This window comes from Amborella trichopoda, chromosome 4 (assembly GCF_054954075.1).
Source record: "Amborella trichopoda isolate Santa Cruz 75 chromosome 4, AtrichopodaSantaCruz75HAP2 v2.0, whole genome shotgun sequence".
Lineage (NCBI taxonomy): Eukaryota > Viridiplantae > Streptophyta > Magnoliopsida > Amborellales > Amborellaceae > Amborella > Amborella trichopoda.
In genome coordinates this window covers 53,019,405-53,091,493 of record NC_142339.1, presented here as the reverse complement: position 1 = coordinate 53,091,493, position 72,089 = coordinate 53,019,405, and the positions used below count along the sequence as shown (strand labels likewise).

Here is a 72,089-nt window from a genome sequence, read left to right as displayed (position 1 = left end):
TCTTGATGAGACGAGCATGCTCACCGAATTTGAGCACTATCCGACTTAGGACGGGTGAGATATGAGCGTTGAAAGTCATTGTTTATGATTGTCTGTTCAATGGTGTGTAGTTGTAGGGTGGCCACACGAGAATAGCGTGCGTTCCTTCTGTATCACTCTTTTGCCTATAACTTTTTTTTAGAGTATCCGTTCGAACTGAAATATGGCCTTTGGGGGTTTTCTACCGTACTAGATCCAATGGTGATGATCCCCACAGTAATTTGAGACATCAAAAATGTAGCTCTAGTTATAGGGGTCATTTCAGAGTGCTAAAGGCCGATTTTGTCAGAACTGTTTCTTAGTCTACACTACTTTAGACATGTCAGAATGCGACGAAACTTGGCGAGAGACTTTTGAGAAACCTCATGAAAATCTTGGCCAGTTCCGAAGCTACTCTAAGATTGTCACTTTATATAAATTTTTTTACAATTAAATATCCCTATCATAAAGACTATTAATTACGTGTTGTGGTTAGCAAATATCATTTCCCACAAGACTTGGAGTGTTTTTGTTTTTTTTTTTTAAATGTCTTTTTGGGGTTCGTATGAACTTCAAAGGAGAAACGATCTTCCATTGGAAAATCTCTAAAAGAGAGGAAGAGAATTTCCACGAAAGCTGAAGAAAGAGTGCGGGTATGATGAGCATCAGTCTACCTACTAATAAATTAGCAATTGTTTTGCTTACTATTAAAACGACTACTACTATTAAAACAACAACTCATAGTCATAGACCATAAATGGTTGATGAAACACATTTTTTTGGGGAAGGACCATTTCCATGAATGGCTAGGAATAAAAAAGACTCTTCTCCGCGTTTGTTCCCTGTCACTGATTTTTGATACATTTGGAAACTTGATAAAAAGCAACCATCGTTTTAGCCTTTCCAATGAGAGACTTGGGAAAGGGGTTGGGTCGTGGTGGTAACACCCTAACACCTTAGTCCTCATGTTGTAGTTTTTATTTCCACTGACACCATCTCATGAACCCCTTAAAAAAAAAAAAAAAAAAAAAAAAAAAAGAAAAAAAAGGATAACTCTCAAACTATTTGAAAAAACGGGTAGGACCAGTCTTCCCCATTGAATTACCCAGTTCCTCCATTACCGCCAATAATGGGAAATTTGAATCATTTAATTGCTAAATGCTCTTGTATTTTATAACATCATATGATAAAGAGAACAAAATTTTAAGTTTTAATTCTAAGGAAGGATTTAGAAGAACAGTAGTTGAAAGACAGACAAAGTGCTTGTATAATACTCAGAATGAAAATATTAATATATATTAAAAAAAACATGAAAAGCGGTTACCCACCAAGGCCACACTTATTCATTATATGTTTAACTGTGGAGAGGATATTCCCCCTGTTTTATTGATTTATTTATTCTTCTCATCGCCATAATGAACATCTCCATCCCTACCACTATATTAAGGAATGCTGGGCTCGACCGCGTAAAACCTTTACTCTCCCCACCTGCCTTAGGGGTGGCCATGGACCTGGACCCGACTTGGGACTTGAGGGGTAGACCCTATCGAGGTCCGGGCATGAGTTTAAATCTTGGACCCGCTAGATCAGGTCTGGATCCAACTCTTGGACCAAAACACTATTTGAGCATAGGTTCAGGTTTTGTTAGTCTAGTAATATTTTTTAGATCTCAATATATAAAATAATTTTAAATATAATTAAATAAATAAACATTTTAATTTTTGGTCGGGTACAGTTTGGTCCAAGTCCAATTCTGGTTGGGTCCAGGTCCATACCCAATACTTAGGGAAAACGAAATACCACATTAATGGAGACCAGAAAAGAAGAGTAAGGTTGGGTTTTGGAAATCGCTGCCGATTAATCTTTAAAAAGTAATGAAATGAGAGCCATTTTGGAAGCCACTTCACATTTTCTTTGTTAATGTTGAAGTGTAGAAGAGACTTGCTTTTTAAAAACTCAAAAACCGGTGTACCTATATGGCCTCTCTTTCTTTATTCCTAAGTGACTTGGAAGTGTTAATATGAAATGTTGTTAACCAAACCCTCCCTCTCTAATTACCCAAAAAAAAGAAAGAAAGAAAAAACCCTTTATATATATATACATTGTTAACCAAACGCTCTCTCTCTAATTACCCAAAAAAGGAAAAAAACCCTCTTTCTCTCTCTATATATGACATGTTAACCAAAACTCTCTCTCTCTGAGGTAATGCTAACGTAAAATAAATTCAATGAAATGTTGTTAAACTAACCTCCCCTCTCTCTGTGCTAATGCCAACTCTCTCGGATCACACGAAATATAAAACTAAACACCAAAGCTCCTCAATCCACACTCGTAAAGTAGTAGGTGCGGTACATATATTGCGTGAGCTTATTTATTTTTTATTTTTTTTGGAATATTAACTTTGAAAGTTAATAGAAATGAAATTCAAAATGCCATACTTTAACATTTGCCACTTTGATAACCTGAGCCTTGTTTTATGTAAAGCATTGCTTTAGACAATCAAAGTAAGATGCACCTTCAAAGCTGCTAGATGATATTGTTCTGATGCCAAAGACCCCTATAATGATCTGAAAATTTAAAGCTTCGAAGATGGTGTTTATAGAGTAAATCTATATACATTTGAAAATCTTGGAATATGATAATAATGTGTTATAAAACACATTAGTATTAAGACTTGAAAGTCTTTAGTTTTTCATATTTGTACATTTCGAAATCAAGATGATCAATTTAAAATTATCTAAAACTTGGAATGGCAATTTTTTCTTTTTTAGTAGATTTAGAGGCTTTTCTTACCTTTGTACCTTATAAAATAGGTGTGTGTATGTAGTAGTAGTAAGGTTATAGTCTTCCACATCATCTATTTTAGTTGGATAATGTACATTGAACACATCTTTTAATACAATATCACAAACTAACTAGTCTTTTAAAGCAATTAACGAGTCTACATCACCTAAAAATGAACAGTGTAGATTACTACAACTTTACTTTTAATACAATATCACAAACTAACTAGTCTTTTAAAGCAATTAACGAGCCTACATCACCTAAAAATGAACAGTGTAGATTACTACAACTTTACTTTTATAAATAAAATTACAATCTTATATAAACTTTTTTAATATATAATAAAAGTTAATTTACCATCTATATACTTTTCCTTTTAGGTGTCTCATCCCTCTTTCTTTGGAAGTAGGACGAAGGATGAAAGATGGGAGGTTAAAAAAAGTTTATGGGGATGTTGGGTTACTTATTTCGTTGATGGATCGTTGTACATTCGGCCCACCAAAAAACGTGGCTCCAGCCTTGCATATTTTGCCCTAGTTTGTGCTTTGACAGCCTAGCGACCTCCACAGCTTATATTTCCCAATGAGCATGTATACCATGTTCCCTCGGGATCATAATTTATTTCTACCCCCTCAATTATGATTTATTTGGGAGATTTTTTTTTTTCAATCTAAAAGTTTGGGAACCACCTAAGAATCACTAGATTATTCTCGAAATAAAAAATTTAAGATTTGAGTTTTCTAAAACTTAAATCACACCATCTAAAAATTGGATGGTCTCTATTCAATCTCGAGACACTATTTCTTTCAGATGCATAGAAGGTACAATAAAGAAGTTCTTTTATTGAGGTTAATCTATGGGTTGAAGTTGATACATCCCTAAAATTTGAAGTCCTAAAATTCATTCTAGGTGGGGTTTTACTCAAGGGAGTAACTAAACATTCTACTCCCAAGGGAGTAGAATATCTTTTGGCTCTGCCAATAGCATGAAATAAAGGTGGGAAGAATAGAAAACACCTTGACAGTCAAGCCTCTTTATAAAAATTGAGACATCTTTGCTTTCTTGGAATGGTAACATGATGCTTGTTTACCTTTTTGTAACACAAACTGTGCAATGCTGCATGCTGTAGACTGGTGGTGGGCTTAGGGATTGATTTTGGTGGCTAAGACACTCTTTTATGAATTGAATGCTTTATGTAGGAAAAGAAGTAACCACAAGTTTTTTCAAAGCGTCTCATGCTCCGGAAGGAGCAATTTGTACACATGCTTCCCCAGCCAAATGACCCGTTTAGGAGGACTCGTTTTATTTGTACTATCAAAATGCATATGCGTTGTACGTGTTTTAGAAGAAAAATGTATTATTATTATTATTATTATTACTATTATTTTTGACAAAAGAAAAAAATGTATTATTATTATTCATATAGTATAATAATAAGAAGGGAAAGTATAAAATGAAATCATTTACCTTTTATATAAGGTGGTCACAATAATCTTGACCATTGGATCCAAAGTTGGGTGATCGCAATTATTCCATTGACCAAGTTCAAACTTCAAAAAGAATTTTTTCGAATTTTGTGACACATTCAAGCTATGAAATTTCACATCAAATAGTTGTAAGGAATTGTGACCGCTTTGTATAAAAAGGTAAAGTAAAAAAATTATATAAAGCCGAGGCTCTAAACAATCAAATTAGAATCCACTTCAAAATTTCACTAAAAGAGGTTGTTTTGATGTCCATATATCTTCAAATTCATCATCTAGGCATCAAGACGCACGGACATAGAAAAAATGGATTGCAAAGTTTGGAAATAATGCATCTTGTAATGTATTTTTCGACCGTCAATTTTCAAAATTTTTAAGCCTTCATAGATCTGTTTGATCCACACTTATTTTTTAAGCTTTAAATTTTATAATTAAAGATGAAAATATATTTTAAGGCTATCACAAAGATTTTTAGTATTGAAACCACATTTCTCGACACTGTTTAAACGTGGGCTCTAATTTGATTGTTTTGAACCTCGGCTATGTATAAACCGCACCCAAAAAGTAAATGGTCCCATTGTATACAATCCCTAATAAGAATTATTAATTTTAATCGACATATACCCCAAACTCAAAAACTTTACGAGAAAAGCCTACGTCTAAAAATCCTACTCCAAAATAAATGCTAAATTATGAGATAAATCTAAATATTGTAAATCTCTCATAAAATATAATTTTTACAAGACTATGTTGTCATTTAAAAGCTTCAGTAAAACCTCTATCTCATGAAAAAAATCTTAAATTGAATGCCCTAATAATTTTGCACATTTAATTTTTAGAAAAATATACAATGAGACCATTTACCTTTGGTATAAGAGTCACAAATAATCTTGACCATTGGATGTAAAATTGGTTGGCTACATTTATTCCATTGACCAAGCTCAAACTTCAAAATAAAATTTTTTGAACTTTGCCACACACATCCAAGCTATCAGATTTCATATCGGATGGTTATAAATAATCGTGACCTCGTATAAAAAATAAATAACTTCGTTGTATACAATCCCATATATATTTAATTGCCCCTATTTTAGGGTAAATTTGGTAGAAATGGACGCTATCCCTTCCTAGGAAAGGAAGGATCGACATGTACACGATATGCATTTGCAGGCAAATTGAAGACTCGGGAACTATGATGTCTTTCACTTGTTAGCACCTTTTATTCATGATGATATTCTTCATTATTGGGAGAGGATCCTGGATTAAAGTCCATCTTTTAATCCATGGATCAATGGTGAAGATCTGTAAAATCACAAGACTGTGAAAGACCGTACACCTGATTTACCCCCTTTCGAATCTCTGCCGTCCAACTTTGGTTGGACGGTGGATTCCCCAGTTGGAACCTAAATCATTTCTCTATCCACCATGAAAAAAGACTACTTTAACCAGGGAGGTGCCGTCCCATCCTCAGGTAGGAAGAGAAGATAGTTAAATCCACTTTGGAAAAGGAAGGAAAAGAAAAAGTATGCAAGTCAAAAAAAGACAAAAGATTAAAAAAAAGTAAAAGTGCACAAGTCTTGTAGGGCTTTTTCAGTTTCCCGAAAACTAGAAAGGAACGATCTCTCAACTGAAGGATCAGCAACCTTCTGGACATAATTACATTCTTGTTTCTTTGTGAATGCTGCAAACAAGTCACATCCTCGCTAGAATGGGCAGGGCCGGGCCCGGCCAGACCAAGTCCAACACTTATCAGAGTTGGGCCAAATGGGCTACGACAGGGCAAAAAAAACAAATGAACAAAAATAAAAGAAAAAACTAGAAAAAATTTAGGGCTGGGCTAAGCCAATCGGGCCGACATTGGCCCAGCATAACCCTAGGGCCATAGTTCATGGCCAAGGCCCTACTTTTTTAGGGCTGGGCTTACGCCGCCTAGCCCATTGTCAGCCTTAATATTACCCCAAAACCGATTACAACAAAACTATTTACATTGGAGAATTATTTCATGCAGGCTGACCGGCATTTGTACATATGCGGCCCATAAAGTGTAAAACATCCATCTTTACTGTCAAAAAAAAAAAAAAAAAAAAAGTGTAAAGCATCTATCTCAAAGATTGATGCAAGGTCCTAAATATTTTCTTACTAGAATTGTTATTTCTAGTTTGTAAAATTTATTTATTTTCATATTCACGATCTACATGTTAGAGATTACATGCCTTTAAAAATTAAATCCTAAAATCCATCTAAAAAATAGATTTATTAAGAGGTCTGCATTTCGACAAATGCAGGCTTGGCCGCATAGAGCCTAGGTCCATTTACATTTGGTCACAATCACTTTTGACTTAAATATGAAATCGAGCATCTAGGGGCTTGTCAGCCTAGGGCTCTAAAAAATCGGCTTGAACTTTATGACACACTCTAAAACTTAGAGATTTAATATGACATAAATAAATCAATAAGTAATGGACTTGGTTTCTATGTGGCCAACCCCGCATATGTAGAAATGCATGCCTATTAATTAATCTATTTTTGAGATGGATTTTTGGATTTAATTTTTAAGGACATGTAATCGCTAACTTGGAGATTATGAATATGAAAACTAAGTAAAATTTTAAAACTAGTAATAATAATTCTAGTAAGAAAACATTTGGTATGTTAGTTTCCATTATTTTTAGATTGAACACCTACTTGCAATCCAGCCTGCATGAAACAATTTCCGTTAGTAATTGCATGCTATAAGAGCATTCAACAATTTCCGTAAGTAATTGCATGCTATAAGAGCATTCATTTTTGGTATAGGGAGTTCACAATCAATCAACCTTATAATTGGATGTACAATTCAACAACTTAGTTGCATAGTTTTAAGAAATTTTATTTTAGACCTTCTGCATGCTTAATGATAACCACTGGCCACATGATATTATATCTAAAATTCTTGCGATTTCCTACTGCCAAAATAAATAGTTTTATTGTATGCAGTTCCAATACATAATCTCATACTGTGCAATCCCAACAGCCCGCTAGAGACATTTCAAACTTTCATACTCCAAGCAACCCCACCTGCTGTTGTTTTTGTTTTTTCTTACAGGGAACTATTTTGTGGTCCTCGGACTTTCAGTGCAAAATGGGGCAAATGTTACCCAACCTTATTTTCTATTAAACTTGCAGCACGTATGCTCGGATTTTCGTCCCCGTCATTGCAATGGGCTTTCCCTATAATTTCAGGTACCTAAGAAATAAATGTGTCACAGACTTTACCGGTCAATGTAAAGTTATAATATAAAATAGAATTGTTCATGACATCATTTATTTTTATTAGAAGGTCACAATTGCTGAATGGTTTGGATTGTGTCACAAAGTTTGAGATTTTTTTTTTTTACTGAATTCGAGTCCAATTAATGACAACTCAGAACAGACAAAAATGACTGTAAACTCTTTGTATTAAAAATAAATAGTCTCTTTGTATATTTTTTCTATAAAAATTTCATAATCAACCGGACCCCTAGTCCTCGTGCGCAGAGATTTGGGCACTTTGAAAATAAAGATGTACCGTCTGGAGGGATTATCACAAAAAGTCTCCCTATTTTATCAAAAAGCAAAATTAACACAAATAAAAAAGATACGCCAATTACCATGACGTCAAATAGGAATTTCCATTTTGCGAAGATGTAACAAGGTGACATGGTGGGATTAAATATTGGGTGCGGTTTGCTTAAGGCTAGGCCCCAAACAATCAACGTGCACATTCAAAAAGTATTAAAAGCTATTTCAGAACTGAAAATCTTTGTGATGGACTAAAAATTTATTGTCATATTTAATTATAAAATTTAAAGCTACAGTATAAATCGAGCAGATATATAAATACTTTAAAACCTTAAAAATTTTAAAAATTGCCGTTGGGGCAAAGTCATCAGACGCACCTAGCTCCTAAAATCGGGACAGATCATGACGGTTGGTTGTTGTGTGACTTTAATATGAGCACTCTCACTATTCCTACCTCTGAAGGCACCCCACGCATAGTAGGACCCCATAGCACTGTCCATAAGGGTTGGCTCGTGGCTCATAAGTGGGTACCAAGACTAAACCGCAATTCCACCTTTGTTTTTTTAAGAACCCGACCTTGTACCTTCACCCGAGGAACTTTAGGGTGAATTTTTCAAAACTTCGTCCGGTATGTGCTAAATTCGATTAGATTCGAGCAAACCACCACTGCCGAGTCTTTGGCCTCATCTTCGTTCCGGTCCAAGGCATCGAACTACCAGTCTGGGAAGCACCATGCCCCTTAGACCCATGATGCCTTAGTGAGTGAGCCAGACCTCCATCTATATGGGACCATAGAAAGACATCCCGATCTCATTGGAACTCCCAATGGATACAATTTAGGGATTGCCGATCACCAAATTAACATGGTCCAAAATTCATAAAATGCTTGCAGAACAAGGCCAGGTGCGATCCTACATAAATGAGGAACGAACCAAGCTGGTCGAGCCAAGGTAGGAACTTTCGATAACCTTGAGCCAACCAACCTAAACTGAGTTAACCTCCAGGGCCAGCTTCTAATCGCTTGAATCAGATATCACATACTCGGAGTAGAGCATCTAGTCAGAATCCAATTCTAGTCATCAGCCTTCATGCCAAGGAAGCCGATATCCACTGAACCAAAACCTACAATCAAGGTCTAGGCCATTGAATAGAATCCAAAGTCCCGCAGTACTCATGTGGGTCCTTCTCAAACATTTGATGAACACCCTATCCTGCAAGTTTTCCCCCAAAGCGTAATGAATTAGGGCTATATCCCACGTGGGATTAAACACCTTCAACCCAACCACCTCAGTAAAACCCCACAATAGATCATGCCAAGTCGGTTCCCCAAGTCCGACCTTGGGGGCGACCCAGCCAGTCTATCAACCACAAACATAGTCATACTAGCCAATGCTAGGCAAGCCTGCGAAGTTACACCTATATAGATAGCTCGATTAGCCGAAATGGAGGATACCATGAATGTCTCTCAAGGCACCTTGGTAAGGATGGGGTATCATGATTCCTCATCCCCAAAAGCGTATGTGCAACTAACCCAACCCTCGGAAATCTTGAAGATTTGCCGACAAGATTCATCATGCCTGAATTTAGAAACAAGTTTTCCAGGACAGGCAATCCCGACTTACATGTCCAAGAACGGTATAGACATAACCAGCCCCTCTTGGCATAAAAAAATCATTTGAGGGCTCACCCACGTGTCAACCCCAGTGAAATGTTTTAGCAGTTCGTCATCTCACCTAGTGGCAAAATTAACCAAGATATAATCAACGAGCCAAAAGCTCAACTCACCTAGTGGTGAAATTAACCAAGTAATAATCAACAAGCCATTAGCTCAATCTAAGCCTGAGTTCCTTCAAAATGGCCTTAGGATATAGGCAAAGCTCATTCATTCACATGAATGATGCAAAGAAGCACGCCTAGGGAAGTCACCCATTCAGAAGAACGATTATTATTACTTAAACATAAGCTTGTTGAATCATCTGTCTTTAATTTCTCCCAACCTCATCAGAGATGAATCAAAATACTGCAAGTGACATCAGAATTACGAACGCACAGAAGAAGACATGGAGTACAAGACCTCATTGATATGGGTGTCATAAGAGTAGAAGAATTGATTAATCTTACTTCCACCCCTAACTAGGAGGTGGGCATTTTCGTCAATCCAAATCCAGACAAGATTAACATGCTCATAAAGAGAAAGAGACACCCCTATGGCAAAGGCCGAAGCTGCAAATCCACAGGATGACAATTAAGGTGTGCCCAATGATCCTGAGGTCAACCTAATTAAGATTAATATACCGAGGGCCCACTGTAGGCGAGAAGATCGCCCAATATTGACTTGGGGTATACAAAGGAAACCGCCTGAAAATTTGTTAAGTGAAGACGAACCCGAGCATTAACCTCACCCAAGTCCCTGCAGCTAGAAATCCTTACAAGCTCAATAATGAGGATCGCCTCAGACCCTATCCCATGGGGAGCTGCCATGGTGATGGAAGAGACCAACCCCCTCTGAACCTTCCCAAGTTGGAACCTACCATTTAAGCTCATAGCTCTAAAAAACTTGATGAGTCCAAAGGGCAAGGAATACTAAAACTAAAGGCAATTTCAGTTCCATTTTCAAGCCAGCTTAAAAACCTATAATCAAAAGCTATATGAGGGAGAGGTGCAACCCAAACACATCTCCATGCAAAAAGTATAAAAAAATTCCAAAGGCCAAAAAAAACTCAATGAAAAGGTTCTAGATGGCTGAATAAGATGAAGGTTGAGGTTTCAATCAGGCTTAATGCACGGTCAAAATGTATTAAAAAACTCCTAAGGCCAAAAAAACTCCAGTGAAAGGGGTCCTAGATGGCTGAGTAACATGAAGGTTGAGGTTTCAACCAGCCTTAACCCGCAGTTGCCCTCTGACCATTTGATTATAGGAGTTCAAGTTTCCATCTGTGGCAGGTGTGTGCATCTTTGATGCTCACTCGTTCTTCAAAGAACAAAATGAGTACCAAAGGAGGCAATTGCAGACAACCCCCCTAGAATTGGTTATATTTTCAAGCCCCTGAACCCTGGACCCCACTAGCCTGGTGAACATATGACACACTGGACCATACTCTAGAAAAAAATATTCCCAAAATAGCAAAAACTATTCCATTTTAGGAGATTGGTACCAAAATAGGAAAGTCTCAAGTGAAAATGAAGAAAGTATTTAAACTTACTGAACTGGAGTAAAACATAGGGGGGAGCATATTCATAAAAAAGAAACCTCAGAGATTCTGTGAAAGCTGGGCCGAAAAGGTCTCAATGAGGCAGCTGCATCATTGGGGGCAATGTGCATTAGTCCAGATTAAATCGCGATGTTCGTTACACCATCTGAAGTATTTTTCTCTATATATCGCTTTGAGTCGCCTTAAGGGAGCATTTTAGAACCAAAACTTGAATTCTCTTTGAACTCGTCTCAAAACCTTAGAAACCTAGGAGATCTGAATCCTAGTTCTTTTCAAATTCTAACAATCTTAGGAGGAGAAATGCTTCCGAATTCAAGAAAACCTTTGGTAAAATTCTAGGTGGAAAATTCCCTTCCAATTCAAGTGAAAATTGAAGATAAGAGGAGAATGCCCCAACTTCAGGTGCCTAGCCCGTGGAACCGACCTCTCAAGTAATTCCTTTTGTGTTTATTTTTTTCATATTTTTCTTATCAATATTTTTTCTTTTTTCTAAAGTTCTTTCAGGAACTCTTGTTCCTATTTCCCCTCTCATTTTCTAAAAGGTTGCTTTTGGTTTTATTGTGGATTGGGATTTGGCCTAGCTCAGCCTACAGATTGTAAGGACAGGTCTTTCAGGATCAAAGTGGACTTCAATTAATCGATTTCATCTTAGGTTTGTCGTGTAACCAAGAAGTGAGGTCACTTCATATAAGCTTGGACTCATCTATAAACTCAAGACTCTAAACGAACGGGTAGTAAAAGACACCAGATTCTATATATCATTTGTGCGTTGCGCAATTGATATATTGAATAAGATCCTTAGTTTAAAGCTATATGCTGCCATAGAGCTTGATGTAATTTATACTGCTTACACTAAATAAAGGTTCAAATTGAAACACACCCTTCATGGTATGCGAATCACATATGGTGGCTCATACTGTTTTCATAATATTTTGAAATATTTTCATGTCATTTGACGTATGGAGCCAAACATTATCCTTAGCTGAGTTAATAGGTTTCTCAATGAATACCATAACCTTCACGAAATTTCCAAATCTTATAAACTCATCCAAGAGGGGAGACAAAAATGTGATAGTTGTGTCAGCTTCAAAATATAAGCATATCACTTCTTCAAGCCAATGCATACTATGAACTCTTCAAAGAACTATCAACTTTAGCCAAGGCATAGAATTCTTCAAAGGACTATCAACTTTGAGTTTACGTTTTTATGTATGAAGCTCTGTGTAGCTCAGCCTTCCACATAAATACCAATTCCTACAACACTTCTCAGCTCCTGACAATCCAATAACATGCTGTCAGATTAATTCGAATATCTTAAGCCTTGGTCAATGCAGTATCTTTGCTTGATATAAGAATCCAATTAGCTCCATGGCTCTCTCAAGCATCAAAGGAGCCTGCTTCCATCCTTCCAACCCTACATGCTTTCTTTAAGAACCTTAATCATTTTGATGCAGATAAACCCCAACCACAACATCTAAAACAACAATATCTTAAATTGTTGCTATTGCTATTCCTTTTGAATTGGCAGAAAGGATAACGGAAACTACCAAGTTTCAAATATACTGATAGCAAACGAGAATCACACACATCTTCTTTGAGCTCCGGATCATTTACAGCCATGGTATGTGGCTTACAAACAATAACAATTAAGCTTGCACAAGTAACTGACTGCTTAGCGACCCATTCCAGTCCCTCTCATTTCTTGATCTGCAATAGCAATACCAGTCTCGAGAAAAACAAATATCCAAAACATGAAACTGAGATATTGAATCGAAAAGCTCCAACTTGTCTTAAGACCAGTACTGACTGGTTTTTTCATTTCCTTGTCAAGACCAAACAGGAAATAAGCCAATGCTTTATTGGCTCGTCAAGGGCAACCTTCCAAACACTTAGAACAGTGACCAGTTCAAATCACTAACATGTCATAGATCTCAATAAATTCATCAACTCTAATGGAAGTTCCAGAATATCTACTAGTCTTTGGATTAATGGTTCAAGGCTCAAAAGGCTCCAAAATTCTTTAATATGCCATGCAAAACCACCTCAATAATAATGATACAGTCCAGAGAACCCGACCTCATGCAATGCTTAGTTTCCTATCTCGAAAAGATGCTACTCGAGTCCCAATAAAAGTTGCTATCCTTATGCTCACCATTCTAATAGTTGCTTTTTCAGCATTTTTTTAGGATACACTAATAAGATCTAATAAAAACCCAAAGGACATAATGCAACTAAAGGGATAAAGCCCCTAAGAATTGCAGAAGAATGTAATGGAATAAAGAAAAAAAAAGGTGGAAAATTGAGTCATAAAGAAGGGCAGGAGAGCAACATAGATAGCAAGGGAGTCTCCCTTGCCAATAGCTACCTGACACGCATCCGCATGGAGATAAATGCCTCTCCATCTCTTTTGAGTATCTCCTATCTCCTACATTCTTACACAATGCTGCACCACATTCGATAAATTTCCTTGAGTTTTGCATGTAAGATCACCCAAATTCTACATGTCAGAGAATAGGGTCTACAATTTTACTCTGCTTCATAGCATAAGATACGAGGAACACATCCTCATCTTTGAATCCTATATTTATGAAGAGCTATGTTGCACAGAAAGAAAAACATGTGTCAGCATTGGCCTTCCAGATTAAAGAAGAGGGAGGTCAAAAAAGAAATGGGTGAGGTAGTTCGGATCTTGTGAGAGCTTTAGCACTTCCTAGTGACATTTTAACCAAATGGGTTAAGCAAAGGTGTTCTAAGTGTCTAAAGTATCAGATACAAATGTTGGGCCCCCCTTGTGTGTTGTCACGTGCCAAAAACCATAGACTCATGTATCCAAGTGACAGATAGATAGGATTTATGCAGAACGGTCAACCACCAAAAGAGAAAGTAGACTACAGCGATGCCTAAAACAAGTGGTCTACGGTAACTCAACCCCCCAGCCATAGTTTAAGGAGCTGACTGAAAAGGGACCTCCTATCCCACTCTACCAGGATCAACACCAAGGATGAGCAGCTCTCTTCTTTGAGACTCCACAAACAACCTACTCCCTCTATCTATGTTCCTCATGCTCCAAACAACGTGAAGAAAGCAAATATTGGTAGTTTCCATGTACCACAAATCAAAGAAGCAATAAATCATACTCCCATCCTGGATCCTAAGTTTCAATAAGAACCTCTGTTGCTTTACTATTGAACTGTTAGCTGCATACCATAAGAACCAATAATATCCTGTGATGATGGACTTTGAATGCTCCATAATGATCCCGTTTCCAGGCCACGCCATGGTCGATCACTCCATTTTGACCAAAAATTGTTCCTAGAGGGTATTAGAACCATAGTTATAAACTCATGGTAGCCATAACTGTTGAACATGATTGTTGTAATGACATGATGTAATCCTAGGGGTTTACAAGGATGTGGAGGTGCCTTGAAGAGTTAGCCATCTTATAACAGAAATGTTCAATTTATGTGCTGTTTCATCCTGGTTTCATGAGGTGGCTGATGTACTGGCTAAGGATGGGAGCCTGTTGTTCATCTTTGTAAATGTTAGTTGCAAGAAGGTCCTTTCACATCTATTTCATATGATGTAAATAGTGCTCTTTCATTAATAAAAAACCACTACCTTCCCTCAAAAAGAAAAAAAGCACTGTAGATAGCCGTGCGGGAGCTTGCATCCAGGATTTTCAAAACTGGATCATAACCCTGAACCTTCAGGCACGGAATCTCGATTCAGCGAACTGGAATGTCGATTCACCAATCAATCTATATCGGTGTGCAGATGCAACTATGAATAAAAACATTTGAGAACTGGTGGAAATTGGGCAGTCTGGGATTCCCTATAACCTGATCGCCACCCACATATTACAGGTCAAACTGGGCAATTCCAATTTGGCCCAACGATTTTTAATAACTGGTTGAGTTCGTACTAGAAAAAACACCACCCGCATACACAAGTGCATTCCAGCATTGACAGTATAAACAAATAGATAGAAATGCCATGTTCCCACCAATTGCGAAAACCCCAATTGCGTCCATTCTAGAACAAACACCACCCACATACATACATAAATGCCTGTCGACATTGCCAGTATAAATAAAATAGATTGAAATGTGATGCACTATCCATTAAAATCCCTGAGTACCATGCAATTTAAAGCATCATAGCCATTAAAACAACAAAAACCAAGCATTTTTCATAGGTATTTCTCCATTCAGTGAGTATAAGCCTATAAAGTTACTGGTTCCTTTCAATTTCATTTAAAAGGTTCCCCCTTTGCTTTGTTCTCTTAAACACCTTATCAAAATGTTGCCTCTTAATGATCAAGCTTTTGAAATACTCATGAAAAACATACCAGCAGCTCAAATGAAGTAAAGGGTTGGGCAACTGCATGACCAGTACTAAGAACTATGGAACTGTGGAATCATCTCTCCAGTATCAAGGGAACAGGTTACATTTAATGCATTGCTCATAAACAAACATACATTTACTTCATGACGATGTTTTCACACCAGATTTCCATTCATCGAGACACTGCGCATAGTGATGGTTCCACACATGAGATTCAACAGCTCAGTGATAGGTTCTAACCCACTCAATTACAACTGCATATGACATTGGAAATAGAAAATAAATTTCATATACGTAAGAAGTGCAATGGATCTTCCTATAGGACGAATTGTTATACATAACAGGCTTACACAAAGTTCAGCAAGAGGAAGCAGTACAGCATGTGAATAGAAGATTCAACAAAAAATAGAACGGCTTCAGTTGTTTTGATCATCAAGAGTTATATAGAAGAGAATTTCAAATCATTTTAAGACGGGAGCAAGGGAAGCCCTACATTCTACCAAAAAATATAGAATCAGCCCCTAAAATTTATTAAGCAAATCCGGCAGAATCCAGCATCAATCACATTTGGGAAAATCAAACCAAAGGAATGCACCACACAACATAGCAATGGATAAACAATAAGCAAAACCATATGTTCCAAAAAAAAACAGAACTACATATTGTTCCTTTTTCAACCATTAACACTGACAATTGACGAAATTTAAGAGAGGAAAGAAGGAGGGGGCATTTTCAGGCCCTGAATCTGAGCAAAGATCTTATATGTCACAAATTTGATAACCCCATCCCTCTTTAAAAAAGTAAACGAGATAGCGACATGTAAATTCAAGACCAAAGAGGGAAACACAGAATCCTCAATCCCAGCAGAAAAAGAGAGATTGAAACCCTAAAAACACAACAAACCCTGAGGGAAAAACCAACAAAGAACCAGAGAAGACACAGTCACAAAGTAAAAGTGGTTATCTCACCAGAATCAATCCTGATTCTTGAGCTTCTCCACCCTCTGGCTAAGCTGCTCGAGCTTCACCACGAGTTGGGTAACAGAGAACAAGAGCCAATAAAAGATCAAAGCAGCAGCGATCAACAGGGCGTTTCTCTGGCTCTTCATGATCGATTTCTGGTGTCTAAGGTGCTCAGTTGGTGTGCAAGCCGCCCCCTCACAAGAGGGCCTGGTCTCGTACTTCCAGTATATATCCATTAACAAGAACAAGCAGAACGGAACCACTGATAACAGGGGTTTCAGGGCATTTCTAGTAACCGCGATCAAGCCCTTCCTGAGACGATCAAGACCAGGAAGAGTGAGGAGCAGGAGCATGATGGCTTCGGCACCTGCTGCGTACCCTAGAACCACCCATTCCAAAGCCATTTCACTTTCTTTCTCTAGAAAACGATCACCGTCTCTCTCTAGAAAACGTTCCTTTCTAGACCAAGTTATTGAGAGAAGTTGCAGATCTGAGAGCCGATTGCACACACACTTTACAATGAGAGAGAGCTGGATGGATGCGCGAGAAGGGACAGCTTTGATTTGTAGGCGAAAGACGGGATCAAAGGAAGGGAGGGGAGGGGAGAGAGATAGGGTGTGGGCAAAATATAAAAGTTTTAGAGAGAGAAAGAGACGTGTCGAATGGAAGTTGAAAGGGCGATGCGATACGGTTGCTTTCGGACTTATGCGCCTGGTCGTTACTTGGCAGGGAAGGAAAGGGACTCGATGCGTCCTGTGTGTGATTTATTCGCTTGCGATATTAAACAGCATACACCACATTGGTTTATGGCTTTGCAGGTCGACGGGACGGAACGGAACGGCACGGCACGGCACGGCACGGCATGAGAATATCTACCATCCGTTCCTAGTAATCGCATTAACTCAGCTATGGGACTGCAGAGTCTTGTGAATCGATTAAGACTTCTATATTTTTTTTTTTTGAGAGATAGGTCTAGACTGCTCTTTTTATCTTTGGGTAAGGTCCGTATAGAGCAGATGTGTTAAACAATCGAATTAGAGCCCACCTTCGCATAGTTTCAAAAAATATGGTTTTAATATTGGAAATTTTTGTAGTAGTAAAGTATATTTGAATAATGATCATATGAGACCCTCCCACACCTATGTGTGTAGAACCCCAGAGGATCACCATTAAATTTGACATAGATCTATAAAAAAGTCAGTCTCACTCCCATGTGATAACTTTTTTAGAGATCTGTGCTAATTTTTTGTGATCATTTGGAGTCCTACACACATGGGTGTGGGAGGGTCTCGTAGGATCATTGCTCAATATATTTTAATCTTTAATTATAAAATTTAAAACTTTAGAAATAATCTATATTTAGCAGATCTATGAAAACTTGAAAATTGACGGTCAAAAATTACATTACAAAATGCATTATTTTCAAAACTTGAAATCTAATTTTTTCTTATGTCCATGCATCTTGATATCGAGATGATCAATTTGATGATATTTAGGCATCAACACAACCTCTTCTAGTGAAATTTTCGAGGTAGGCTCTAATTTGATTGTTTAAAGCCTAGGCTCTATATAAACTTTTCCTTTTTATCTTTTGAACAAAGATGCCACAATCGTTCTCATCCTTAAAAATAGGTGGTTTTGAGAGTATCTTAGACACCATCATTGATGGAAAAACCATGTGATCCAACTGTTAGCCGCCTGGTTAGATCGGAACTGGCTGGGTCCGATTTTGGTGATTGACTATTATTTAAAAAAAATCAAAAAAATTTCACAAAAATAAGAGGTTTGTAATGAATTTTTTAATATTCTCCATATTGTGTAAAGATTAAAAATTATTTTGGTCATTACTACTCACTATAATTCAAAAAGCAATTCGTTAAAAATCTATTTTTTCATTAATTTTCAACTTCATTTGAATGTATTTTGTTTTAATCATTCTTAATATGTTTTCATATTTTAGTAGATTTTTTTTTGTTTCTCTTTTATTTTTCAACACTTTTCCCAGTTAGAACGGTTGAATCGACTGTTTAACCGCTTCTAGACCGATGTCCGGTTAACCGTTTTGATTCGATTTTGCAAATACCGGACACAATGTTTCAAAACAAAAATTCTCGGACTCCGTGACTCACCCCAAGCCATTTTATTCGGGAAAATAGTTTCATGCGGGCTGGACCATATTTCTACAATATGTGGTCCAGAGGTACAAATCATCCATCTTAAAGATGGATGCAAGTGTAACTAATGGTCCAAATGTTTTCTTAATATAATTATTATTTATAATTTTCATTTTTTTTTCTTATTCATGATCTCCATGTTAAAAATTATATATTATCTTTAAAAATTACGATCAAATTATATTTAAAAAATATATTGATTGCCAAGCCCGTATTTCTCCAATATGTAGGCCGCATAGAAACTGTGTCCTTTTATTTGATATCTAATGAGTGATAATAGTTGTGGTATCCTTATACAAATGGTAAATGGTCTCTCTGTAGACAATCTCTTTTCTTAAAAAACTTTTGGCCCTACAAAACCCAGTCGAGGCCCTTTAGAACACTTGGTTGAGTAACTTGGCCCGGCCCAAGGGCTAAGTCCCTTGGCAAAGACTGGTTCCTAAATACCAATTGTTTAGATAAATGGACCAGTGACTCGAATCGACCATCTAGAAAACCATCATTGATTGGCAGATTGGTAATTTGGATTGGTGGATCGAAAGGATCTAGTCTTAAAGCAATTTTAAATTTTTTTAAAATCATTATAAATTTTTTTTTTTTTTTTTAAGTTTTCAAGAAATATGGGAATACTGCATTATAAATTTCATTATCTTAAAAAAGAACATGAATATTAAGATGTTATTTTCCCATTTGAGTGTCTATTGATACATTCACTTTGTATCTTGGATATGAATATATGGTCTGCAATGGAGTATACAATATAAAAATACAACCTAATACCAATAGAGTAGTTATAATATATTAAATTTGGGTGCAGTTAGCATACAGATGCATTCGTAGCTATAGAGGTAGGGTGCGACTTCAAATTTTATCATGGTATATAATTTTGATGTAAAATATTCTTAGGATTACGTCAAAATCTATTTTTATATCTAATTATGAGATTTTAAATTTTAAAAATGGTTAAAATCAAGTAGATCTATAAACATATGAAAATCTTGAAAATGGACGGTGTAGATAATATGTTGTAAAATGCACTATTTTTTAGACTTAAAATCTTTTTATTTTTCATGGTCATACATCTTGATATCGAGATGATCAATCAAAGGGTTTTTCAACATTAAAACTACCTTTTTCGATCAATTTTTGAGGTACATCCGTAGTTCTACATTATAAAGTAGCATCCTTATATAAACTTTTTCCATTAGATTTATACAGTTTTTGAAAAGCATATTATAATTTTCAAAATATAAATTATAGAAAGGGTGCGGTTTGTATAGAGCTGAGGCTCTAAACACTCAAAGTAAAGCACACCTTCGAATGGTGTTGAAAAATATCGTTTCAATACTGAAAATCTTTATCATAGCCTTAAAATATATTTTCATATCTAATTATAGAATTTAAAGCTTAAAAAATAGTGTGGAACAAACATATCTATGAAAACTTGAAAATCTTGAAAGTTGAATGTCAAAAAATGTGTTAAAAGATGCACTATTTTCAAAACTTGAAATCCATTTTTTCTCATGTGTATGCATCTTGATGTCAAGTTGATCAATTTGAAGATATTTGGGCATCAAAACAACCTCTTCTAGTGAAATTTTTTATATAGGCTCTAATTTGGTTGTTTAGAGCCTGAGGTCTATGTAAACCTTTTCCTTATAGTAAAGATACATTTGCTTCGTTTGCGCTTGTTTTTACTCTCTCTCTCTCCTTGTAAGAAGCAGTTCCGTGGACCTATTTCTTATTCACTTCTCTTTTTGTTTTGCACCCTCTCCCTGTGACTGTGACTGGTAAGTGAAAGCAGTGATGGTTTTCATTTCCAGCGGAGATTACTTTGTTTTGCTCTCTCTCGATTGTGGGGGTAGTGAGAGAGAATATTGAATTAACCGTTGAACTTAATTTGATCGAGCAAGAAAAAGAGTTGAAAGGACACGGTAGCTATGAGTACATGTAGAAATGAATCACTTCTTAAACATCTATTTTTTGACCTATTTTTCAAGGACATGCAGTCTCTAAAGTGGAGATCGGAATAAATAAATAAATTTTTAAAATTAAAAATAATTATTCTATTAAAAAAAAAATCGGACCCTTGGTTTTAATTATTTATTATTTATAGATGGACGACCTATTTGTTTTATACCTCGAAGACCGCAAATGTAGAAATGAAACAATTTTCCATATGTATTTTATAGAAAAAAGTTGCAACCTTAAAAATGTAAAATTAAAGATGCACCCCAAAATCCATCGGAAAATGTTGTTTTAATGTTGAAAAACTCTCTAATTGATCATCTTGACTTCGAGATGTATGAATATGCAAAAAAAAATAAAGATTTAGAGTCCCAAAAATAGTGCATCTTGCAATACATTATCTAGACCGTCCATTTTCTTGATTTTCATATGTTTATAGTTCTATTTCATTTTAAATATTTTTGAAGTTTAAAATTTTATAATTAGGTATAAAAATAGATTTTCAAATAATCCTAACAATTTTTTTACACCAAAATTATATGTTATGATAAAATTTGAAGTGCACCTTAATTGGATTTTTAAAGGTTGCAACCTTACAGAAACAATACCCATACTTATATTAAAGATGACTGTTACCCATATTTATATTAAAGATGACTGTTACTGTGGTCTATACCCCATGAAGGCAAACCTCGTTATCTGGATAGTACATTTATTGCTACAGAGACCCCACATACTCCAAAATTCATTAACTCACTTGGGGTTAACTGTGATGCATTAATGGATCTTAAGATTATCCTGAAGGGTATTTTCGTTAAAAAATACAACCAGCGGCGAAAGGGGTGTGACCGAGGTTTTAAAAATTTGAGACTTGTTCCTACTAATCCAAAAAAAATAAAAAAATCAGGCAGCACAAATTCCCCTAGCGAGGTGTTTTAGCATTAAACTATAGACAGCTGTTTCTCTAGTGTCTTTTCCATTTACAGGAACCAAGTAAATAAGCAGGGTGAGACTTTTTTGCCTGAAAAAACTGAGTCATTATTGTGATAGTTAGCCAACTAATCCCTTGCTGGGTAATGAAAGAGTGTGGTTATTTCCTCGAAGTTCATAACCCTGTTCAAACCACTCGGCAGTCCCCTTTATCCTCCAAAGGCTCTAGGTAGTACTTGTACACTAATAAAGAAGACTCTAGTATTTGTGGTTCAGAACTTGACATCAAGGAGACAAGCACATATGAATTGGGTGAAGCTCAGCAGAGCTGGACAAGCTCATGAGATCCTCACAAAACAAGGATCGAATACAAACTCGTCAACATAAAAAGCGATACAGCAAGAAGGAATCATCAGTTAAAACGTGAATTAACCCCAACCAATGTAAGCCTCACCCTAAAAGAGCTCGTTCATACCCTGCTAATCAAAATGGGTCATTTGACCTTATGGTGTTGGGGTGAGACTTAAATTAGTTAGGATGGATCAGCTTCGGGCCTGTGTCCAAAGCCCGAAGACTCGGGTCCAGGTATGGGTGGCAATGGACCCAGGACCCGACGATGATACCCGACCCTGGTCTAAGTAAGGGTCCAAAAATTGGACCTGACGGATTGGGTCGATTCCAAATATTGGACCCAAGCATTACTCGGGTCTAGGTCCATGTAAACTTGACCCAAATAGTATTATTATTTAAATAATATATATATATATATATATATATAATATTTAACACATTTATTTTTTTATTTTGGGTCAGGTCCAATCGGGTTTGGGTCTATGAGGCATAATTTTTTTTTGGGTCCAGGTCCGGGTCCGACCCGGACCAGACCCAACCCCTACCCAAGCCTGATTGGACCCTCGACTTCCTATGTTATGTATTATAGAGACTCGATCAAGCTGGACCGCACCTCTTGGAACCCTGGCGAGTCCAAGCCTAAGTTCATGTGCTTATCAAACCACCAGTTATGAATCACTGACACTGCTTTGAAAATTATAGAAAACCATGCTTGTAAAGGCTTCATCAAACGACCGGTTATGAGTACCCATTGTAACTAATGGCCTGAATGTGTCATGTAAAAGCAATTCAAGGAAAACAGTTGGTGAAGACCAAGAAAAATATTTAGTACTTAGTAACAGTTAGGCGAAGAATAAACACTGAAAATCAGAAAATTAGAATCTTAAGACAAAGCCTAGAATTTCCAAAGAGCATTCAGCTAAAATTTGTTCTAGCTTTACAAAACTTAATTGCAACATAAGAAGAAGAACCCATTTTGTTATTACTCTTTGAATTTAAAATCCAAAAAAAACTGTTTAAGGGGAATTTTTTTTTATCAATTTCAGCAGTTTTGGAATGCTATCAGTCACTTTCAGTTTCAAATAAGATTGAGGAAATACAACTGAATTTGTTTGCTTCTCTATATTAGAAATTAGGGATGAAAGAGATGGCATAATCTACCACAAAGGGAAGGAAAAAGAAAAAGAAAAGAAGGAAACAGAAGGCATTGAGAATTCAGCTGCCACCTCCATTTTATTAAAGATTACAGACCATAATATAACATTCTTTCGAAAACTCAACAACCCAAACCAGCAATCACACACACTCTGCTAAAACCAACAGCTAAGACATGCTTCTCTTTATTCCTGAGAACCAGTTCCAAGCATTGTTTTACAGAGGTGAAACGACAACAGTACTTCCTCACTATAGACTTAAGCAAGTAGTTCTTACATAAGCTTCCATAGTACTCCAAATCTCAAAGTTTACTGGATATGTTAATGGTCCTAACCTTGGATTTACGGTTGGCTTCTTTGGGCACAACAATGGTGAGAACCCCATTTTCAACATGAGCCTTTATCTGATCCACTTTCACATTATCCGGCAATGCGAATTGCCTCGAGAATTGGGGTTTCCCTCTCTCCATGCAATGCCATATGCTGTCCTTTGGAGGAGCTTCCTCTTTGTTTCCCTCTCCACTAACATGAAGGATGTTACCGTCTTCGACCTGAACCTTCACGTCTTCTTTCCGAAGCCCTAATCACACAAAAAATGGCATCAAATGAGAGAGAGAGACAAAGACGAGATGCAGAACAATTGGGGGGAAGAGAGAGAGATGTACCTGGAATATTGAGCTTGACGATATGGGCGGTGGGGGTCTCGAGCCAATCAGCAGAGGCGATATCTCCATGGCCTTGTGGGATGAGCCTGAACATGTGAGGATTGGTGTTCCAAAAGAAGCCTTTCAGGGGATGATCGCTGAAAAATGGATCCACCATTGATATGGATTGATGAATATCCCTGCTTCCTTTCTCTTTTTTCTACTTGCTCTATGAATAAGGGTTAGCGAGCGAGCGAGCGAGACGAACGATTGGTAAGGGCGTATGAGGAAGGGCCTATAGAGAGAGAGAGAGAGAGAGAGAGAGGAAGGTTAGTTAACGTTGCTCTCCACCGTCGAGTTCCAGAGGATTCTATTTTGTCTCGGCCGTGCGGTTCACTTCCGGAGGCTTCCATATACACTCTCTCCCTTCTCTCTCTTCAAATTGGACTTCGGATTAGAGGGAGAATTATGCTGAGAAATAAGATTTGTGAGGGAGTGTATACTGTCTATTTACTCCTTCAGGCCAAACTTTTAGGACCGATACTTGGGGATATGACCTTCTGGACAGTGCTATATTCAATAAAAAAGATTTTTAAAATATATTTTTTATTTTGTACTAAGACGACACAATTATTTTTACTCATTAGATCTCAAATTAGATGGTTTGAGATGAATCACGAAGTTTCATTTTTTTAAAAAAAAAAATTTTGTGTCTATTGAACAGCACTTTTGCAACCACTTAATTTAAAATCTAAAAAACAAGAATGATTGCGACCTCTTTAATAATGGCTTGAAAAAATTTAAAGGCTTGAAAAAATTAGTCATAAAAATATCTAACTTTTAAAAAGTAAAATAAAAAATTTAACATACAATTTTTTTTCTTCTAAATATAATCACCTAGGGATTTTTTTTTTTTTTTTTTTTTTTTTTTTTTTTTGGGGGTTTCCAAAATTTCAAATGGTTGACCTTCTACCCAAAGAAATAAGTGTACAGCATACTCCTGTGGGAGCATAGCATAAGAGATTTAGGGAGAACCGTGAGCCTCTTTTCTTTCTCATGCCATGGGTGTTCTCTCACTTTGGTCATAATTGCCTTCAACTATCAAATGTCAAGTCCATTAGATTGGGAAGGGTCACAATACATGGGTATTCTCTTGGGCATAATTGCCTTCAACTATCAAATGTCAAGTCCATTAGATTGGGAATGTCACAATTCAAGATATTTTTAATAAAATTATGAGTTTCATAGATGGTACACCGCTAGCCACTAGATTTGAAATTTAGTGACCACATATGATTTTGACCTCCTTATTGCATATTGCCTTGATCAATTCTCTGTGTTGGTTTGTGTTGAGATGGAGTGAAGCCTATTTCGCTGCTAATGAATGCTTTATGTAGAGTTTTAAAAAAGGCAACTCCGATCGGAATCACTCAATCCAAACAAGGAAGAGGTGATGACAAACGTTCTCATCCAAACTAATTATATACACATTCAAAAAAGAAGAAGAAGAAAGTATACTTGCAAATCACCACTCAAAAATTACAGTCCTGCTTATTATACGTACGAATCACCACTCAAAAATTACAGTCCTGCTTATTATACGTACGAATCACCACTCAAAATTAAAGATTAGAACCATAAAACACAAAAAAGAAAGGAAATTCATTGAACCACTTTGAAGATGTGCACTATTTAACATTTAATTATTATTTTTTCTTAATTATACAAAACTCTCAAAGGAGAGTGCCCGGTTAAAAATTGTTCAGGGGGCAGTTCCCAATTTTGTGTTTCCAGGGACATAAAAGTAAATTTTGAGAATAACTCATTTGACATAATACCAATCTTCCACCAACTAACCATCATATTGAAATCGTTGAATATCGATGTCTCACTAAATCACCTTGAAATCTTTGAATACTAATGGCTTATGAGTCTTAGGCTTTCATCAGATATAGGTGTTTTTTTTTTTTTTTTTGGCTAATTCAGTGGGAAAGACATGCCCTACCCGTTTTTTCATGTAGATTAAGAGTTAGATTTTTGAAAATATTAGCAGGGTGATGTTAGTGGTGGGAATGACCACTTTCACAAGATATAGGTGTTTCTAAACACTAGTATCTCGCTCCAAATACCTTGATAGATACAAATATATTGGAAGTGTGTTAATAAATACGCTACATCATGAGGCATTCGTGTTTTTGAAGGCCAATGTTTCACTAATTTGTAACAAGTATTTACATTTTAGGAAAATTATACAAAGATTCCATTTGCTTTTAATACAAAATAATCGCAATTAATCTTGACTATTGGATGTAAAATTGGGTGGCTGCATATATTCTATTCACCAAGTTCAAAGTTCAAATTTTTTTTTCTCAAACTTTATAACCGGCCCAAACCGTTAGATTTCAAGTCAAATAGTTATAAATAATTGTGACTTCTTTACACCAAAAGTAAATGGTCTCATTGTGTAAAATCCCTATCGAACCATATTTACTTCTATAATAATATCGCTCATTGGTAGTTTCGTAGAGTGAGATAGTCGCATCAAATAATACGAATATCTCACATTTTTTGAACAACTACTTCGATAATGATGGAAGCAAAATTGATCATTGCCTCTCCATCAATTCTTGACCCCCTATAGGTGCTCAATGGCGTTTCTTGATGAGATTTTCTAGAAAGGGTGTGGTTGCAATAAGGCTGCAACCTTAAACAATCCAATTAACGGGCACCTCTATCATAAATATAATTATATTATAAATTTTTTTTAGGATGACTTGAGAATCTATGTTTATCTCTAATTATAAAACTTTAAACTCTAAAAATGGTACAAATCATAAAGATCTATAAACACATAAAAATCTTGAGAATGAACGGTCCCAATAATGTGTTGCAAGATACACTATTTCTCGTACTCTTAAAGTCTTTTTTTCCTTTCATATTTATACGTCTTGATGTAAAGATGATCAATCAGAAGGTTTTCCAATATCAAACCAACATTTATGATGAAATTTTGAGGTGCACCTTTAGTTCCACATTTAAGGTTGCAACCTTATATAAACTTATTCCTTCTAAAAATTGGACAAAGGTAATGGTAAAATATTAAATAGGACAAACCCTAAGAATGAGGAGTTTAAAGAAGCGTTTAAAAACCTGCTTGGTCAACCCAACCGGCCATTGGGCCTCTGAGTCGGTTCGGCCAGTTCTCTGAGGAAATTTTGTACGGAAATCCCACAAAAAAAACTGAACCAGTGGAACAGAGTCAAGACCAAAGGTTTTTAGACCACGACCAGCACCCTACTGATTATGATCCAGCTCGCTGGTTTTTAAAACACTCGTTTGAGTAAGCTCTCTCTCTCTCTCAGAGACTCTTGCTTAATAATGACATCTGGTATGCACCACAGAACCTTTTCTATGAACCTGGAACTTCTCGAGTCTCTCTCAAGAACCGGGTCGACCTACCAAAAAAGACTCATGCCTACCTTCTTTGCAAAGCCAAAACACCATGTCCAAGAGGCCAAACAGTATATTTCCAAACTTCCATGTAATCTATAAAGTCATAAAGGTTAACTTGTTTTTGGTAGCGCAATTTAGTGAAAAAAAAAAATGTTAATCTAATGACAAACATCAGCTCTCATCCATTTTCCTCCAGAAGTTCTTCTGTAATTGATTATGCAATTCCATTGTTTCCTTTAACATGACGTACCTGTAGTTTGTCTCCAAACTTTTTATATGCAACATTATATTGTAGTTATAAATCATGCGAGTTTCTTGAAAATATTAACGTTGGCATAGAATACTGCTTTCTTTCACTCACTCTGAACTAGAGATAATCAAAATGAATAAATCAAGGTATGGTACAATACCAGCCAGATGGGTATGGTACAATACCCACTCAGATGTATTCATTACTGCCAATGAGCGACAAACATGAATAAGCAAAAAACTCACTAAATAGGCCAACAAAGATGTTCACAAACATACATTACTTGCTATCTAAATCAATCAAATTGAAACATCTGTTTCAGTTTGCTGGAAACAATTCTCATTATCAATGAACAAGAGATAATAATTAGAATAAATACCGAAGGGAATATACCAAAAGGACCAGATTTAGCGAGAGGGTTCCTGGTATGGGGCAACAATTCTAAGCTCATTGATCCAAACTTGGTTTCAGATCGTTTGGGCCTGCATATAGAGATTATCATGACAAAAACTACTCCAAAGCAATACAAGAAATGGGCTTTTGAAAAACACAATAACTTGAACACTAATTTTCCACACTCTTTGTGGTCTTTATTTCTGATGTATAAGGGAAAGCTGAAGTCGTGCAATTCTTGTAGAATGGAAAAAGAATAAGAAAAGAAAACCAAAGTACCCCTCATCCACAGGAATTAGCCACGCCAATGGCTAATTTCCATTAAAAAAAAAGACATGCTCTCTATGCCATTATCTAGAATTACCTAGCCTGCAGTTAACTCTCCACTCATGCAATACATAGATTGAGCAATCAATAATTAATAAGAGAATAGCATATCATGAAAACCAAAATTAAGGAATCATGCGGTAAAAAGTATAGTATGTATTGCCTACCTGAAAAGTTTCTTAATAGACTTCCAGAAGGAATTTCCTGCGTTAATCTCTTGCATGGGAACATGGTCTCGTGGGCTTCCTTTCTTTCTACTGGCTTGTTTCCCTTGAAGGCTTTCTGAATAAGTGCACAGTGCCACAACCATAAGTTATATTTTGAGGAAGGGAAGCAAACACAAAAGACTCTTTCACAGAAGCAAATTGCAGTACCATCTGATGTTTTGGAACTAAATTTACTGGATGTCCTGAAAGAAGCCAACTGTTCAATGAGCTTGCGCTCTTCATCACTGAAGAGAAACGAGAAAAGCAGAGTTAGGTATATTATGGCATATAACAGGTTGTGGGATTCCTCTTTACATGGGGTTCCTTTTACAGAGTTGTTCACTCACATATTCCATGGAATGGAAATTGCTTCAAGTGCTGGAAAATCGAAACTGATCTAAGCCACAGTGGAATAGTTATTAGCAAAATGGTGAGCAACAGAGAGCTTTAACTTGAACCTGATATTTTTTGGGATGACAACATTCACTACAAAATGATGATCGCCTCGATTAGAGGGTTTCTTGAGATGTGGAACACCCATATAGGGCATCTTTATTGACTCCCCAGGCTGGATTCCTGGAGGAATTGTAAGCTCCTTCAAACCCTCTACAGTCTCTACCTGAGATGAAGCGCAAATTTTGATATTAGAGGAACTCACAAACAATACTCGTCAAAAAAAAGAAAACGAAGTCATGAACAATATTTTAGAAATGTAGTGTCCACAATCATCCATAGTTTCATGAGCTGAAGTAGAGGTGGTGTTAAAGAATGAACTTCAGCAAAATGATATCTTTAAACATCTCATTCCAAAATAGTTGCCTTTTATCCATTTAAAATATCAGTACTCTATACAAGAAGCACTTTAACTAAACACCAAAATCTTCACACAAATAAAGAGAGATAAAATAATAAAATACAAAAAATGATCCTGCAGGAAGTAGAAAATATAGCGGATACCATCTAAATCTGGAAGAATAAAAAAAAACACTATATGGGAACTCAGATAATAAAACTTCTTTCAACTCGAAAGACAGATGAATACTGCTCAGAGAATCTTTACAGATAAATTGTAAACAAAGAAAAAGAAAAATAAAAAAAATTATGCAATACTGCAGTTTAAATTCAAGACTCCAAATTAGGAAGCAAAATATCCTTCTGTTTGTATCTTAGTTGAACTGTTCATCTGAACTTCTTGTTTGGCCAAAGGAACTAGCATATTAAAATTTGGCTTTATAGAAATAGAGAAGCAACTGTACAGGATTTGCTTTGCTGCCATACCTAAAATCACTGAAGAGAAAGGTTATGGGGCTTGAGCTGCCAGTTTCTAATGGCAAGGGCACCTGCCAAGAATGGTTGTTTAGAAAAACCTTCGTCTTTCTTCCCTATTCCTTTTCTTCTCTTTCTGGTAGACAACTTTGGTTTGTACAAGGGACAAAAGATGATCCTTTTACCTCCCTATACGCCCTTTTAGCTCCATATAAAAACTGGGCATTAATACAATGGACCAAAGGCCATAGGAAAAGAAAGAACTTCACAAAAACAGGATATTGCATATTCAGAAAATTGAAAATCAGGATAAAGGCTTTGCTGGCATTCAATATTTTGGGATTGGATATTATCCTAATATGCATTTTCTTGTGTCGGCATGACTGTTTACCTACATATCAGAAATTTCATAGATTTGAAATTTTTGATGGGTAACAAACTTCGAATTTGTTAATCTTTCTTATTTGGGGCATGTTTGATTCGTTCCTAGCTTGTAATCTCTCGCTCTCGCTAACCTAGAAGTGAATGCCATTCATTTAAGAAAACAGAAATCCAATGTTAGAGATGGAGAGGATTCTACCCTCAGAAGATTGGAATTCAATCCCATAACAAAGGCCCATAGTTTTAAGAGGTTTAACATCAGAGTTCAAATCTAAAGGACCCAATGTTCGGAATGCTGGGGTTCAGTCAGAAAACCAAGATCCAGATCTCACAAACCTGTGGCATTTGATGTTTTTCACTTAAATGCGGGTTGGAATGTTAGAAGTGGAGAAAATAGGGTCGGAACCTTATTGGGGGCCCTTCGAAATCCCCCTTGTCCCCTCAAACTTGTTTTCCAGCTGTGGAAAAACACTAGTCAGATTCACCGAGTCCCGAGAGACTAGGGGAGGACTTGGGATTCGACCCGAGTCCGACCAAAAACTCGCCAAGTAGTTATAGTGACTAGACAGTTTTTTTCATTACAGAGTCACCATCCTCTGGAACTGGCACCTTGCCAGTTCCTGTTGACTCAGATTAATCTGAATTCGACTCGCGTAGTTTTAAACATTGATTTTCTTCAGAAAGTCGAACTTTAGGGAAAAATAATCTCTGAAGTCCCAAACCCTCAACAGTAAACCCTAGTAAATGCGCACGTGGACAAAAAGTGGCATTTGACAGACTGGAAGAAATGTGGATATCCTTCAAATATTATTCGGCTTTTAGAGAGAGGTATGGGAATATTAGGTGCAACCAGAAAGAGAAAATCGTATATGCCCAGAGAAAGAACTAGGTATATTGAGAGAGAATTATGGGATATGCTGACAGATGGGGAAAGAAATGGGAGTATGTGTTGATTGGGAAGGTCGAATATGAGGGAAGTCGAGAAATCAAATATAACAAGTAGTACACAAATTTAACCTGTCCATTGCAGAGAGACCTCATACAAGATAAAGTACATGACTTTTTTTGTACAGAAAAGTACATCAAGATAGAATCCATTACAAAAAAAAATCATTGAATTTTGTTACAATTTGCCTCCTGAAAAGCTTGTTCTTGCAAGAGATTTTAAATGTACCGAAAGTATGCAATAATAAATTAATCAAAATCTGTGTTTTATTATCAAGTCCTTGCTCAAAAAATCTTAATTAGATCCTGTTTGTTGCACATATCTAAAATCTCGTACCATAACCATTTCATAACTATGGGTCAGGTCAAAGCAAGTTAAGAGTCCATTTTATCTGAGTTCCCATAATTACTTTAGGTGTAATTTCATATCATTATGACCAGCAAACACTAGTGATCAAGGTAGGAAAATCGGTAAGCAAGTAACAGCAAATGGGCAGCTACAATAACTTGCAAACCCCAGTACATTGATGCTCAAGCACACTTCTACTGCCAGAAGTACACAAGAGTACAGAGAATGGTTCCATCCAACTCACAAGTTTATAGATGCAATGCAAATTACCTCGACTATGGTCCCAAGAAGAGCCTCTGTATAGCCAATTGTTATATTCGAGTACAGGTTAAGACCTTCCCTTTGAATTCCAGGCTTTTCATTGATATGGAGATATACATAAAGGTCGCCGATTCTTCCCCTGTACACAACAATAAATCTTAAGGACGTGATATTATTTTGAGCTACCTAATGTCAAAGCTCACATCGTATTTTTTTTGTTGAGAAAGTTAACCTATAAACTTCACATCGTATTGTCGACCAGCAAAAGTGAAAAAGCAGGAAACTCTCTCACAACCAGGAAAACATTATGCAAAACCCACAAGAGGAGATTTAACATAGATCACATCTCATCAGAGAAACAGAGAAAATGAAGTTCAGGTGCCTCTATCAAAAAAGTTTGATCATGAGATAAGAATGGTAATAGAAGTACAAAAGATACCTAACCATCAAGTACTACAAGTCCAGACACTTGGTAAATATCAATCACACAGTTGACTATGCTAGCATGTTGGGCCCAGAAGTTAATAAATCCCACCCCAATCCAGCTAATTATCTATGAAGTTTTTGGAAAGAATTAGCCAAAATCTGGCAAGCTTAGCTGATTTTGCGTTCATTGTAAGGTTTGTAGCTATTGGAGGGTCCTTTACGTTATTGTACCCTAGCAAAACAGCAAGGTTTATGCTGGGTATTTTGGCCTTCAAAGGCCTTTTCTCCGGGGGCTTTCCCCCATGTAGAGCGGCCATGCGATATCGCACATCCCAGTTTTGAGTGACCGTGTGGATTAGTCAATCAATGAGCTCTATGTTATTTAAAGTTGTGTTACTCATGCTTTTATGATTACTCCAGGGAGAGTGGACCCAGAAAGAGTGGGAGTATTGGACTCCATGGATGAAAAAGCACTGCGAGTGTTGGGCTTTACTTGGATGGAGGTCTTTGAAGCAAGGCTTTACTTCAGTATAGAGCAAGCATGAGAACGCTATACTCAGATGAAAGTGGCCAATAGAGCAGGACTCTATATGGATTAAAGTGGCCATTACAGCAGGTTGGAGCTGGACTCCATCTGGGACATCTAGGCTCCATCACTCTTGCCTGGGCATTCTATTAGGGCTTAGCCAGATGGAGTGGACCCTCAACTTGGGCTGAATGGGATTACTATCTATGATGCTCATTACTTAAGAGATCCACAGGTACCCGATCCTGAGCCAAGAGAAACCAGTACACTCCTGTGGTGTAGGATGGTGGCTTGTGAAGACAAGTGATTGAAAACCTCGACATCGCAACCTACACAGCATGCGTGTTGCTAGTTTCCTCGGGTCTTTGTGATCCTTGAGAGTTTTGGGTCTGTGTAATCCACTAACATGCATATGCCTGAAAGAGGACTCCTCACATCTTTGTGATCTTGTGTCTGGTCTTTGTGATTTGACTAGACCTTTGCGATTGCGCTTGTCCTCAAGGAGGTCACCCCAAAATCTGTATCTACACTGTGGTGCCTCTAGGTCTTGGCTAGCGTTGATAGGCCAATCTGAGCTCCTTAAAATGGAGCTATGTGGATCATGAGTGTGTTGGATTGGTTAGTGGTCTACGTGTGACTAAAGTATAGTCATGGAATGCCTTGTTGACGATCTTGTTTCATTGCTAGCCCACTCTTCCAATGGTTTTACATGTGGCTTCTCAAGTTTTAAGGAAAATAAATATAGTTTTATTTTCTCTTTTTAACAACCTTAATTATGCATGATGAATTTTGTTTTAGAACACAGGTATTTCAAAATAAAATTATTTTCTAAAATAGGGATAGTTTGAAATCTATTAATTCTTTACAGAGAATACCAATTTGAGGGTTTCATGGAAAATGAGTGGAGCACAGGGCGTGCACGATTTTGTGGGCCTCATGTGGGTGACACAGCAAGAAAGTCATGTTGACCCCACTTGCCATGGGGTGCCATGTGGCCTGCAAATCGAAAGAGAGAAAGTGCATGGAAGTCCTTGCTCTTCTAGGTAGTGTGTGGAGCCCAAATTTGACTTTTATGTGTAATATGATTCTGAGATTTCCAATGGTGGTTAAATTTGGTTAGTTGCAAGGATTTCGAAAATACAAAGTTGGATAGGATTGGATCTTCAAGAAGATTTCCTGTTCACATAGGAACTATCACATGGAATCTAATTATAATATGGAAATCTCTTGGAATGGTCCGATGGAATCCAACTTGGACGATAAGATTGTTGGAATGTCATTCCTCCTAATGCTGAAAATCCTCCTTGATTCACAATGGATGGCTAGTATTTAACCACTCACACCCAACAATATCTCCTATTAGATGTGGAAGTCAAAAGTCCAAAGGTCAATACAAGGTTGTAGCTCCACACTCCTATGACACATGGTCATCCTGTGTAAGAAAGATCATAAGGGATGGGGCGTGAGGCTTCTAGGATTCTTTCTAGGTGTTGATCACATGATTCACAAGCGGAGGCTGTACCATGGGATGTGATAGGCATGGAAGAAGGCATGCTCCTCTTTCAATCAGCATGCAAGCAACTGGCGTTTCCATCTCCAAGTGAACTTCTTTGGCTTTCCTTCATGGCAAATAAAGTTGATGACTTCTGTTATGAGCTGAACATGATCATGAAAAAAAGGTATCCAGAGCAGGGTTGTGGAGAGATACGTTACAACAGTGAAGAACATGGTGCATGAAAGGAGAAGATGGTGTGTGAAGGCCAAGTCTCGAATCTGCAAAAGCTGCAAGACTGTTAGCGCAAATCCTCTTCCAAGTTATCCATGATTAAGGCATTCCTGAGATCAAACAGTGACTGTTATAGTAGCAAAAGGCATCAAAAAAAGATGAGGAGATTCACCCATGAAAACCATGGTAAGCACAATCAGGCCTGTGCAGTACACTTAGACTGCCATCTAGGGGCATCAAAGGCCTAATATTGTAACCACCACACCATCCCAGGTTTGAGAAGGTATCATAGGCCTTCAAAGAGGTTTCTCCATGTTGAAAACAGGGGAAAAACCTTCCCCAAGTATGGTCATGAAACAGGGTAAAGGAAAGTGTTCTCCAGGGCTTCTATTGAGACATGCAGGAAGAGAATTTGTTTCTCTATGGGCTGCTGCTCGTGCTTGAGAAAGGAAGGTGTTTTCTGTGGCTTGAAAATCGGGGAAGATGATATTCAAGGGCTGTCACATCAGAGAAGATCAGAGAGTTCCCAGAGGTGCATGAGGGAAATTGGCAACTGAATCAGCAGGCCGTGCATGCTTGATGATGAGAAACCCTAGAGTTGAAAAGTAACCCTGGAGAGGATGGAAAACCTTATAAGCCATTTCCCTCATGGTACTTGAGCTAATTTTGAGTTGAGTTGGTGACTATCCCTGGTTCCATGCACCATCAATCTGTTGAGATCCAATGTGGGGTGAACCAAGTCCCAGGGGTTGACTTCAGGCAACTCTAAGAAGTCCACTGTTTTTGTTAATTTCTTTTTGTTATTTACAAGGTGGGAATATGGATGCAACCAGATCCTAATAGACTATAAGTGTGTTTTTTTTAAAAAAAAAAATGTTTTTGCTGTAGAAACATCTATTAAAGAATTTGGTAGCATGTGCATGGTGGGCTTGCCAATACAAGCAATAAGAGTAGTTAGAGAAGTTCTCCGGAATTCGGTATCTAGCCAGCACCACTACAACTACACACATTTAAATATACTTTATCTTCATCAAAATATGCAATATTATCCAGTATGGTATCAATATATTTTGCAATTTAGATTTAGTAATCAATTCATGAAGTTCTATTATTGCACTTTGGTTCTTCAAAACCAGAGGACCAGTAGAATTACACCAATATTAGATGAGAAAAATATAGAAAAAGAGAATATCAAATTTGCTTTTGATCAACTAGAAAAAAGGTGGTCCCTATTAGCATTTCCAAAAAAATCCCAGTGAGATGGCTCGGGCATACTAGTTTACATAGTGGCTAGTTTAATGAACAACTAATCTTTTGTCCACTTTTTACTCCATTTCCAAGTATTTATGTTATATTTGCAAAAAGTAGGAATACTACAACATGAAGAAATATGAGACACACAGTTAACCTGGCCAAATTTATATACCATATCACAGAAGGCAAACAGAAACGAGGTGCCTGAATTATACATAAACATTGCATGGAAGGGCGTCAAGTCGATCAAAAGCCTGCCTTTTCTTATCAAAGTGTCCTTCTCCCTGAACTTGAATGGTCATTCCGTCACTAACACCTGCAGGTACCTCTACTTTGATAGTTCGCTTTAGTTGAACCCTACCATTGCCCTTACATCTATGACACCGATCAATGATCACTTTGCCCTCACCACCACAACTTGAGCAAGTAGATACCTAAAAGTCAAAATATGAAAAACTTTATGCAGACTAGAAACAAAAACTAGTTAACCAAACAAAACAAAAAGAGTATTAATGTTCAGCAGATTATAAAGCAACAGGACAAATTAAGGTCTTAAACAAAAAAGAGTGTTGCAAAATCATAAACTAATAGGAATTATAGCACAAGCATAATTTCATCACACATATCCACAACCAATCATCACAAGTTATAGGATGGAGTTCACAGATGCATAGTGTGAACTAGACTGGTATAACGGATAATGCTTTTTCTTTTTTTGTTTTCTTTTGACTCTTCGTATAATGAATAATGTTACACCATTGTGCTCACTAAAGGGCTGTTTGGATACCTAGAAATATATTGTCTGTGAAATACATTACTAGCGTAATACATTACTGTGTAGTACATTATCTGCAAATAGATTGTTACTGATTGGGTAGTATTTAAATGCATCCTCGGAAATACATGGCTACTGTGTGGTTATGTCTGAAAGAAATATGGGAAATTCATTACCAACATTTTATCAGCACTTGCCCATAAACTATCATTTCTTTCTTTTTTTTGTCACAAAATTCCACTGAAATGTGGAATTAAAGTCATCATCACATAATTCCAAAAAGATTTTCTAATAATAACATCATCACCATTCCAAAAAGATTTTCTAATAATAACTTGTACCATTCTAAAGTCATCATCACACAATTTCTTACTTATTTTGCATGCCGATGGCACTTATATGGAATCATATGTCTTCTCACATGATTAGACTTTGGTTTCAACATGATAAGTCATTGGAATAATATGATTGGAATAACATGTTTTTATTGTGATAAGCCTTATTTTTATTTATTTTTTATAGAAGTCTTTCAAATGTCTATCTATATAATTTCAAATAAGAAATAAATTTATGATACCAAATTAAAAATCTTTATGGTACAAGTTAAAAAATGGGAAGAAGTTGGATTAGTAAACTAGATGGTTTGGTAATTGCAGTATAAAATTTTGAGGTATTGGCGGATTATTTCAATTGAGCTTTTACTAATCTCTTATGAGGATTATGTTGGGTGAAATTTTTTATTATAATTGTGTTGTATAATTTCTTATGTTGAGTGAAACTTTTTATTATAATTGTGTTGGGTAATTTCTCATTGATTAGATATGCTAAGGAGAGAGGGAGAATGGAAAAAGTACAGATGAGAGAGTAAGGGAGCTTAAAACAAAAAAAAAAGGAAAAACTACAAATGAGAGGAAGGGGCTTAAAAAAAGAAGGAAAAAGTACATATGAGAAGGGGCTTAAAGATAAAGAGGCTTAAAAAAGGAGGAAAAAGTACATATGAGAAGGGGTTTAAAGAGAGAGGTTATTAGGGTTCAAGAGAGAGGGGATGGGCTTAGAGAGGGAGGGAGCACCTATGAAAACCGAGTAGGCGGGTTGGCATTTTATTAAGCTGAGATAGGGCAGAGAGACGCACGTGAAAGATTTCTAAAGATTACCTGTCAAGCATGTAATAGATTTTCACCTTTCGGTGCACGTAATGTGTTTCATGATTTTTGGGGAAATCTCGGGTAATCTCTTTCTATTTTCTTACTATAAAGTGTACCCAAACGGTGGAAATGTCATATTTCCTCGTAATAGATTGTCATGTAATAGATTTTCAGGTACCCAAACGGCCCTTAAAATATATATATATATATATATAACAAAGCACACTATATGGAGAAAATATTTGCACCAAAACTTTGACTATACAAGACCACAACACTTTAAAATCATTGTTTACAAACCCAGCGGTTTAAGCCTGGATTCGCCTGGCTCACCCAATCAGGTCCACCCCCAAGCCAACTTAAAGAAAAGTCGTTACTGGATTTGATCATTTTTAGGGTCCCGTACCTGTAGAAAGAATGGAACTCAAAACGTCATGTTGTGGCATCCACCCTAACCACTTATGCCTTGAGTCCATTTCTACTGGGTTTGATCATTTTTTTCCAACAATAATAGCCTTTACAATATAAAATTCCTAAAAATTAAAGAAATACCCATCTGATTTCCCACGAGGTTGCTGGGTCCACAAAAATCCATTGACACATCAGCACTTGAACATGATTCAACTCACACCGAAATTCCAATGGCACATGGTTGACTTAATAGTCCACATATGATGTATTTTTCACCATGAGAGAAACAGCTAACGATGTCAAGTCTGAAGGACATCGGAAAGTAGCAAGCACAAATTGTCTTCAAAAGAGATCATGCTAATCAACATGGCCAACTTTTATGTTGCCATTTAATAAGTTTTAAACCTTCAAGGAAAGTGTTGGATGGATTCTAGGGTGCCATAAACTCCTAATTCAATAGAAAAGATTTCGTAGTTTCAAGCTTGGAATCAAAGAAGTGAAAAAAACGACACTCTAAGTGGGATATTTTGGTCCCAAAGACCAAGGTGCATATTCACTGATGGTAGAAATGATTCTCCAAATTTCCAGAATAAGGCTCAAGAAGCTGTTTGAAACCATATAAAGATTTATGAAGTCTATAAACAAAAGGTACCTATGAAAGCAGAAGTATTGCTGGTGGATGCAAGTTCACTACATAATAGCAAAACCTGTTCTTCACAACAAACAGAATACATGCCACAACTACATGGAGAAGGAGCAAAAGTCACCTTATAATCAATACAAGCCTGTTGATTGAATCCCTCTGCAACAAATCGTTTGTTCAATTGATCCATGAACAAATCTGTTCAGTCTTAATTTTAATAACCCACTCCCAGCCATTGCGTCTTTTCCAGGAGGGATATGAGTGAGAACTTTTGTGTGATTCCACTAAGAGGTTTCATTGTTCATCGATTGTTCCCAGCAAGCATAAAATACTGCTTGGTATAAAGAAGGCCTAGAAATGAGTTTCAGGGTTGCAAGAAAGGAAGAATATGAGGAGAAAAACATGGAAAATGAATATTAAAGACATGGTGTCTGGTGGTAATCTTGTTCAATGTATCACAAAATAACCCACCTAGGTGCCCCCTAGGCATTGGTGCCCTAAGACCCTGCCTTGTTAAGACCGAGCGTCGTATGTGGGGTTGTCTAGGCACCACGTAGGCAGCCACCAAGCTCCCCAACTGACGGTGGAAATAGGCCCTTGAACAAGGGTAATAATGGTCTCCTCCACCCCCCACCCTCCAAACAGAAAAAAGGGGTGTACAAGGGTTTTGGAGGAATATTTGGTGCATCGAGGTTTTCTCACTTGTTTTATTACATTTTTAAAAAATCAAAATCAGGCTAGGGGTTGTTTGAGTTTTAATTTCTTTGGCTATTTATGTCATTTTTTGTTGTAAAGAATTTAGGGGTAAAATTGAAATTTTTAAATTTGAAAAGTGAAAGGACCGTGCTTTAATATTGATAAGTGTTTATTTCAAAAGCTAGCCTTTTAAGGTTTCTTTTATAAATATGTAAGTTTTGGACAATTAAAAGAAGAACAAGAACAATTGAATTTTGTGTCTTGCAAGGATATCTTTTTGTTTTTTAGGTGAACCCCTTTGAAGTCCAAAGAGAGAGGGTATATTCTCTCACCCCTCACCCTTCTTTCATATTTTTCATTTCTCAAGTTTAGTTTATTTTCTTTCACCTCTTCCCGACATCAATATTCTAACCCCTCAAAACCCATTTGTAAGCATTTAGAGTAAGACAACCCTTATAAAAACAACCATTTGAGTTTTTTTTGAAAAATAAAAAAGAATAGAAGCAGGTTGAAAATTAGACAACAAGAGGTGTAAACAAGGTGTTTCACAACCAAAGCATACCAAATTTGAACCAACTTTGTCAGGTTTTAAAGGAACAATTTATTTTGATTTTGAGATCTTGGACGTTTTGGTTCTATAACTTTTCTAGTATGGATTTGCATTTCTTGAAGGCTTTTTTCAAGATTGGGTTTTGGTTTAATGAGTTTTAATATGCGCTTTTTTTTTTTTTAGTTTCGAGTTTTGATTTTGGACCGTCTGGTTTTGTAAATTTTTCTAGTATGGATAACATTAACCACAAAAAAATGATTCCATTAACCAAAAAAAGAGGAAAAGGATTATTATTCTGGTGAGGAGGGGAGCTTGAGGTGGACCTAATTACAACTAGTAGGTAAGGGGGGTTTGGACAAAAGAAGCATTCGCCAAACTGCTATCCAGAACCGCTTCTCTCATAAAGACAGGTTTCAGGTACGCCAATGCATAACCTTATCCACGTAATAACAGGGCATTTCTTTCAATGCAACTAGCTTGAAGAGCTACCAAGCTGTGTTGGAAGCAGTTTGGGCCTAGATTGAAGGGCATTATATCCTATGGGCTCAAGAAGCCCCTGCTTAAGACGAAGGTGGATCTTACAAATAAGTATCTGAAGGCATAGGGATGCATGAGGGAAGCACAGGATGTCTATAATGACTGATTCATGAACTGATAGGCAAGGAGAAATATCATAAACTTTTTTTTGAAATATGTTAACTTGAAATATCATAAATTTTATAGTGAATTCTCCAATAAAGATTATGTTTTTGAAGCCAATTGACACTAAGAAAACACAAAATGAAGAGTTCATTTTTCAGCACAATGGACCAATGCATAGAGGTAGGCATGCCGTACGTTTTTTGGACGCACTTGGCAACACATTGCAGCGACCTCATGCTTGAGGCGATTAGTGAGTTGAAAAATGCAAGACTTGACAACCATGAAAGCAAGGGCATTACTGTTATCATACACAACCACACACAACACATAGCTATGCTGAAGAAGGTCAATAGAGAAAAGGGAGTTGGTGAGGCCAGGGATGAAGAGGTTTGCCACTTATTACTTGCCACGTCGGCTTAACAAAACAAGCTCAATACCATGCATGTCTTTGAACAATGAACAAAAAGCAGGTGGTCCAAGCATGTTGTGCGGAAGCTGGCCATTCACTACTCCTACCCCTAAGCAAATAAAATGACTCAAGAAATAAATAAAAGACATAATAAAGGGACAGATTCAACGACTATTTTGCACTTTTGCTATTGAGAACGATATTCTAGGCCACATCCCATGCAAAGGGGCAAAGGGGTAGAAGGTGTCTGAGATTGTTTTGCAACTCATTTTGCAATGGGGCGGTCTACTCCAAGCATTCAATCCTTTGGGGGAGGTGTTGCACTTGTGACTAAGAAGAAACCACCCATGAGTCATATTTACAAGGCAATAGACATTGGTAAGGAAGAGATAGTGGGAACCATGAGTATAATGGAAAACTATTCACCAATTTGGAATATTGTGGATAATAAGCGGAATATCCAAGCTACATTGGCCCTCGTATGCAGCAGGGAATTTTCTCAACCCTCGATGCTTCAAACTGATTGTGAGATTGATTTCAAGTGTTGGAATATGGTTGCATTTAACATGTGCAGCATGAAAACTCAACATAATAGAATTGAATATGTATAAGTTCCAGATGAGGAGGAAGGCAAGGACTAACCTCTATCCAGCTAACTTTAGTGCTTACTTTTAATTATGCCTTTGCGATTTCAAAACTTGAGGTACATAATAGTGATATAGTATAATACTATAACAGTGATATAGTAATCATCATCATCATCAGAGCCTTTTCCCAACAATTTGGCGACAACTACACGAATTCTAGTCTACCATTCTGCCCTATTTAGGGTCATACCCTCAGTGAGGCCATAAGTCCCCATATTTTTTTTCACTACTTCCAACCATATTCTTTGGGGCCAATAGTGATATAGGATAATACTATTATAGTGTATAAACTTGCCTTCAGTAATTTCATGGCTCTCAGAGGTAGCTCTATAAAGGGCCACAGATGGGGTAAAAGCCAAGCCCTTACAAAGGATAGCCTTCACATATTGAACATGACGCATAGCTCATTTGATTGTGAATGCAACTTTAGCTCATTTGATTTCATAATGTGTTAACTTAAATTTTTCTATCAAACCTCATAGGCCCTAAGTTGCATTATTTTGTTTGAATCCTACATTCATGAATTATCCAATATCCATATGAAAAAGAGAAGCAAACTCGAGCAAAAGAGACTAAAGGAAATTATTTATGGCAGAATTGAAGATTAAAGGAGTGCTACCAAAAGCACCTTTCAAATGTTGTATGGCTGATTAATATATTATTTCAAGTGCAGCTTTCAAGTTTGCGCAAGTTTCAATTTTCCAAATTTCTAACAATTCAAGTTCATGTCTTCTAGATTTCTAACAATTCAAGTTCATGCCTTGAAAATATGGAATGCTTCAACTGATGTTTTTATTTTTTTGATAGATGAAAACTTTATTAAGATACAAAAGAAGCTTATGGGGCTCTCATGTCATATACCCAGTTATAAAAAGATCTCCAGAAGTCTAATTAGCAAGATATAATCAAAGATTTTTAGAAGAATTTGATTCTTTCCAATCAACTTTGGACCTTTCTGCAGAAGTACATAGAGCATAGCACGCACAATCAATAACACAAACAACAATACTCCATAGCATTAACAACAACACATTCAAGAGAAATAATTGAGATAGTCACAATGGCAGACAATTCATTTGTTATACAATAATATTGTTAATATAATCTAAACATTGGGAGGAACCTGGAATTCAATTAGATTCATATAATGTTGACAATTTTCCCATGTCAAACACTCAGCAATCGAGCATCGTGATAACATAGATGCCACCTAGAAACGCAACTATGGCGTAATGACTCGAACCAAAAGAGAATGAGTTCAGCAATCCACTGGAGCCTTAGAACACTGATACACAGTAGTGAAAAAATACTAAAGCAAGCAATTTGTAAAAAGTTATCTCATTGGATTTATGAATTTAATGTAGATAATGTCCTTGACTCGTTAGAGTAGCCTCCGTTCAATATTTAACACACTGAGTTTTGAAATAGAATCACAATTTTGAATTATATATTTCAGCTATTCAGTCATAGACGGGACTTTTCATTTATATAAAGTCACATGACAAGAGAAATAAAGATACATTAGTGCAGAGGATGAAGTGCACAATCAAAACACATACTACTTCTCAGCCAAAGGATAGAGGGTGTCATCTTTGAGATAATAAGTTACAGGAATTCTAAAGCTGGCAGCTCATCATAGATTTCTTTTGGGCTTGCGTATTTAGTAGAGGTGTTGAACATGTACGAACTTTGGGCGATATGCCCCTCAGCAACTAGCAAACTAAATTAATCTTTCACAACATTACACAACAAAAGAAATAACAAACAGACATCCTCATATAATTTAGTAACTTTGTTTCAACCACGAAAAAGGGCACAAAGTTCCACCAAAAACATACTATAAACGCAACAAATGTAAACTGTACTTTAAACTTTTCCAAGTTCTCAAATGTAGATTTACCTGTGACACTACTCCAAACGAGGTTCTTTGTGATTTCATTACACCTCCACTGCCACCACAAACTTCACAGATTCTTAAACCACTGCTAGACTTTGCTCCAGTACCATTACAATCATCACATGTTTCAAAACGGGAAATATTAATGTCCTTTTGTACTCCAAATATGGATTCTCCAAAACTCAAAGGGAGATCATATCTGCATCAGCAAGAGGACAATTATATGCAAGTAATCAAGGCAAAGAGAAATCCAATATTTTTGCTAAGATTAGCATGCCAATAGTTGATCACTTCAGACAGAAGGTGCATTTTCACAATCCAAAGCATAAAAAAAACATCTGTTTAAAGAAATGAAACATAAGTCTCCAAAAAGTGCCCAAGGAGCATGACAGTAGATACAAAAACCCCATCATAGTGACCAACTTCAAAAACAGAAACCATGAAACCCAGCACCATATGTATTTAAAACAAGAAGCAAGCTAAAGTAACAACAAACGCTTACAAGGTAATAACTAAGACATAGATATACATTGAGAAAACATATCTGACATAGGATAAAACCAAGTCCAACCACAAATCTGGCAACATGTTTCCAAGTTCAACCACTCATCTGGCTACATGTTTCTATAGTCTACACTTACCCCAGAAATCCAAACTGAAATCCCAACCAAAAAATATCCTCTTAACTTGTACTACAGACATTTCTCAATAACATCCCGCAGGATATCTCTCTTGCCTTGTAATAAAAATTTCTCACCTAAAAGCTCTTGGAAAGGCATTAAGCTTTAGGAAGCCAAATTCCGATATCCACCCTATCAAGGAAGGACGGAAGGATAGTTGGAAAGAATTTTCAAGAAAATAAGACCTCCTACCCAAAATTTCAAGTTCTTGGAATTTCAAATTAGCTAAGGAAAGAACAGAAATCTGGAACATGACACTTCTTAACACCCAAGAAATTGAGAAAATGGGCTTCAAGAAAAAAGGCACATAGGTCAGCAAAGTTCATAGAAATTGCTCTGCAAAACTGTATTGATTGAATCTAGAATATTGGGTGAGAAACAAGAAACAGTAGACTTAGAAATATGGTCAAGTATTTCACAGCTGACAAAAAAATTGTAAATTACTTCACAGTTCACAATGATCATGTCCAGGACTTCTCGCCTTTTGACTTACATAAAGAAATCAATCTAGTTAATACAATGGTCGAGAAGGCTGTTTGGTTCACAAGATATATTCAGTAAAATCCACAAAGGTCACAAGTTAAAACTAACATATTACCGAATATTCGCATCCTGATGCCAGTTACTCCTGAAATTGAAGTTAGTGCCATCTAAGCCCCCTCTGCCGGCAAAAATCCCATTTGATTCACCAAAAAATGATTCAAAAATATCGAAGGGATCCACCTGTGGAAACGCAAACAATTTATTAGCTGCATAATAAGGATAAACTTAATTAATGGAATTGTGGAAACTGGAGATTTCTGTGAGCTAAGGCAGTTGCCCTTGATTTTTAATTCTTACCCCTGATGGTCGAGCACCAGATCCTTGGTATTCTCCTTTTAGACCTGCCTCACCAAAACGATCATAAGTAGATCGTTTTTCATTATCTGACAGCACCTGTAGCCAATAAATTTTTGATAGTATTTAGAAATATATTTTCAACCCGTAATGAATATATTAGTAGAAGCAAAATCCAACTTTCATATAAACAAGGAGTGGAAACAAACACGAGTGACCACAAATAATAAATGAAATCATAATTTGTGCTAGAAATGTTCCACCTGTATCGAATAAAAAAGACTCGAGTGTAACTTATCAAAATATATAGGATCATATGAGGCAGTATGCAATAAAGGCACATCTAGCTATGCATAGCCCAATTAAACTCAGCCAATGACTCATATAAGGAAATCCTAATTTGAACAATCCACAAAGATGATTCATGAAACCACTAAGTCATTTCCCTGTGTTTCAAGAGAATAATCCGCGTGGGTGCAAAGGTCAGTTATAGATGCTTGCATGTAATCAAGCAAACAACACACCTACAAGAGAAAAAGCATTCAAATGGTTTCTTTTGACTTTTGATAAATATTCAAATGGTACACCTAATTAAATAAGATTATGGATGTGTAAACTCCCCAGAGTAACTGATCTATATGTACTCTTGTTGCAGTTTGATGCAACTAGGAATAAATGCCAGTTGACAAATCATCTTCTTTACTCAATGTTAGAAAATTTGCTACCTTGCCTCTACGCAGTCGAGGCAGGCCACCATACCGAAAAAGCCGACACGCCCACCCCTCATGGCCATGTGCCTAGGCGCCTACCCTTTTCCTAGGAGGGCGCTTAGCCCACCTAGTGCTACCTGCTTAAAAGATGCCACTCCTTTTTATTGTTTTTGCTTTTATTAATTTTAAGATCAACCTCCAGGGCCTGATGGGTACCTAATTGCATTTCTCCAAGATTTTTAGGGTATATTGAAAGATTAATTCATATAAATGTTTCAAGAGTTTCATCAAAGAGGTAAATAAACAGAGCAATGAATGCAACATTTATAGCCTTAATACCCAAGAAAGAAGGGGTGGAACACATAAAAGATATCAGGCCAATCCATTTGTTTGGAGATTTCCAAAATTGCTTCATCACAGAGGAAAGACCTAGATTGTCCATGATTGATATCCTCTTCAAATTTCAAAACCATATCTCAGGAAAGTCACGGTTGGCTGCTAAGACCAATCCAAGAAGAGTGATATGGGCAGTGGCATTCAATATAGATCAACCTCTAGGGCCCGATGGGTACCTAATTGCTGTTCTTCAATATTTTTAGAGTATACTGAAAGATGAAATTGTACAAATGCTTCAAAAGTTTCATCAAAGAGGTAAAAAAAACAGAGCAACGAACACAAAGTTTAGAGTCTCGATACCCATGACAGAAGGGGTTGAAGACACAAAGGATATCAGACCAATAAGTTCGTCTGGAAGTGTATGCAAAATATCAATAGAAATCTTAGAAATGAGGCTAAAAGAGGTCCTTCCAGATGTTGTGCAAGGTAGAACCAGAAAAAAGGTCTATAACTATGTTAACTGGTCTCTTCTCAATAAGTCAACGATATATATGGCATTTGGAGATTGATGGAGATTGGAGAGGGTAGGTCATGGGAGGCATATCTCCTGTTCCCTTCTCAATCTTCATAAATGGATCCCTGAAAGGATACGTTCCAAGTTCAAGGGGATTAGGACAGGGAGACCCCCCTTTCATTTTCCAATTGTAGCAGTAGGTTTCAGACTTATAGTTCGATGCTAAAAGGGGTCTACAATAATGAGATGATGACAGGATCCAACATTGGTCATCTGAAACACGCAGATGCTACACTGATTTCCTGTGGAGAGAAAATGAAGAATATGTACCTATACTTGACATGTTTTGAGGTAGCCTCTGGGATTAAAGTGGACATGTCAAAGACTAAGTTGGTGGGTGTATCAGTCCTTGAAGAAGAGTTATAAGGACTAGAAATATGTGTAGGGTATGATACATATGAGTTTTTTCTTTCTTGACATGTCCAAAAAAAGGCACACATGGGCTTGCCACAATTCATAGGGAAGGCAAGCAGGAACGCACAATTGGGAGCAGTCCTTGAAAGATTTTAAAGTATCTTTGAAGGTTACAAATTTATCAATGGGACAAAGCATCACCCTCATCTCTACCCTTATGTTCGACAATTTATTATATATCTATGTTTTTAGTACCTTCTTCAGTAGAAAAAGACATTGAAACGCTTGGGGGATTTTGTTTTGGGGAACCCCACTGAGAACAGAGGTTTCATTTGGTGAGGTACAATAGTGTGTACAAACTGAGAAGTCAATAGGGGCTAGGAATTAGAACAACCAAATAAATGGATTGGGCACGTAGGCTTGTGGTTATGGACGCCTGCATAAAGACATGGAAGAGAAGGGTGAAAGTAATGGGTGTCCAATAACTAGGTGATAGAATTTAAAAAAATGAGAAAATGGACTTATTTAGGGATAAATTAGTTGATCAAGGAAAATGGAACACTGAAAATAATGTCAATGTAATATAGAATGAGATGGCTGACTGTATCAAGAAAGTGGCAATTGGCAAAAGAAGTTTTAGGAGAATCTAGAGGGAAAAGAAATTCCGATAATCAAATTTGGTGGTGGAGTGATGAGGTTAAAAAGGCCATTAACGAGAAACGAGAAACGATCACGTTAAAAACTTGACAATGTAATAGAAATGATCAAAACTTAGAAGAATATAAAATTGCTAAGAAAAACGCTAAACAAATAGTAAGTAAACTTAACCTTAAGGCATATGATAATCTATACAACAAACTGGGAACAAGAGAACCTGAAGAAATGTCTTCCAATTAGCAAAAATAAGAGAGAAAAAATGTAGGGATCTAAACCATATTAAATGCATTAAGAGTGAGGATCAAAGGGTCTTGATGAAGGATGACAAGATCAATGAAAGGTGGAGAGTTTACTGCCAAAAACTTTTAAATGACGAACACAGTGAGAACATAGCGGTAGAAGGAACTGTTGGTATATATGATGGCGGAGGTCATAGATACCTTTGTAGGATTAGGATGTCGGAAGTGAAAGAAGCTTTGAAAAGGATGAAGATAGGAACAACTTTCGGACCAGATGGTATCCGGATAGAGGTTTGGAGTGCATGGGGGAGATTGACATTGACTAGCTGACGAAGTTGTTCATCAAATTGTTGAGAACCAAGAAAGTGCCAGACGAATAGAGGAAAAGTATTGTCGTACCGAGTTTCAAAAACAAATGAGACATAGAGAATTGTGCGAACGATCAAGGGATCAAGCTTATGAGCCATACTATGAAGCTCTGGGAGAGAGTGATTAAGCAACGACTAAGGCATGAAACAAGTGTATTGGAAAATCAATTAGATTTTATGCCAGGAAGATCAACAACCAAGGCTATTTTCCTACTTAGACAACTGATTGAGAAGTTTAAGACGAAGGGAAAAGACCTTCATATAGTCTTTATTGATCTAGAGAAAGCCTATGATAGAGTACCTCAATATTGATTTGGCGGGTATTGGAAAAAAAAGGAGTCTCCAGACACAAAATCAAATTGGTGAGACATATGTACGATGGAGCGCTAACTAGTGTACAAACAACTAGTAGAGAGACGAGTGGGTTTTTAGTGACAATAAGTCTACATCAAGGGTCAGCATTGAGCCCGTACCTATTTGTTTTAGTTATGGACGACTTAATTAGGTACCCATAGGATGAGGTACCATGGTGCATGTTGTTCACAGATGATATAGATTTGATCGATGAGACCTGAAACAACGTCAACACAAAGTTAGAACATTGAAGGGATGCTCTAAAATCCAAATGTTTTAAAATTAGCTGGACTAAGATAGAATATATGAAATCCAAGTTTAGTAATAATAAGAGTAGAGACAAGGAAGTAGTTAAGATTGACGGCCAAGAAGTACAAAAAAGACCACACTTGCGATATCTTGGGTCGATAATCCAGGAAAATGGAGAGATTGAGGAAGATGTCGCACACATAATTAGAGCTGAGTGAGTGAAGTGGAGATGTGCAACTGGAATTTTATGTGATTGCCACAAACCTATAAAGCTGAAGGGCAAGTTCTATAGGGCAGCTGTGAGACTAGCTTTGATTTATGGGGCGGAATGTTGGGCAGACAAAAACCAACATACCCATAGAATGAGTGTAGCGGAGATAAGGATGTTGAGATGGATGAGTGGCAAGACAAGAAGGGATAGAATTCGAAATGAATTCATTCGAAAAAATTTAGACGTGGCACCAATCGGTGGCAAGATGAGAGAGAGTAGACTTCGATGGGCTGGCCATGTATGGCGCTGACCCAATACAATACCTGTTAGAAGATGCAAGTTAATTGAAGTGAAAGGATTGAAAAGGGTAAGGGGTAGGCCTAAAAGGACGTTGTTGGAAGTAGTCCGAAAAGATATGGGGACTTATGGCCTCACTGAGAGTATGGCATTTAATAGAGCAGACTGGCAGACCAGGATTTGTGTAGTCGATCCTAAATAATTGGAAAAAGACTATGATGATGATGATGAAATAAATGGATTGGGCAGTACTAGTCAAATGATGGTGGAAATCTGGATATCCCACATGTGAAAACAAGATATCAAAAGCAAATATAAGGCACACAACTCGGAATGGTCCGTGAAGGTGCTAGACTATTAGGACGGTGGAACCACCTTCAGTACCAAAAAGAGAATTCAGATCATAAATTGGAAGAAAACAATACTTGGGACCGAAAAATGCTTCGGGGAACAACCCTGAGTATGTGCGTCCGAGCTTTTCCTAGTAGCCCAGAATCTAGTGGAGGGGCTGCGAACAGCTCGGTACCCCTGCCTCAGGAGAACCCTAAAGGAGAATAAATAGAAGTATTCAAGTACATGTTGGCAGAGTTACATGGGCTCTTTTCTCAGACCAGGCAGAGAAGATCAGCTCATATGGTTCCCAGTTCCCACGGGAGAATTTCCAGTCAAATCAATGTCTCGAGTCATAACCTGGTGTTCAGAGGCAATGTCATAAACAGAGTATGGAGTATTCCTGGGCCTACTGAGAAGCAAGTCCTTGTGCTCATAATCCTTGATAAGGTGATAACTGTGGACCATATGATACCTAGAGGACTGATAATACCTAATGTATGTCTACAGTTTCAAAAAATATAAAAATAATAATATATGTCTAATGCCCAAGACGGATAGAAAAACAGTCAGCTGTATATTTCTACATTGCACCTGGGCTACAGGGTTGCAGACTTTGGTATTGAAGCAATTCAGTATTGCATGGGCACAACCACCAGCAATTAGTTCACTCTTTATACAGTGGTTTACCTACCACTGCCCAAATAGGATCAATAATGTCGTGGCTGACAATACGAGCAGTGCCATGGATGATAAAATTAGACAGGAACAGATGATGCTTCAAAAATAGAAAAATATAATTTTGAGTAGAACATCTCAGATACTAGTTACTTCCTCAAAGGGAGATTGAAAAGAGCTCATGGCCTACCAAAAACCAGTGACAAGATTAAACAGCCTCCATCCCCAGCAAGTGTGATCAAGCGAAATTTTGATGGAAGTTCAAATAGCAGCATAAAACATGCTGGTATTGGAGTAATGAAGGATTGCCAGGGAAGAATATTGAGAACATATTAAGGCCCAGTAAGTGGACAATCCGGATGAAGTAGAGGCAGGTGCTCCCCTGCTAGGTCTTTAGAATTTGGACCGTGGATGGAGTTTAATTAGTATAGAGGGAGATTCCAGCAACATGAACTGGTAGGAAAGTATCCATGGTTTTTATATGTGTGCGGAGAAGTATGGGGAAGGTGTGCTCGACAACATACATCCTTCAATCATATCGGGCGAGAGATTGATCGAGACGCAGATGTCTTGGCTAAGGAAGGAGAAACCAAAAGGAGCTCATAAGTAGAATTTCAGTGTATAGTTCTCGAGCCTCATGTACATAGACCCAGTTTTGATTCTTTTCAGTCATCATTACTCTGACTTTATTTTTCAAAAAACCGGGAAAATTACATAGGTAATGAAATTTAGCTACCAATCAAAAAGAACAAAAAGAAAAAAGAAAAAGAAAAAGAAAGATGCCTTATACATTAATTCATATAGAAAATGTGTGCAAGAAATAAAAAAGATTATGTAATCAAGATTCTGTCTTGTTTTGTAGGATAATGCAACAAAGATGAGATCACAGGAGCAATGAATCAAGGTATTTTGCAATAAGTTTTACATATATAAACATAACATATAAGCCATACATAAGGTCAGAGGCCAGTGTTTGAATACCTCATATGCAGCACCAATCTCCTTAAACTTCTCTTCTGCTCCAGAGCTCCTATTCAAATCTGGATGATACTAAAAAATAAAAGGAATCCAACAAACAAGGGAAGCAAAAATGAATTCTTTTTGAGAATAAGCAAAAATGATTTCTTTTGACATTAAAAGAAATAAAAAAGCTTACGGGCCTCCTGTAAATTATGATAAAAAAACACCTGACGTAAATTTTAAGAAATTTTTTTCCACAATATAAGAAGGTAAATATTTGAGAACGCAAACCATTGATTCGAATTAACCAATTGAGATCAGCGTAGTCGTGTCAAAAAGTGAATTAGATGGAATGCATCACATCCACTGAACTATCCAAGCTAAGTTTCTTGCACTTCCACTTCAATTAGTCCACGACAAAGGAAAATGTAAACAGCCATGCATTTGTAACTTCTGGTGTGTGTGTCTTACAATGCATTTTTATACGAAACAAGTCCTTTTATGGATAATAGTAAGCAAGACACTGAATATGATAATATAATTTGACTTAGATCCAATCACCAAAACTTCTTGAGCATCAAAGAAATATGTGCTCATGAATAATGAGAAAAACCGCAGCTATTTCAATATTTGCCGTTATCTGAGCTAACTACACCTTGAAAACTCAAACTACACCTCCAAATAGATAATTCTTGCACAGGCAAGAAAGGAATGGCATCAAAATTGTCATTATCAAAAACCAAAATTTAACCAGCACTTTCTCCATGAGAAAAAAGGCCCAAGAATAATCATTTACTATCAAATCCATTACATACCTCACGGGCAAGCTTTTTATAAGCACACTTAATCTCTTGCAAGGTTGCATTTCTCTTAACGTTAAGAGTTGAGTAATAATCAGAACCGGAAGCCCTAATCAGGTTTAATCGCTTCTTCCCTTTCAAAGCGAAGCGTGGATTTTGAATTCCGACTCTGTTTTTGAAAAACCAGGTAGCTCCATAACCCAATTCGAAGCTCATTTTATGAGAAGAAGCAATGGAGATATCGAATTTGAGCAGAAGTTTAGGTGAAGCTTGTTTTGTTGACAAGCGCATTTTAAAAAACGGGGAGTTATGATGCAGAGCGCTGAAGCAATAATTGCTCGCCATTATAGCGGACTCGTCAGTGAAATAGGGCCCGAGTCTTCATAAAGAGAATCAATTATGCCATGAAACAGCTCTGGCTTTTGGTTAAAACCTCTGTAAAACCCTAAAGAGACGAACCGCCATTTCTGAATCTCTTTGGCTGACGGTGTCGTTTATGAAGAAGCATGCTATACACGATCGCTGACTGTTCTATGGTACACGAGCGCATACGGTTTATGAATGAATTTATGCTTCGAGAGTACATGACGCCACAAATATATGAACGCAAAGTATACTGAAATGCACATGTCTATGCCCAATTAGTGGTCGTGACGATAATTACCGTCAGTCATTATATTTTACGGTGATTGGAATGAGATTGTACTTTCCCGACAAATTTCCGTTGTCTATTTAACTCACTCATCACCGTCCACCCTTACATGGACGGTGTTAGGCTGCATGACAACTAACTTTCCGATTTGAATTTGAGGAAGTTTCGTGCTTTCTATTTTTCCCATCAGGTCTGAGGGGCGAAAACTTCTTTTTATGTCAGAAATTATTTTTCTCTATTTTGTGTACAAAACAACGAAATTGTTTTTCTCCATGAAAGCAAAAAAAATGATTTTATGTCAAATTTTCCTGCAGCGCAGCACACAAAAAAAAAAAAAAAAAAATCAAAACAAGCAATATCTTATTCTCTCTCTCCTTGTTACCCCTCTCTCTCTTCCCCACCAATCTATTTTTCTTTCTTCTTATTTTTAAAAATCCTTACATCTTTGTTTCTCACATCTCTCTTTATCTCTCCATATTCATAGAACTCTCTTTTTACTTTATCTTGCTCTGGTAATATCATTCTCTCTATCTCTACCATGGTTTACTCTCTATATATTCCTTGCATTTGACTCTTTTCTTTGTGGAAATGTATCCGCCCAGACTGCATTCACTTGAGATGCTGTCCTATATTTTTTTTTTTTTTTGGAAAGAAATATATTTCGCAAGAAATAGTTTTCATGAACAAATTATTCCAATGATCCAAATGGGACAGAAAACTAATCAAAATACTACTACTGAATTGTTTGACATCTTGTCTCGAATTTCAGTTTAATAATATATTTAACTATAAATTTTCCATGTTAAATTAATCATTGATTAATGGGTGTGGTTTCTATAGGGTGGCAACCATAAACAATCTTATTAAGCTGCACCTTCAAATTTTATCATAACGTGTAATTTTGAAATAAAATATTTTTAGAATTATCTAAAAATCTATTTTTCATATCTAATTATAAAAAATTAAACTCCAAATATAGTTAAAATCAAGTAGATCTATAAATATATGGAAATCTTGAAAATTGACAGTCTAGATAAAATGTTGCAAAATGCACTATTTACGGGACAAAATTTTTTTTTTCATATTCATACATCTCAATGTTGAGATGATCAATTAGGTTTTTCAATATTAAAACAACCTTTTCGATGGATTTTTGACGTGCATCTATTACATTTTAAGGTTGCAACCTTATATAAACTTTTTCCTTAATTAAAAATTCTAAAAGAAGAATTTTTCAAATTTGCCCCTCCACTTCAAAGTTAATCGCCTTTCAAAAAAACCACTATGGAAGACACTTCACCAATTATATATCCATCCATCTATTATCTATCACTATCTACGTTGTAACTCTATATTAAGCCAGAAGGACACGTACATTACTACATGTGTACCTCTCTCTGTTTTATCTCGTTCTAAGATACAATTCAACAAGGAAAAAGTTTATATAAAGATGGTACGTTATAATGTAGAACTATGAATGCCCCTCAAAAATTCATCAGAAAAGGTATTTTTAATGTTGAAAAACCATTTGATTGATCATCTCGACATCGAGATGTATGCTTATGAAAAATAAAAAAGATTTTAAATATCAGAAATAGTGCATTTAGAACATATTATCTACACCGTCTATTTTTAAGATTTTCATATGTTTATAGATCTACTTGATTTTAACCATTTTTAAAATTTAAAATTTTATAATTAGATATAAAAATAGATTTTGAGATAATCTTAAGGACATTTTACTTCAAAATTGTATACCATAATAAAATTTGAAAGTGCATCTTATCTCTACACCTACGGATGCATCCGTATGCCAACTGCACCTTTCAACAATTGTCTCTCCTTTCAAAAGTTTCAAAGTTAAAAGTTCCCACCTCTTTAAAGCCACATTTGCCAACAAGAACTTTGGACCCATGGCATCCCAAATTCCAACTTACGCCCTTAATTCCAAGTTTGGTTAAATCTTTTTTTAAGATATAAGAAGTGCGCTATTCCGAAAATTAAGATAGCGGCCCGGCCCAGCCCAGTCCAGCCCACCCCACCCGACCCCATGGAGAGCAATGCTCCGGAAGCTCAAATCTCAAGAGCGTCGGTACGGGTAAAAAAAAATTTCCTCCATTCCATCTCGAGTATTTTCTTTTCCCCCATTCGCTTTCAACTTTACGCTAAACAAGCCAGCCTTTGTTCGCCCCTCTGATCTCACAAACTGACAAGAAGCGATTTGATGATCTTGCACAATGGCTAGCAGTGATTTAAGGTCTGAATCTAGAAACTAAAGAGAGAAAGATAAGGCATCTGGTTCTTTCTGATCTCTCTAGAGAGAGAGAATTTGGACGTTCAAGAAAGCAGAGAAGCAAGCCTTAAGCCCTCTTTTTATTGACGCCTTCTTACAAAATCTCCAGCCGGAGAAGTCATTTGGATTTCCAAGAAAGCAGCTAGGGATATTGAAGGTTGTTGTCTGATCGTTTTCAAGTTGAGCTCTCCTGATTTGTGATTTGAGGATTTTATCGTGTTTTACATGTTCAAATTTTAATGTGTTTTCTCAGTTTCATGAAACTTCAATGATGAATGAATTAGGCTAAATTTTATGACAATGAGATTGAATTCACGGGAAAGCATGACGTTACAGTTGAGTACATAACTTGCAATTATTTTGGCCTTTTTCAATTATACAGTGAATTAGATTTTTGAATTTTGTATCATGGACACAAGCCTCATGGAAAACTATAATCTAGAGCCTCAAAGGATCACTAGACTGAAGTATCTGACAATAGTGTAGATTCCACTAAATTGGAGAAACATATATTGGAAAGCTGGTTACTTTTTTTGATCTTGTCCTCTTTGCAAGGCTGCCCATACCAAATCCTACGTTACTTGCTCGTTCAATACTAATTTATGTGATTTTAGAAGGGTATGTTAATTATTATTATTATTTTTTCTTTTTAATATCGACACTCTTTAACATTTCAATTACCTCATGTGTCTGAACGTAAACCTGATGAACCAAGATAAAAGAACTTTGACACGCTCATCCAAGATTTGCGGAATCCATAATTTTGCCCCAACATATGGTGATTGCCATTTTCTCATGTAGAAGATGAAAATGAATGCTTGGAAAAACTGCCCAACATGATTTCTAATCTATTGCCGATGAACTAAATATTCGATAAATTAATATTACCACCAATAAAAAATTTTTATGGATTAAATTGGTTAATTATCTGGTCTACAAGTTGACAACATCCACATGGTACCAATCACATGCATAACAAGCTTTCAGTTGTCAGCCCTAAATCTCTTCAACAATCTCTCTTTAAATTAAATATCTCAAGTAGTCTCTCTCCTCTCTCATTTCTTTATCCCCTTTCACTCATCCCTCTCATTAAATTTCTGTCTCTATCTCTTCTTAAATCTCTTTCCCCCTCCGCCTCTCTCCCTCTTTTCTCTCTCCATGGAACCTATCTCTCTCTCGGTCTTAAATTTTCGCACAATATCTATCGCCTTTCACCTCTAAAGTTTCTGTGTGTGTTTGTATCTACTATCTTATTTATTTTATTCAAATTTTTCCTTCTTTTTTTTGCCTTCCAGATTTGGGTTTTCAGCCAATATATCAATTAATCACAGATTTGTGAATGTTATCAATATTTAAACACCCTTAAAAAGTCATGTAACAAAATGAGTTTCTTTTATTTGTTGTGATTGGGTACTATATTTTATTAAATTATATTTTATTAAATTTATGTTGACCACACTAACCACTAAGCCGAGAGCCCTAATAACAGTAAATCAATTTTTTATTGATTAAGTGAAATAACAACGAGAATTTAAGGGAACAAGACTTTCTTTTTTAAAATGGGATCAATTTTTATCAAAATACCTTTATTTGCTCAAGATTCCCAATCTTGAATGGATAATATGATCATGTTCAACATTTGTTGAAGAAGTTCCTGAATGAAGTAAAACTTTCAAAGTAACCATTGTACATTAGAATGGGATGATCGATCACCATGGTAGTTTTATAAGATGGTTGACCATTTAAGAGATATTTTCCCTATTTCTCTTACGGGATTCATGGATATTGTGGATGAAGCTTGACGCGAACAACATAACAATATGAAGTTTTCCAGGAAGCAAATTATGCTGAAATTTCCTTCCTAGTTCTAGGTCGGCAATCTACAATATTTAATTGACTTTTGCCCAAACTTTACCATGTAAAAAGGTTGTTCTTTTTAATGGAGTTGTGGCTCGTTTTCTTCCCATGTCCATGTCAGTGTTACAGCCACTTGGTTTGTGTTGCTGCATATTACAAGATTTTTTTTGAAGGCGAGAATCCAGAAGCTCAAAGAATTGAAACTTCTATACTTTTGCCATACACATTTCTGGGAAGAGTCACGGTGGACCTAGTGTTTTGAAGGGTTTCAGACCATTGGCTGTGTGGTTAAGATGTTGAGGGCCCACACACAAACCTCCAACATTGGATTCCAGCTAAATCACAAAAGTACCAAAGTGCATTTTCTTTCATTGAAGCTATTCTCCATAGTGATTGACTAGTATTCATTTCAGCAGATGAATCAGAACGATGCTCCCTAACTCAGGTATCGAAAACCAGGAATCAGTTCAAATGAACTTACACATTTATGTAGTAGATAATATTTTAATTTTCCAGGATTCTGTGCCAGTCTAAACTGAGATTGAGAAAAGTTTATTTCTGTACCCATATAATTAAGAGACAAAAGTCATAAAGATCACAAACCAGATATTACATAGTAAAACACACTACGGTAGTGGAAATACGCAATATGCTGCTCAAATCTCGTGCAAATTTCCCATATTCTCGATCTGAACTCCTCCAAACAATGCAGTCATTCTCAATAAAACCTTCCCACAAACAACATATATCTGTTATAAGATTACGACAAGCATTCACAGGAGAACAACCAGGAACAAAGACTAATTTCCTTGAATAGAAATCTCTCAATATCCAAAAGTGCCATGAGCATGATAGGACTTGTAATCAATTTAAAAGGAACAGCAAAAGAAAAATGCAGAGGTAACCCCTCATGCTGATTTCCTCTTGGACTTGACCATCACATACCCAATAAAAACCGACAATAAGCTGAGTAGAGAAACCCCAGCAAAAACTGGTAGCAAGAGTGCATATTCCTTGGGCAAGAAGTAGTAATGTATAAAATGATCAGTATCCACGAAAGGCTGTGATATCAGAAGACAAAAAATAAAATCATGTTAGGACAACAAACTTCAGTAAACATTCCTGCTTGCAATCATAGAATATAATCTCACCAGTATAATGACCCAAAATGTGTAGTAAGTGAAGAGGGACAGGCTTATGACACACAAGAGAAGCCCTACGGTCTTGTCCGCCAATTCCATCGTGTTACTGAGAATCCACCTACCCAAAATGAGTCTAGAAATCTTTATCATTTTTATTTCTCAACTGATGCTCTAAAAAATATACCTTTTGTGTAATGGAAAAGATGCACAAGAAAGGATGATTGCATAAATTGAACAATGCAAGGATTAGATCTGAAAACCATAAATGACGCTCACCTAACTCAACCATCTCAAGTGGAAGCCGTGGTTCCCACAAAAACTGGAATACAAGAAGTTAACACCCTATATATTGAGAATTGTGGCCTCTTTCGTTAAGAACTAAGATGTTTACAGCAGTGATCAAGAGACATTTTAATCTCCCAGTTGTACGAGCCTTAAAAGTTCTAACAAAAAAGAAATTATTGAATTGAAGTTAACAATGAATAATAACTTATTTCCTATAATTGCAATTGGAAGCATTCATGTTTGGAAGCATAAGATGCCCTAAATGATGCCACCCTGTAATAATTTAAATATTGGGAACTATTTTTATTTATTATTTCTAAAATATTTACAGAATATTAATGATGAGGATGAAGACAATGAGGATGATGATGATGTGTGTGAGCTAGAAAACTAGATTTTGATGTCAATTATTTGAAGAATCATCAAACAATCAAAAGGGCAGCTAGAAATTATCCACACACCAAAAAATCTACAGCTATGCATTTCCATTTAGAACAGAACAGTTGCAACCCCATTACTCTAACTTCTAAAGCACTTAAAAATACAGAATCATTCCTCAAACATTAAAAGAAACCGTTCTGGAAATCTTATCAGAGGCATTTTTCGTTATCAGAAAATTCCATCTTCATATGGAAGATGGCAGATGAAATAATCAAGAGTTAGGATGAACCTACTTATAGGCTCCCCAGTGAAAGCTTGAAAGAAGACCTATAGATTTTAGCTTCTTCCAGATTCATCTTTGAAACAAGCGAATTGTGCAATAAACTCTTTGAAAGTGAAAAACAAGACGCGAAAAGCCAAAGGGTCCTTTGTGAACCATGGGTCATTTAAGCAATACGGTTACCATGTCATCAATGGCTTGGACGATGAAGATGACACATTTTTTTTGAAATAGTGTCACCCATGTTTTACGAATCCCCAAATCATTAGGTGCAGACCATATTTTGGGTTGAAGAATTATAGACACTGGGTAGAAGATGCTGGTGGCCAGACTAGCCCACTCAAGACAACATGCTATTAAATCCCATAATGCCTAAATGCACATTTAGAAAGATGTCTATTTTTCATAGAAGAAATCTAGAGAAATTTTGAAAAGGCGTTATATACTATGGTAGCAGTTGGTTTTCACAAGGTAAGCCAGCAGTTGGTTTTCAACAATATGAGAGTTAAAAAAGTGAGCTACTACCCATCACCAACTCCAAGACAATGGCATACAAGTTTTCTCTTCTAGTTGAAGATGGATTGTCACATGGTTACTTATCCATTTCTACCTAGGATGATAATTCTTAACAACACAAAAGGGAACACAAATTGATGGAGGAAGTTCTGGTGTCCTATAGGGAAACCAAAAGATGGTGGTCCCTTACCAAGATAACCACTTTTGAGATGGGTTCGGGACACCAAAAAGCTCAAATCGAAAGCCCTTACATCCATTGTCATTTTAATGACAGTCCAGACCTAAAGTTTTGTGGCAATCAAATTGAAGCATTTTTGGAGTTTAACAAAATTTTTTTTTCCTTTTGCAAATGTTTTTGAAGATGAAGAGGCTGATTGAACTTTGTTTGGGTCTCTCACTCATCAAAAGTGTTTTGTTTTGGAGGGAAACACCATTTCTTAGTTTTCTTGTGGAAACCCTAAAATACATTCCTAAATTAAATTGGGATCTCTCTCTCTCTCTCTCTCTCTCACACACACACACACACACACACACACACATGCGCACGCGCATGCACCCACAAATACCTCGCAAGAATATATCCGCATGTTTAAATGCAAATTACTAGCTCTTCTATAATAATATTACAGCTTCATTCTAATCTGTTGGAAACGATCCCTGTCACAGGAAATCTGGAAGTATTTGACCACACCAAATGACCAAAAGCACAAATTTTCTATCGAGACAGATGATATTAGAATCTATATGGATCAAAATGCATGTAAACTTATAGTATGAACAATATGAAAAGAAAAAATCAAATAAAATATCTCTTGGTTTCAACAAAGTTTAAGCAAATTCCTCTAAACAGCAAAGTGAGTTCAAGACATGCAAATGAATATGAACTCAAGATTCTACCATGTTCTGAAGGATAAAATATCAAACATGCAACCACGGGCCAATCAATGAACTGAGCGTCTTGCAATTAATTTTACCTATGTTAACCGTAACCAATTGAGTCATAAATAATGTCAGAGGCCAGTGCGCAAGTACCTCGTATTCAGAACTAATATCCTTCAATTACTTTTCTGCTCCACAGCTGAGCTCCTATTTAAATCTGGATGGTACCCAAAAACAAAAGAAATTCACCAAACAAGTGAAACAAAAAGGAAAATCTTTGATAGTTGGAAAGAAAAAATAACAACTTTAAAAAGTCCTTTGTAAATTATTCACAGACTCCAAACAACATATCCCTTATAAAATTTAAAAGAAAATTGTGAAACAATATTGATAAAGTTAAAGTTTTAGCATGCTGAGAATTGATAGAAATTAGCCATTTGCGATCAACTTCTCGCATCAAAAGGTAACTTAGAGGTAATACATCACATTCCATTAATAATTCAAGCTAAGATTCTTAGGCATCCACTTGATTAGTTCAAGACAAAGGAAATGCAAGCAAAACACTCAATTTGTTTCGACTCAGAATTGGACTAAAAATCCCCAACTAAAAAAAGATAATGAGAAAAGGCTTAGCAATTTCATGGTTATCAAAATCCAGTTAATTAAGCCTTCAAAACTAAAGCTACAGCTATAAATAGATTTTCACGCACAGGCTAGAAAGAATGCCACCAAAATTTATCCAAGTGATCCCCAAAACTGAAACTTTACTAGCATTCTATCAATGGATTACGTAGCGTCAAGAACTTTAACTTAAAAAACATTACACACCTTGCAAGAAAGCTTCCTACAATCGCTATTAATCTCTTGCATGCTTGCGTTATCTTGAAACTGGAAGTAGAGCAATAATCAGAAACAGGATCCCTAATTAAGCTTAATCGATTCTTCCTTTTCAAATCAATTTGCACTCTGTTTCTCAAAACCACGAAGTTCCATAAACCAGTCACAGATTATTCGTCGAGAAGAAGCAATGGATAAATAGAAGTCAAGAAGAAGCTCATGAGGCCGGTTTTGATAAATAAGGGGATTCATGGTGCAGAGGTACAATGGTTTGCCATTGTAGAAGACTAATTAGTGAAAAACGGCTCATTGTAGAAGACTAATTAGTGAAAAAGGGTCTCACTCCCAATAAAAACAGTCAAGTCATGGAAAAGATCCTGCTTTTGGTTAAAGTCTCTGTAAAACCCTAGCATCAAACCGCCATTGCTGAAACTCTGGATTTCAAAGAGGGTACCATTTTATTGAAAAGCATACGGTACAGGAGCAAATAGTTGGCAAATCGCCGTTTTTAACAATATTTTTTCAAAAGAAGGCATTTTTTTTTAAAACGTTTAAATCTGCGCTTTTTTCAGGAGATTGGCAAAAGAAGGCATTTTTTCATGAGTTTAAAACGCGTTATATTGAACCGTTAAAAAAACGGATTAAAAAAACTCGTGCTAGGGTTTATCCCCGGTTGAATAGTAGAGGCGTGGGCTTTTATTTATTTTTATTCTTATTTTTTTTAACTTAAAGATAGGTATGAGCTTCATATGGCGGCAGGTTTTAGTAGCTATTGTAGGAAATCACTGTGTGAAGTTCAGATTTCCTGAATTACGATTTATTCTATTTTTTATTTAGATTGTGTTGAACTGTGATTTGTTTGTGATTTTCTGAATTAAATTTTATTTTACTTGTGATTTATTTAGTAGTTACTATGAAAATCACAGTCATGGCCTAAACTTTACACCGGATGGGTTTTTCTATGTTAAAAGAGAAACTTGGCAATCTCATGACAAATTTACCTAATAAATTATAATAAACAAGCATAAAACCATTGAATCAAAATCCCCAAAATTGGCCAGATTTTCATCCGATGTTGACAAAATTCTACCAAAACTCATCCAAATTAGGGCTCAAATAACTCTCAAATAAGGGCTCAAATAACTCAAACAAGGACTCAAAGAACATCCAGATTATCACAATTTACCAAAATCTCAAATCCCTAAGCAAGTTAAAACAAAAGCTTAAAGAAAATCCAGATTAGGGCTCAATCCCCAAACCTAGTTCAAGGCAAAAAAAACTCGGCTAGGGTTTCGCCTCCACCATCGTTTTCCTCATCTTCTCCAGAGATATCAAAGCTTGGTCAATGAGGTTTCTGGCCGTAGGAAAGATTTTGCGTCTCGAGCTATATGTTTAACATGCTCTCTCTGTCTTGGTTGTTGTTATGCGAAGATTTTCTGCTGATTGCTCCCCTGTTCCTGCTCTTCTGCGTTTTGCCCCTCTCTCTCTCTTGCTCTGCTCTGCCCTCTGCATTTGAAACGTGGTGATTAGTAGTTAGTATAAACTGTTTTGGTATTTTACATCAACCTAAGGTCTGAATTGCATTTCACATCAATCTTGGGTTTGAATTTTTGCCGAACATGGAATTTGTATTTCACATCCATATGAGGTTTGAATTTTTGCCGACCTTCGAGAAAAACGAACATGATCAACAGTTTACAGCTTAATTTTTGCTCATGATTGATTTAATTATATTAGCTTCATAAAGTTTTTATGATTTAATTATATTAGTTTCATAAAGTTTTTATGAATACATTATTTGATGGTTTTGGCCATTCTTTTAAAATTTCAAAATTTTGAAAATTTTAAACATATCCAATTTTTTTTATTATGAATTTTTTAGCCAAATTTGATATATTTATGAGATTTTTACATACAATATTTTTACATGTATTTTCACCCTTAATTTTTGCATTCAAATTTTTGGGTAAAAGCCCATTTAATTCTTATTTTATGTTGTGCTGATATAATGATATTCCCCAACTTTGCTGACTATCGAGTATGCGTGATGTGGTTCATGTTACACGAGTAGTGTAAATTATAACGAGTTTGTTTTGAGCCAGAGGCACATGCACGATCACCCTAACCTATTTTGACACTCAAGATTATGCTACATTAGCGGTCACGAGAGTATCATTAACCAATTTGCAATGATTGGTTGTTGAGGGTACGTTTTGATTCCTATGAAAATGTTTTTGTAGAAATATCTTTACATAAAATACTCCCGGTATGGATTATTTTTAAACCCGATCAGTCCATTTTTATGGTAAAAGTTTCCTTGTAATCACGAAGAACACAAAATAGATATCCAAAATATGGATTTGTGCACTTCTTTACACATTTTACATATTTGTATTCCTCTTAGTTACTTTTCTAGCTATGGTACGCAAACGAAGGGTACTAAATCTTGTATCCCCATCCTTGGCATTACTGGTTAGAGGCCCTTAGTGGTTCCCTCCATGCTTGCTGTCGAGCCCCATCAAGTTGTGTAGAAGCCCTAGGCAAAACTAGCTACAGCAGGTTGATAGGCCCGAGGATAAACTCGGATCGGTTGCTCTTGGGAGTTGAGACACATAAGTTTGGACTATGGACGGGAAAGGAGCTTGAGTCGTGGTGGTAGCACCCCATAGTCTAGTTACCATGTTGTGGTTGCCTGACTATTGTTCATGCTGGACTTGAGAAGGCTAGCTTAGAAATCTGCGTTATAGATATGGAGCAGAAAGTGATGCAATTGAATTAGACTCGGACGATGCCCTCGATTATTTACCGGATTTAGATGACATGGTTTTTTTGTAATGAAGAAGCATCACGGCCACACCACACAAAAAGGTTTAAGAAGTTTCACCCTGTCTTTTTAGTTTCAATGGCAGGCTTTGGGACCTATTGTACACAAGTGAGACTCTGACTACATCAACCCTTATGGCAACACTCCGCATTTTCACAGCAAGGAAATATACAAAGGGGAGGTCCCTTAACCACACATTGCCTCGACCCCGAAAGTTAGGTAACCCTCTGATGTCGGATTAGGGTGATTTTGGGAACAATTACATAAAGTCTAGAGGTGACATACACCAGTGTGGAAAACCAGCACATAATGCGCATATGCAAGGCGTTTCCAACAATCAACAATGATAGACAAATGAGGAACAATAAGAGCAATATTAGAGAGCTTAAAACTCGAGCTAAATTCCGAAGTTGGCCCAATGGTACAAACCACGTTCCCAGCTATATAAGATGTGTCACGTGTAGTATGGTATTCGTCACTGAGAGCACAAAGATTGTTTGTGCTTCATATCAGTTTCAAAGTTCTAGTTCTTCGGACCACAAGTGATCAGAGACAAAAAAAGAACTAAAGTTCTAACATTGTTTGTGGTCATTCGTAGGCAGAATGCAGTCTTAGGCCAGGTTCGTGCAATGTATTCTCAACAGGAAACTGAAAACAAACTAGTAGAAAACAAGCATAAACGATAGTATGAGCGGTCTCGATCAAAAAAGAAGGTTAAGTCTCAATGTAGATAAAAACTTATATTGTGTTGCAAGTGACAAGATCCATGTCCCTTGCGGCACGCTAAGTGTTGCTGACAACATGTGCTACATCTTTGCTTGAGATTTGTTTCATGTCTCTCTTTTAGGCATCTATGAACTCATTAACCAGCAACTACTGCAAAATAGGCAGTTTTTACATTGTTTTTGGCTATTTTTCAAGAGAATTTTAGCTTAATTGAGCCCACAGTGAGCACCAAAGTGTTTAGACATGAATCTAGGAAGTGAATATGAGACTCTTCTTTCCAAAAAAAAAAAGGGATTTAAATAGAGACTGTGAATAGAGACTTTAAATACATGAATCTTGGTGAGTTTTTTTGCCATATGACTTAGTTTTATACTTTTTGGATTTTTTTTAGAATGTCTCCAACTGTAAATCAATTTTATTTTAAATATACTTTTTAAAGCAGGTGTAGTTTGTATAAGGTTGAGGCCCTAAACAATGGATTTGGCCCTTTTCAATTGGCCAAATGGTATTTAGCGTAGACTAATTTGGTACTTTACGTCAACCTAAGGCCCCAATTTGTATTTCAGATCAATCTTAGGTTTGAATTTTTGCTAACACATGATAACCAATATAAAGCTTAATTTTTGCCAATGAGGGCAAAGAGAAGTATCACACATCTAAATTGATTGACCTTACGGGTGTGGCTTCTATAAAGGTTGCAACCGTAAACGAGAAGCACCTCCAAATTTTATCATGACATATAATTTACGTGTAAAAAATGATTAGGATTTTTTTAAAATCTATTTTCATCTCTAATTATAAAATTTGAAACTCCAAAAATAATTAAAATCAAGTAAATCAATAAATATCAGAAAATATTGAAAATGGACGGTCTAGATAATGTGTTGCAAGATGCAATATTTATGGGACTCAATATATATATATTTAATATTTTTACCGATAGTATTTTCACCTCAAAATTTTGAGCAAAAACTGATTTAATTATGATTTTTTTAAAAAAATTGATTTAATTTCGATTGTGTGGGGAGCTGATATATTGATATTCCCGTGCTTGCTGACCATGCCCAAGTACGAGTGAAGTGGTCTATGGTGCACATCAGTGTAAAGTATAATTCGTTTGTTTTGAGCCAGAGGCATGCACGATCACCTCCGGCCATGGACAATGGGAAAACCTATTCTGACACTCCAGACTACGCAAGATTAGTGGTCGTGGAAGTCATCATTATCCAATCTATAGTTCTTGCAGTGATTGGGTGTTTAAGGTGCTGTTGATTCGTATGAAATTTTTTTTGTAAAAATATTTTTATGTAAAAGAACTCCCGGTGTGGAATTTCTTTAAAACCAATCGGTCCATTTCTATGGTTAAGTTTTTTTTACAGTCCAAAGAATACAATATAGATCTGCAAACTATAAATTTGTGCACTTCTTTACACATTTTACAAATGGATACGGTTTCTATGAATCCATGGAAAAAGGAGTTCCCTCCTAAAAATTTATTTTTGAGATGGATTTTTGGATTCAAATTTTTAGGATATATAATATGGAGATCACGAATATGAACAAATAAATAAATTTTTTTAAAATTAAAAATTTATAAAGAAATTATTTGGACAGTTAGTTTCAATTGTTTTTAGATGGATCACCGATTTGTATATATGTTTAAGATGGATGCTTTATACTTTGAGGAACAGAATATAGAAATGCGTCTCCTAACTCATGAAACAATTTTTCTTTACAAATTTGTATTCCTCTTAGTTACTTTGCTAGTTTTGGTATACAAATGAAGGGTACTAAATCCTGTATCCCCATCCTTCTCTTTACTTGTTAGAGGGCCATGCTGGCCATCGAGCCACATCAAGTTGTGTAGAAGCCATAGGCGATACCAGCAACAACACGTTGGTAGGCCTGAGGATAAACTCGGGTCGGTTGCTCTTGGGACACATTTCGGACTATGGAACCAGCATGAGTGAGTTCACTATGTTGGGTTGCCTTGTGAACTACCTGCCCGCAAGCCACTAGGGATTCCCCAACCAGACATGCAAACCTAGGTTGTCAAAGAAGCATTTGCCTCCCCTTTATTTGTCGGAGGATGCCCTTGACCACCAGATTGACACTAGCAGGCAGATGGACGGTGCTTGATTTGCCATTGACATAAGTATTATCAAGGTGGAGGTAGGTTGACGCTCTTCATGGTGGTGAGAAGCTTGACCTATCATCGTCATAGTTTTTTTTTAATTAATTAGGATCGGCTATACAAATCTTGTACCGTCATTCAGCTCTAGATGTTTTAATCCTGGTAGATAACTCCTTATTCATCTCTTTGAGAGTCGACTTAGCATTAAAATGTACCTGGCTTAGATTAGACAGTTGCACATCCTCGACAACCTATATGTCGACTTTAGTCTGGCCACGACAGCAAGACTGGTGCTTGTGACCCAAAATTTCTGGAACATCAAACGCCCTGGCTATTTAGGATATTGCAAACTGTGCAAGGTCGACAATCATAGACTTCATAATATGCAAGCTAGGGTGCCTGACTTTCGTTCATCCTGGACTGTAGAAGCCTAGCTAGCATGGACTTATTGTCCAAGGCGTGTAAAAAATCTGCGTTACGGATATGGAGCAAGAGGTGATGCAATTGGGTTAGTCTCGGACAATGCCCTTCATTATTAATCGGACTTAGATGACATGGTTGTAATGATGAAGCATCACAGCCAGACCACACGAAAAGGCTTAGGAAGTTTTACCCTGTCTTTCAGTTTCAATGGCAGGTTTTGGGATCTACTGTACACCAGTGAGTCTGATTACATAAATCCTTATAGCAACCCATCACATTTTCTGTAGGGTGCTCTAAGAGCAAGGAAATATACAAAGGGGCGATCCCTTAACTGACTCCGAAAGTTTGATACCCCTTTTGATGCCGGACTAGGGTGATTTTGGGAACGATTAAAAATTTCTTAGATGTGGCTACATCAGTGTCGAAAAATCAGCACATAGTGCGCATATGCATGCTTGTTTCTAACAAACAACATTGACATACCAAGAAGGAACAATAAAGAGCAATATTAGAGAGCTTGAAATTAGAGCCAAATTCCGAAGTTGGACCAATGCCACGACTATATAAGATGTGCTGCTGTAGTACGGTATGCTTCACTGAGAGCACAAACATTGTTTTTGCTTGATATCAGTTTCAAAGTTCTGGTTTTTAGGTTGACAACTGATGCTTTTAGGTCCACAAATGATAAGAGACGAGAAAGAGCTAGAAAATTTTAAGGGAAAATTATAGATATGCCTAATCTATTTCATAGACATTCTAGCCTCTAATATTTTTTGTATCACACTTTAGATCTCAATATTGTTTTTTCTTGCATTCAGCTCTAGTAAAAAAGTCGACAATATTATGACTAAAATGCCCCTACATTCTCTCTTTACCCTGCCTCTCTCTAAACGTCTCTCTCCTTCTCTCTACCCGTTCTGTCTCTCTTTCTCTCTCTACCTGCTTTCTCTCTCTAATCAGAAAGCATCCAACAACTTTACCTGCCCTGTCTCTCTAACTTTCTCTCTTGAACCAAAAAGTATCCCGCAACTTCAATAGAGCTCAAAGCAAATTAACATAGAAACCGGGGGAAAGGAAATAACACTTAGAAAACCCAATCTCAAAAGAAAAACCATGATCAAAACCAATTAGGCACTCTACTATTTTACAAATTTTAGAGTTAGAAAGTCTATTGGTGAATCAGGAGGCGTTGGCTAGATAAATGGCTCCAAAAAGCCTCATAATATCCCCATTCTCATAAAGTTGCATTTGGATAAACCAAGTCGCATTGGATAAGCCCCTTTAACGATATTTTTCTGTAGTAAACGAGAAGATATTCGATACCTAGAAGGCCGCTTTTGGATGAACCCCTTTATACGCTAGTTTAACAATACAAGATTTAACATTGGTCCAAAATCCCTAGTTAGAAACCTCTATGCGCTACTAATCGGAAAAAACTAATCGGGAAAATGCAATGACGATGATAACACAGCTTCCACACTTTTAAATGAGGATATTCCACTTTTAAGGCCACAACTATGTGCCTTTAAGGTAAACTTTCGAAAATATTGGGGGTTCATAATCTAAAGGCAGTGCCATAGCCATCCCGTACATTCCTAATTGAGATTGTCTCCTTCTTAAAAAGGCCTCATTTGGGTAAGCCCCATAAATCCCCGTGTTCTTAGACAATAAAGCTTTAGCTGTGGTGCACAAAAAACCCTAGGTACAAAGACACCAATATCTGAGATCACAATATACCATACATTACTAAATTTATTATAGCTTAGGAGCTTCCTCAACATTTCATGCATTACATAATGAGAATAACCCATTCTTAATGAGATGCTCTAGGATAAGCTCCTTTTTTTTGGTGAATCAGTAGGGATATCGGGCCACTACTCGTTTATTAATAAACTAAGAATATGTTACATGAGCAATTCTTATGCAACCCTTGGCAAGGGAACACTAGCAACATCAGATAAAATGAGAGGCGTCACAAAGTCTGGGGGACGAGCATTCTGCATTGTTGCTTCATTTATAGAAACTGCTGCATTCGCTAAGGAATCAGCAATCATATTAGCCTCTCTATAAGCGTATTGGATCCTCCATTGATGATCAAATACAAGAGGTACACAGTGCAAGTCCATTGGCAAGGTAATCCCCTTCTCAAGTGCATGGAATTCAAATATGTTATTAGAATTGTTACCCAATGAAGCTGCAAATGCCGTAATGAAACCGCCTGCATCAGATAAGCCACTTATTATGCCAAATTTACACTATATAGTTGCAGGAGAGAAATAAATTCCACAAATGTGGAATGCTGGAGATAACTCCAATGAACTTGACATTTTACTCCCTAAGTATCCTAAAGGTAATAATGGTTACTCTAAAAGCCAATAATTGTAAATTAAAAGTTAATATCACATCTATCACCCACAGCCCATGAGAATCCCTTCTCAGGATCTAAGTTTCATTTATGTGGTCTATTTGGAGACCATCCAAAATGTACGTTATAGTTGCATTAGCAGCTCATGCATATGTAATCTGTGTTCCACAAATTTCCCCTCCAGATGCCACTAAAATAGCACTACTTGGATGAGTACAATAGTGATTGTCGACTTTGTATGTGGCTTTAATTTAGGAAATACTTAAATCGGGTTGCCTACAGACACACATTTTACTGCTGCATGTTTAAGAAAAGTGCAATTACATATTTATCCATGATCCAAAACTTAATACATTATTCTGAACATGCAAATATATATTCTTGATGCATAAGTTGCCAAATTGAGATCAGCATCATCATTCAAGTCTAATCCCATTGATTTAGGGTCAGCAACTACAATAAGATGTGGCAATGTTTTGCGTTGGATGTCTACCTAATGTAAACCGCCTCTTTTACCCAAGCCAGGTTAAAAGAAAGTTTAAAGTCCTCACCCTTATTAGATCAAATTGAGATATGTATAAAATCTCAACATCTAACTATTATTATTATGACTACATAGGATGAGCTGTTCCAAGCGGTCGAACTTCTGACATCTCCTTAGCTAATCATGCTCAATGCCATGATAGGAACTTATAACTTACCAAAACCAATGTTAAACTAGTTTCAAATTAACAGGTCATAAACAATTACAGCTACACAATAGACCCATAGAATGTAATTACTTTTAGCTTTTTAAGTTTTCCTGAAAATGGTCCTTAAACTAGAAATTTACAAACCATGAATGGATTGATGGATATCTAAATGAAGGCTCGAGTGATTCCTTGAACTGAAGCCTATAGGTCCATACAGTTTTTTGTAATTGCTATAAGTGAAAACCACAAATTAGAAACAAAAATAAAAACGTAAGCCCAAAGTGCACGAAGTTCCTGTAACAAGATGTCCTAAGCAACAAGGTTTAATGGAAAATTCCAGAACAAAACTTGTGATTGGGAGCTGACCCAGCCGATCTAGATTGGACTCGGCCTAGGGCCGGTCTAGATCCTGCAAAATATTGTGAAATGGCTAGCTCCCGCTATGAACCGGACTCATCAAGCCGGTTCTCTGAACGAACTGGCAGGCCAAAACCGGAACCACCTTTTATTTTTTCAATTTTCTCAATTTTTTTATTTCGCTGATCCAAACTGATTTTTCAGATGAGCGATCAGGGTCACCAATCCATTTGTTAAACTGGTATCTTCTAATATTAAACCTTGAATCAATTAAGAGCTTATCTCCTAAAAGAAGATTGAATTGATAAATCCTAGGGTTAACTCTATTTCCTTCACTATTCGACATCAGGAACGAGGGCATATAACCTTATAAAACTGTGACCTACTAGGTCAACTTGTGTTGATATTGACCCATGAAATGTTCAAGACAACTCAATAATTAGTAGAAAAGAGAATTACATATCTACTTATTTGAAACACATCCCACCCACAAAACAACAACGACATAAGTCATAGAGTAGGATTTTTTAGAGAGAGACAGAGATAGGGTCCATGCTGAATTTTTAGGGCGACCACCTTTGATTTGAGAGAGAGAGAGAGCGATATTATATGGAGAGAGAGTGTGTGTGTTTTGATAGTTTTGGGAGAGAAAGCTGTTGATGTGAGGAAAGAGAATGGAGGGCTCAGAAGCCCAGGGCTCGAAAGCTTGCTCTGATTTTAATGGAGGAGGCTACATTTTTTCAGAGATGAATCAGCAAGGTCAATGCTGCCGCCGTATATGACCACTGAATTAGGCTCATATAACAACAACAGTGAAGGAGGGCTCGTGATTCCATGGAATTCAGTTGTGGCGTGGCGTATGCCTTCTCCTCCACTAGTGGTCCCCAGTTTCAACCCCACTGTGGACCCGGCGGTCCACTTTGCCGTTCAGGCGAGGGATCACGAGAGGCATTTGGCTTGTATGGGAGGAGGGGGTTTGACTAAAAGGCTCTCCATCTATTAAGGACTGGGCTCTTCTTCATCTTCAAAGGGATGACTATCATGTCTGTTTTTAGCTCTCGAGATCTCTCAATTTTACAAATGGTGATTTGACCGTCATCAAACCTAACAATTATTGTTCCCCTCTCCCCTCCCCTCCCCTCCCCTCCCCTTGAACGCCACCCACCACTAAGACCACTTTGGCTTCTTTCAATCGCCTTCGACTTCAAACACAGGAAACCATGAAATCCCCCCACTTTAAGCCCTTTGCAACTCTCCTCCCCCTCTTCTTCCTTACCTCTTTCCATTACCTCTCTCTCTGTGCCTCGGATTCATTCGTCTATGGCAGTTGCTCTCAAATAAAATTCGACCCCACTTCTTCTTATCAGTCCTGTCTCAACTCCATCATGGCCTCTGCTGCAAACTCTGCTTCTCTCTCTACATACAACAACTTCACAATCAACCACTCAGTCTACGGCCTCTACCAATGCCAAAACAACCTCCCCTTGTCCTAGTGCTTTAATTGCATTCAGAATTCCATCAACCAACTTTACGCCATCTGCCCGAACTCACGCGGAGGAACCATTCAACTCCAGGACTGCTTCCTGAAATACGACAACATAAACTTTATCGGTGTTCTCGATACGAGCCTCATATACACGAGGTGCAGCCCTGAATTCAGTAGTGATAG

The 72,089-nt window shown here is 36.7% G+C and overlaps 4 protein-coding genes and 1 pseudogene across 14 annotated transcripts; 1 reads left to right on the top strand and 4 right to left on the bottom strand.

Moving 5' to 3' along the window:
• Window positions 1-7,224: 7,224 nt before the first annotated feature.
• LOC18422342 (uncharacterized) lies at window positions 7,225-17,286 on the bottom strand. 3 transcript variants are annotated; one of them, XM_020663312.2, is made up of 2 exons: window positions 16,351-17,286; window positions 7,225-7,512 (listed from the first exon to the last, which is right to left on the bottom strand). In XM_020663312.2, the coding sequence occupies exon 1, from the start codon at window positions 16,746-16,748 to the stop codon at window positions 16,356-16,358; it is 393 nt and encodes a 130-aa protein (XP_020518971.1). In that variant the 5' UTR covers window positions 16,749-17,286; the 3' UTR covers window positions 7,225-7,512; window positions 16,351-16,355. The 3 variants fall into 3 exon arrangements, with proteins under 3 accessions (XP_020518971.1, XP_011621270.1, XP_020518966.1); XM_011622968.3 differs by lacking the exon at window positions 7,225-7,512 and adding an exon at window positions 15,256-15,636; XM_020663307.2 differs by lacking the exon at window positions 7,225-7,512 and adding an exon at window positions 15,256-15,565.
• Window positions 17,287-22,974: 5,688 nt separating this feature from the next.
• Window positions 22,975-23,997, bottom strand: LOC18422336 (15.7 kDa heat shock protein, peroxisomal). Its single transcript, XM_006826843.4, has 2 exons — window positions 23,587-23,997; window positions 22,975-23,501 (listed from the first exon to the last, which is right to left on the bottom strand). Exons 1-2 carry the CDS (start codon window positions 23,741-23,743, stop codon window positions 23,224-23,226), a joined length of 435 nt encoding a protein of 144 aa, XP_006826906.2. The 5' UTR covers window positions 23,744-23,997; the 3' UTR covers window positions 22,975-23,223.
• A 3,500-nt stretch (window positions 23,998-27,497) lies between these two features.
• Window positions 27,498-52,392, bottom strand: LOC18422075 (Molecular chaperone Hsp40/DnaJ family protein). 3 transcript variants are annotated; one of them, XR_016054783.1, is made up of 11 exons: window positions 51,793-52,392; window positions 50,999-51,067; window positions 44,664-44,759; window positions 44,422-44,546; window positions 43,147-43,342; window positions 35,501-35,762; window positions 31,406-31,535; window positions 28,653-28,813; window positions 28,363-28,439; window positions 28,156-28,270; window positions 27,498-27,750 (listed from the first exon to the last, which is right to left on the bottom strand). XR_016054783.1 is itself a non-coding variant. In XM_006826842.4 (11 exons), the coding sequence occupies exons 1-11, from the start codon at window positions 52,120-52,122 to the stop codon at window positions 27,564-27,566; spliced, it is 1,662 nt and encodes a 553-aa protein (XP_006826905.2). In that variant the 5' UTR covers window positions 52,123-52,392; the 3' UTR covers window positions 27,498-27,563. The 3 variants fall into 3 exon arrangements, 1 of the variants encoding a protein (XP_006826905.2); XR_016054782.1 differs by having other exon boundaries at window positions 35,544-35,762; XM_006826842.4 differs by having other exon boundaries at window positions 35,587-35,762.
• Window positions 52,393-57,120: 4,728 nt separating this feature from the next.
• DPMS2 (dolichol phosphate-mannose biosynthesis regulatory protein-like protein) lies at window positions 57,121-62,608 on the bottom strand. 7 transcript variants are annotated; one of them, XM_088865630.1, is made up of 5 exons: window positions 62,566-62,608; window positions 62,159-62,405; window positions 60,216-60,279; window positions 57,731-57,827; window positions 57,121-57,640 (listed from the first exon to the last, which is right to left on the bottom strand). In XM_088865630.1, exons 4-5 carry the CDS (start codon window positions 57,818-57,820, stop codon window positions 57,488-57,490), a joined length of 243 nt encoding a protein of 80 aa, XP_088721756.1. In that variant the 5' UTR covers window positions 57,821-57,827; window positions 60,216-60,279; window positions 62,159-62,405; window positions 62,566-62,608; the 3' UTR covers window positions 57,121-57,487. The 7 variants fall into 7 exon arrangements, with proteins under 7 accessions (XP_088721756.1, XP_006826904.2, XP_011621246.2 ...); XM_006826841.4 differs by lacking the exon at window positions 62,566-62,608 and having other exon boundaries at window positions 62,159-62,544; XM_011622944.3 differs by lacking the exon at window positions 62,566-62,608 and having other exon boundaries at window positions 57,731-57,839; window positions 62,159-62,538.
• Window positions 62,609-67,066: 4,458 nt separating this feature from the next.
• Window positions 67,067-72,089, top strand: part of LOC148782585 (uncharacterized) — a 5,420-nt pseudogene continuing 397 nt past the window's right edge.

What these genes read in the sequence shown, in the direction of transcription:
- DPMS2 (XM_088865630.1), bottom strand. Translation starts at nt 57,820, where the DNA reads ATGGAATTGGCGGACAAGACCGTAGGGCTTCTCTTGTGTGTCATAAGC. An exon ending in CATTTTGGGTCATTATACTG is followed by an intron (nt 57,641 to 57,730) that starts GTGAGATTATAT and finishes CTGATATCACAG; the next exon opens with CCTTTCGTGGATACTGATCA.
- LOC18422336 (XM_006826843.4), bottom strand. Translation starts at nt 23,743, where the DNA reads ATGGTGGATCCATTTTTCAGCGATCATCCCCTGAAAGGCTTCTTTTGG. An exon ending in CGTCAAGCTCAATATTCCAG is followed by an intron (nt 23,502 to 23,586) that starts GTACATCTCTCT and finishes TTGTGTGATTAG; the next exon opens with GGCTTCGGAAAGAAGACGTG.
- LOC18422075 (XM_006826842.4), bottom strand. Translation starts at nt 52,122, where the DNA reads ATGGCGAGCAATTATTGCTTCAGCGCTCTGCATCATAACTCCCCGTTT. An exon ending in CGTTTGGAGTAGTGTCACAG is followed by an intron (nt 35,763 to 43,146) that starts GTAAATCTACAT and finishes TTTGACTTTTAG; the next exon opens with GTATCTACTTGCTCAAGTTG. An exon ending in GTCATCCCAAAAAATATCAG is followed by an intron (nt 28,440 to 28,652) that starts GTTCAAGTTAAA and finishes GTTTCTCTTCAG; the next exon opens with TGATGAAGAGCGCAAGCTCA.
- LOC18422342 (XM_020663312.2), bottom strand. Translation starts at nt 16,748, where the DNA reads ATGGCTTTGGAATGGGTGGTTCTAGGGTACGCAGCAGGTGCCGAAGCC.